The 72089-nt window shown below is 37.0% G+C and overlaps 5 protein-coding genes and 1 non-coding gene across 9 annotated transcripts; 3 read left to right on the top strand and 3 right to left on the bottom strand.

Moving 5' to 3' along the window:
• The first annotated feature begins 9976 nt into the window (after positions 1–9976).
• Positions 9977–10083, top strand: LOC141680596 (small nucleolar RNA R71). Its single transcript, XR_012558368.1, has one exon. It is a non-coding gene; the product is annotated as a small nucleolar RNA R71 (small nucleolar RNA).
• Positions 10084–25023: 14940 nt separating this feature from the next.
• Positions 25024–32605, top strand: LOC141664664 (protein PECTIC ARABINOGALACTAN SYNTHESIS-RELATED-like). 3 transcript variants are annotated; one of them, XM_074470620.1, is made up of 11 exons: positions 25024–25332; positions 26014–26064; positions 26196–26286; positions 26561–26637; positions 29062–29150; positions 29804–29923; positions 30066–30182; positions 30274–30417; positions 30528–30651; positions 31122–31313; positions 31902–32605. In XM_074470620.1, exons 1-11 carry the CDS (start codon positions 25093–25095, stop codon positions 32259–32261), a joined length of 1605 nt encoding a protein of 534 aa, XP_074326721.1. In that variant the 5' UTR covers positions 25024–25092; the 3' UTR covers positions 32262–32605. The 3 variants fall into 3 exon arrangements, with proteins under 3 accessions (XP_074326721.1, XP_074326726.1, XP_074326729.1); XM_074470625.1 differs by having other exon boundaries at positions 25043–25332; positions 26561–26611; XM_074470628.1 differs by lacking the exon at positions 26561–26637 and having other exon boundaries at positions 25043–25332.
• A 2353-nt stretch (positions 32606–34958) lies between these two features.
• Positions 34959–37355, top strand: LOC141680408 (uncharacterized). Its single transcript, XM_074486662.1, has 3 exons — positions 34959–35906; positions 36015–37200; positions 37294–37355. The coding sequence occupies exons 1-3, from the start codon at positions 34959–34961 to the stop codon at positions 37353–37355; spliced, it is 2196 nt and encodes a 731-aa protein (XP_074342763.1).
• Positions 37356–38803: 1448 nt separating this feature from the next.
• On the bottom strand, positions 38804–40744 carry LOC141720096 (uncharacterized). 2 transcript variants are annotated; one of them, XM_074522454.1, is made up of 3 exons: positions 40433–40744; positions 39867–40349; positions 38804–39786 (listed from the first exon to the last, which is right to left on the bottom strand). In XM_074522454.1, the coding sequence occupies exons 2-3, from the start codon at positions 39867–39869 to the stop codon at positions 38965–38967; spliced, it is 825 nt and encodes a 274-aa protein (XP_074378555.1). In that variant the 5' UTR covers positions 39870–40349; positions 40433–40744; the 3' UTR covers positions 38804–38964. The 2 variants fall into 2 exon arrangements, with proteins under 2 accessions (XP_074378555.1, XP_074378558.1); XM_074522457.1 differs by having other exon boundaries at positions 38804–39657.
• Positions 40283–41127, bottom strand: LOC141680340 (serine/threonine-protein phosphatase 7 long form homolog). Its single transcript, XM_074486613.1, has 2 exons — positions 40433–41127; positions 40283–40349 (listed from the first exon to the last, which is right to left on the bottom strand). The coding sequence occupies exons 1-2, from the start codon at positions 41125–41127 to the stop codon at positions 40283–40285; spliced, it is 762 nt and encodes a 253-aa protein (XP_074342714.1).
• A 4880-nt stretch (positions 41128–46007) lies between these two features.
• Positions 46008–47516, bottom strand: LOC141680272 (UDP-glucosyltransferase 29-like). Its single transcript, XM_074486563.1, has one exon. The coding sequence runs from the start codon at positions 47514–47516 to the stop codon at positions 46008–46010; it is 1509 nt and encodes a 502-aa protein (XP_074342664.1).
• Positions 47517–72089: the final 24573 nt, after the last annotated feature.

The raw sequence follows: 72089 nt of genomic DNA, 5'->3' as shown, positions 1-72089 counted from the left end.
TTTTTTGAAAATGTGCTGTGTTATAATTGTTTTGACAAGAGATAGGTAAGTGATGTGGAAATAAACTGGATAAAAATGATCAGATAATTGGATGAGTGTGCGCAGAAGGCCCGTAACGGCCTGGAAGTTAGCGTAAGAGGCGAAGTGGTTGCGCACCCTATTATAACCACCAGCCCAGCGTGATAGAGACCTAGCTAGTCTCTGAGTTCCGGAACAAGTTTCATATGATAGCCTGATCAGCTGTCTCACCAGGAATCATCCAATGCTTTTATATCTGAGCAAGCGATTTTGAGGTTCCCGGAAAGGGACAAGTTTTATGGTTCCCGTAACGGAACAAATAGTTTTGGGTCCCCGTAGCGGGACAAGTGGTTTTATGGTTCCTATAATGGAACAGAAGGTTTGAAAATGAAAATAGCATGCTAAAATTTAACTCTGGTATTTATACACAGCACACGACTGTTAATTTTGGTTTTACAGAGCATGCCGGTTTGATATCCAGTTTATACCTGTTTTACATGTTTCTGGCAAGTTATGATTTCTGTTCCTATAATTGTTTATCATAAACTGTTTTTGATTATTATTCATATAGTGGTATCGCTGAGCAATTGATTGCTCACCCTTGCAAAATGTTTTATATATGTATTGCAGATATTTAGGAGATTCTTCAGTGGTAGTCGGGGCAGAGTTCCAGTTCCTTCCGTGTCAGGCTCCTCTGAGGTAGTTGTGTTGGACCCAAGCGGGTCTGTTGAGTTGCTGAATAAAGATAGTATTATTTGAATTGTCCTTACTAAATTGGTTTTGTGATGGTTGTAACCTAAGTCATACTTAAACCTGGAAAAGGTCTTGGTAAAGGGGTCGGAATTATGTTTAAGTAATAATTTGGGTTATATTGTTTATTAGTATTGTTGTTAGTGACGTCAACTCCTGACCCCGGGGTTAAGGCTGTCACAACTGGTGCTTCTCTTGTAACAAACTTCTTCACAAGTTTAGATTTAAGAACAGTTTGTTGAGGAGCATGTCCTGAAGGACCTGCTTGTTAGGGCGAAATCACGCACTAATATTCACGCAAGTATACGCGTTCGCAAGTAATATAGAATACTTTCTAGTTCGTTCCCACAGAGACTCCGACTAAATTATTGTCTAATTAAACTCACTCACCAATGTATGATTACTTCTCAATATTAAGACACTAACACTTAAAATTGTTGATTAAATATTAACTACAATTAACTACTTAATTAATCACTTAACTAACACTTCAATTTATCAATAATAAAACACTCATGAGATAACAACTTCATAATTACTTCCTTCAATAGCCATTGTTATTACCTTTAGCATGTGACAGTGATGATATTAATCGAATAACACGAAACTGATAAAAGCCAACTTTCATTGTACTAATACCATTCTACCAAGCATCCACAATCAAGATAGAAGTTGAATAGTCATCAATTATGTTGAGTTCCTATATGTCTACAGAAATTGACAACACAACGAATTAAGCACAAGTTATTCCCTTTGATTACATAGGGCAAATAAAACTGTTAGAGTTACCCACTAATCATGCACAACGTACATGAACCTATGCTAGCATGGCAAGTTCTAAATCTCAAGATCCACCGTCGCTTCACAAGAGATTAACACCCTATCTTATATGTTCGCGACGCACATAAGACGACTACGCACAACCAATACTAGATATCATACAATCATCACACACTAAAGAATTAAACAATTAACTAAAGAATTCCATAATAAATCCATCGCAACCCCATGATCACGATTAGCCCATAATAGCACTTATCATCATCATGGGTTCATATGAAATCATGATAAACAAACACAAGAAAAATAATAACTAAACTAATTATATTAAAACAGAGTACGTCACAAGAGTAAATAAGTTCAAAGCAAGAAAACTAGCATCCAACGTTACAACGAAACAAGAATCACAAGAAGATATGCTTCCTCTTCGTTGCGGTGTGCTAAATCGGTCTTCTTCCTTATCTCCTTCGCTCCTTGCGTAAAAACACGATCTTCTTCAATCCCCCCTTGTGAAAACGTCTCAAATCTAATTATATAATAGTCCCATAAAAATCAGATTACATAGAAGTGGAAACCAAACAGAAGTAGAAGTCCTAAAATAATATATTTTTTTCCCCGACCCTGCGCGGCCGCTCAGCATAGCTGAGCGGGCACTCAGGTTGCTGCGCGGGCGCTCAGACCTCTACTGGAAAAAATCTGATTTTGCTCCGTTTCTTCGCCGTAATCTGCCCGTTTCTTTCCTTTCGCAATGGTGAACACATGCCAAGGCTTATTCTTGATGATTCCTCCCCCGAAATACAACTAATACCCTTAAATGCATAAACACTAGAAAAACGCATCAAATACACAAAATACTTGATTTCAAGACACCAAATTTAAGCCATTTTAAGACGTTCTAAGTGGTACAAAATGCCACTTATCACACCCCCAAACTTAAATCGATGCTTGTCCTCAAGCGTTACAGACTCAAAAACAAATAAAAAACATGCATGAATGCAATCTATATGAAAATGCAGCGATCCCCCTTACTATGATTAACCAACCAAATTGCAACATCTCAACGAATGCAGTTAGACAACTAAAGATCAATAAATTCATGCAAACGGATATACAGCCAGAAACGTGGTGTATGCAAATGCTTAACAGATATGCTTCGGAACTAGACCAATTATTATGACTAGACTATCCTCAAGGCAATCCAATGATTATACAAAGAATAAAAAATTCTAGGCACAAAGTGATATACAACACTACAAGAATTCTGGAGCTTATTACGGAATCGTGCTTTTTATTCACAACACAAATGCTTATTTGACCGTGCAATGAGTGAGGTCCACAAAAGACTTATACAATGGTATCCATGTAACGAGCGTTAGGTGAGCGGATCCCAGACTCTAAAAGCCTTAGGTCACTAGGCACAAAGTCCCCTAAGAACTTAATAACTCGAATACCAAAGAGCCCACTCTAGATCAATTATGCATAAACTAATTTTTTTTTTAACTTCTGAGCAAGTGCGTTTCGCTCCGTCTTGCTCAACCCTAGACTACTCGCACCATATGCGAGCCGGCTACTAGCCATTTGACGCCTAGCCACAAATAGCAACAAATTCCATTTTTTTTTCTCCAAAAATTTTTTCTTCTTTTTCATGCCTTTATCACTAAGAACCTATTATCGAATTCTAAGCATAATAAGTAGATTGACCTCAAAAACAACCAAATCATAACAACAATCTAGCCCTTACGCATTCTCTAAGACTTAGTGGAATTACAAGTGTTTCTAGCATGCATATCAACCTACACGACTTAATATCACTTTAATGCTATACTCGTATCAATATCACAATTCAGTCGATAAATCATTACAAAAGAGATCATGGTAAATGCATGAGCTACATGACATACATAACAAAAAAACTATATGGCATAAATTATGCAACTATATGAACTAAACTATCATGAATATGCAGCTATATGACACACACACAATATTCCTTAACTACCACCCCCAAACTTAAAATCTTCACTGTCCTCGGTGAAGGTAGTAGAAAGGAACACAGGGTATACCTACTCGGAGTCATCATCATCATCACCCTCAGTGGGTGGAGTATCAGGCGGCGGGTATGCAGAGTCCTCACCAAAAACTGGCCACTGGATATCAGCTCCAAGGCCCCGAAAAGCAGTCCCTAACGCAAGGGTGAGCTCCTGAGCAAACCTGCTCTGCTTCTCATACATGGCATCCATCCGCCGTGAAAGCCTCCTATACTGAGCATCAGCCAACCCAGCACCCTCCTGAGCTCTCGAAGAACCAGCCTCATCACGCCCTGGCCTAGCCATAGTAGCACCTCGTGCTGGACGCCCTCCTGAAAGACGATAACCCAGCCCATGCTCCTCAGGCTCACCACCGGTCCACTCCTGCATCCCATTCAGAGTGCCAGAATCAATCAGAGATGCCGGCAACTGCAACTGCTCATGAGCCGGCCAGTTCACTCCCACTGCTTGGCATAGCTTCGTAACCGTGGATGAATAAGGGATGTTCATATACTTCGCTCCCCTCAAAAACTTCAGAATTCCTTGGTAGATAAACTCACCAAGGTCCACATAGTACTCCTCATTCAGAATTCCCCACAACAACTGTGCTCTCTCAACTGTGACCTCTTGTGCATACGAAGAAGGCAAAATATTAGCACAAATAAATGCATTCCATGCACGGGCATACATGTTCATGGAGATCGCCGGAAAGTGACGATACTCATTAGTGTCGGTCCTGAAGGTCCAAACTGTGCCCGGTCGACAGAGAGTCGCATAAATCAAATCCAAGTCAAAGTCCTCAGCAGTCTTTTCATTCCAGTTCTCCTCCTCGGGCTTCCTCTCTCGCTGTCCAATCACACGGCGAATCGCCGCAGGGTGATAATCAACTGTCAGCCCTCGGACCACAGAAAACCCATTCTTTTCGGCCTTCGCGTTCGCATAGAACTCGCGAACCACACTCATCGGCACTGCTTCGGGCGACTCGCAGAAAGCTATCCACCCCTTCTCTGCAATCATGGGCAGCAACTCACCATCCCTCCCCGATGGTAAAAACCCTCTCTCCTTCAGAATCGGCTTCCCCAAAAGCCTAGTGTACTCCTCCTCCGCAGCTCTGTCAGTTAACCAAGGCCTTGCAGCAGTACCCCTCGATGAATCAGCAGTAGGAACTGTGCTGCTGCTGTCAATAGTGCGTGCTCTCTTGGGTGCCATTGATTCGTGAAAAAAAATGTGTAAGAACTGAGTTTTGGTGTTTGGGAGAGAGTTTAAGTGTAGGAATTTTGTGGGAGATATGTAGGATAGGTGTATGTATATATAGGGTGTGGATTAGATTAGGGTTTGGGAATTAAGGGTTAAAATGATGGGGTAGTGGGAACAAATCGTGGGTTTATGGGCTACAACTGTTTTTTTTTTCTGAACTGTAAAAAAAATCTGGTACTCGACCCCTGAGCGGTCACTCAGCAAAGCTGAGCGGGCTGAGCGGTCGCTCAGCAATGCTGAGCGGACGCTCAGGGGGTCACTGGAAAAAAAAAATTTCAGCCCCTGTTTTCTGATTTTTTTGTGTTTTTGGATAGGTTATTAACTTCTAAGGGTTCCTGTAACAACAATTCATGGGTTGCCTCCCACGCAGCGCTTCTTTTTCATCATTAGCTTGACGTTTCGTACCCTTCTCAAGTAGTCAACAAAATGGCACTAACCACTTCTCGGTTTGCCATGTCCCCATAGTAGTGCTTCAACCGCTGACCGTTAACCTTGAATGTTTGGTCCAGATCATTCTCAAAAATTTCCACCGCTCCATGTGGAAACACAGTTTTGACAATAAAAGGTCCAGACCACCTTGATTTTAACTTCCCAGGAAAAAGTCGGAGCCGAGAGTTGAATAAGAGAACTTGTTGCCCTGGCACAAATAACTTAGGATGTAGCTTCCTATCGTGCCACCTCTTCACCTTTTCCTTATACATTTTGTTATTCTCGTACGCTTGAAGTCAAAATTCATCAAGTTCATTAAGCTGAAGCATTCTTTTCTTACCAGCTGCATCTAAATCCAGGTTCAACTTCTTCAATGCCCAGTAGGCCTTATGCTCAAGCTCCGCAGGTAGATGACATCCCTTACCGTACACCAACTGAAATGGTGACATACCAAGTGGCGTTTTGTATGCTGTTCTGTAAGCCCAAACAGCTTCATCGAGCTTTAAAGACCAATCCTTCCTTGACGGACAAACAACCTTCTCTAGAATGCGCTTTATCTCTCTGTTAGACACTTCCGCTTGACCATTTGTTTGCGGATGATAGGCAGTAGCTACTCGATGATTCACATTATAACACTGTATCATAGAAGTGAACTTACGGTTGCAAAAATGCGATCCTTCATCACTTATGATTACCCGAGGTGTTCCAAACCTTGTGAAAATTTGATTATGAAGAAAATTTAGCACTGCCTTTGCATCATTTGTCGGTAAAGCTTTAACTTCTACCCATTTTGAGACATAATCGACTGCCAGCAAGATGTATTGATTATTGCAAGAAGAGATAAAAGGCCCCATGAAATCGATTCCCCAAACATCAAAGACCTCAACTTCAAGCATCACATTTAATGGCATCTCATCCTTCTTTGTCAAATTTCCCACTCTTTGGCAACGATCACACCTTAAAACAAACTGATGAGCATCCTTGAACAAAGTAGGCCAAAAAAACCTGCTTGCAGAATACGAGCTGCCGTCTTCTCACTACCATAGTGTCCACCATAAACCGTGGAATGGCAGTCTCATAATATCCCCTCCGTCTCACAGAACGGGATACATCTCCTGATGATCTGGTCAGCTCCCTGTCTAAACAAATATGGTTCATCCCACATATACCACTTCACCTCATGCAGAAACTTCTTCTTTTGAGCGGATGTCAAATTAGGAGGCATTACATTGCTGACGAGATAGTTTACAATATCTGCAAACCATGGTTCTTCCTCCTGAACTGCGAACAACTGCTCATCCGGAAAAGATTCATTGATTAACGTCCTATCTTGTGAAGTAGAATCGTGATTTGCCAACCTAGAGAGATGGTCAGCTACTTGATTCTCAGTACCTTTCCTATCCTTGATCTCTAACTCAAATTCCTGAAGTAAAAGCACCCAATGAATGAGTCTCGGCTTCGAATCCTTCTTGGAAACTAGATAGCGAATAGCCGCATGATCAGTGAATACTGTTACTTTCGTACCAAGTAGATAAGATCGAAATTTCTCGAAACCAAAGACTATAGCTAAAAGCTCCTTCTCAGTAGTGGTGTAGTTCAATTGGGCCCCATTTAAAGTCTTACTCGCATAGTAGACCACATAGAAGAGATTTTTCTTGCGCTGTCCCAGAACTGCACCTACCGCATAATCACTCACATCACACATCATCTCAAACGGTTCTGTCCAATCTGGTGCTGTAATAACTGGTGCAGTGATCAAACTCTTCTTGAGAGTCTCGAATACTGCCAAACATTCATCATCAAATTTGAAAAGCACATCTTTCTCAAGCAAATTGCACAACGGCTTAGATATCTTTGAAAAGTCCTTGATGAATCGCCGATAAAAACCCGCATGACCAAGAAAACTACGGATTCCTTTCACAGAATTAGGTGGGGGAAGATTTTCAATGACTCCCACCTTGGCCTTGTCCACCTCCAGACCCTTGTTAGAGACCTTATGCCCAAGAATAATGCCTTCACGCACCATAAAATGACATTTCTCCCAATTAAGCACTAAATTAGTTTCCACGCATCTTTTGAGTACGGCGCGCAGATTATTCAAACATTCATCATATGAATGTCCAAAGACGGAGAAGTCGTCCATGAACACTTCGACATTATTTCCAATCATGTCAGAGAATATAGCCATCATACATCTCTGAAAAGTGGCCGGGGCGCCACATAACCCAAACGAAATGATGCGAAAAGCAAACGTGCCAAATGGACAAGTGAAGGTAGTCTTTTCCTGATCCTCTGGTGCAATACAAATCTGATTATACCCTGAATAACCATCCAGAAGACAAAAATACTCATGACCCGCCAACCTGTCAAGCATCTGATCAATAAATGGAAGAGGGAAGTGATCCTTCCTTATGGCTTTGTTCAATTTTCTATAATCCATGCAGACTCTCCATCCTGTAACTGTTCGAGTGGGGATGAGCTCATTCTTTTCATTTGCGACCACAGTGATACCTCATTTCTTAGGTACACATTGTACGGGGCTCACCCACGAGCTGTCAGAAATAGGATAAATGATGCCTGCATCTAGCCATTTCAGAATTTCTTTCATCACCACCTCCTTCATGATAGGATTCAGTCTTCGCTGCTGTTCCACAGTTGGCTTACTACCTTCCTCTAGCAGAATTTTATGTATACAATATGAAGGACTTATCCCCTTGATGTCTGCTATGGTCCATCCAATAGCCGATTTGAATTCTCTCAAAATCCTTAAGAGCTTGTCTTCCTCACTACCTGAAAGGTCAGATGAAATAATAATAGGTAACGTAGATGAATCACCTAAAAAAGCATACCTCAAGTGTTCAGGTAATGGCTTGAGCTCCAAGGTAGGTGCTTCCTCTATTGATGGTTTGAGCTTTCCTTCAGCATTCTTAAGGTCAGAAGTACCAAGAGATTCAAACGGTATGTCCAGCTTTCGCTTCCAGGGAGAAGCGTTCAGATATTGTAATTGCTCGTTGCCATCTTCATCATCGCTGTCAATATCCCCCACTAAGGCCTTTTCCAATGCATCAGACTTTAGCATGCGATCGAGTTCCGAAGTAACCGCAGAATCAATCACATCCACTTTTAAGCACTCCTCATCTTCTGTAGGGAATTTCATTGTCTTGAATACGTTGAAGGTCACATCCTGATCTTGTACCCGCATAGTAAGTTCACCTTTTTGCACATCTATCAAGGTACGGCCAGTAGCCAAGAAAGGCCTTCCCAAGATTATGGAAATCTTCTTATCTTCCTCAAAATCCAGAATAACAAAATCTGCAGGAAAGAAGAGCTTATCCACCTTGACGAGCACATCCTCCACTATGCCCCTTGGGTAAGTAATGGAACGATCAGCCAATTGTAGCGACATGTATGTGGGTTTTGGATCAGGCAGATCCAGCTTTTTAAAGATCGACAACGGCATCAGATTAATGCTTGCTCCCAAATCACAAAGGCACTTGTCAAAAGTCAGATTGCCAATGGTGCAAAGTATGGTGAAGCTTCCAGGATCTTTCAGTTTTGGTGGTAATTTTTGCTGCAGAACAGCGCTGCATTCTTCCGTGAAAGCAACGGTTTTAAGGTCATCCAGTTTCACCTTCCTTGAAAGAATAGTCTTCATAAACTTCGCATAACTAGGCATTTGCTCCAGAGCCTCAGCGAAAGGTATATTGATGTGAAGTTTCTTGAACACCTCCAGAAACTTCCCGAACTGTCTATCCAACTTTTGTTGCTGCAATCTCTTAGGAAAAGGTGGTGGAGGATAGAGCTGTTTCTCTCTTGTATTAGCCTCAGGCAGAGTGTGTTCAACAGTAGTCTTCCTTAGCTCCGCCGCTTTCTCCTTTTGCTGAGATTCTTCATCTCTAATTTCAGCTTCTCCTTCTTTTGCCTTTTCAGCATCAGCAACTTTTCCAGACCTTAAGGTAATAGCCTTGACTTGCTCTTTAGCTTCCTTCCTGCCTGGTACTTCCGTGTCACTGGGAAGGGTGCCAGGTTGACGATTGAGCACTGCATTGGCTAATTGACCGATTTGATTTTCCAAGGTCTTGATAGAAACCGCCTGACTCTTGTATAACAGCTTAAGTTCCTCAAAATCAGCACTAGTAGGTGCAGCTGTACTTCCCTGTTGAGGATATGATTGCCTTGTAGCATATTGCTGTGGTTGCTGGAATCCAGGTGGGTTAAACTGTTTACTCACTCCTTGCTGATATGGTGGCTGAATAGCATTTTGATTATTTCCCCAGCTGAAATTTGGATGATTTCTGTTGTTAGGATGATAGGTTACTGGCACAGGCTGCTGTTGTCGCTGATAGTTATTCACATACTGAACAGATTCGTTGACAAGAGAACACTGATCCGTAGTATGAGAACCTGCACAAAGCTCACAAACCATAGCTATTTGATTAACTCCATATGTAGCCAAAGAATCAACCTTCATTGATAGCACTTGGAGCTGGGCCGCAATAGCGGTGGCTGCATCAACTTCCAGAATACCTGCTACCTTGCCTGACGTCATCCTCTGAGTTGGGTTTTGATGCTCATTTGCAGCCATCGTCTCTATAAGATTATACGCCTCAGTATAGCTTTTAGCCCATAAGGCGCCTCCAGCTGCTACATCGAGTATGGGCCGAGATTGGGCCCCCAAACCATTATAGAAACCAGTGATCACCATCCAATCCGGCATTCCATGATGTGGACATTTTCTCAACATTTCCTTGTAGCGTTCCCAAGCCTCGCACATAGATTCTGTAGGTTACTGCGCAAACTGAGTAAGAGCACTCCTCATAGCAGCAGTCTTTGCCATCGGATAAAACTTCACCAGAAACTTTTGCGCAAGATCTTGCCACGTAGTGATGGACCCAGCTGGTTTAGAATGTAACCAGTCTTTAGCCTTATCCCTCAGTGAGAATGGGAAAAGCCTCAACTTGATAGCCTCATCAGTCACGCCATTATACTTAAAAGTGCTGCAGATCTCGACAAAATTCCTTATGTGCATGTTGGGGTCTTCAGTTGCCGCTCCTCCAAAAGAAACAGAATTCTGCACCATCTGAATAGTGCCCGGCTTGATTTCAAAGGTGTTAGCTTGAATAGCCGGATGAAGGATGCTTGACTGAATGTCATCAATTTTAGGCCGAGAAAAATCCATAAGAGCTGGATCAGCTTGAACAATACGATCTCCCATGTTTACTGGTTCTTTCTGCTCAGTTCCTGAATCCGAATCCTCAAAATCTAACTTCTCCGGAATATCAAGAACTTCGTCTGTCTCCTCAGCTGTATCTAAAGTCCTCTTGCGAGCACAAGAACGAGTTTGCATAAACGCTTGCTAAAGTACCTGAAACACAACCGAAAACAATAATTAACTACTACGTCCTAATCACTGAGTCCTAATGACCAATGATGGTAAGTACATAAACTAAACAAATACGCCGAGTCCCCGGCAGCGGCGCCAAAAACTTGTTAAGGCGAAATCACGCACTAATATTCACGCAAGTATACGCGTTCGCAAGTAATATAGAATACTTTCTAGTTCGTTCCCACAGAGACTCCGACTAAATTATTGTCTAATTAAACTCACTCACCAATGTATGATTACTTCTCAATGTTAAGACACTAACTCTTAAAATTGTTGATTAAATATTAACTACAATTAACTACTTAATTAATCACTTAACTAACACTTCAATTTATCAACAATAAAACACTCATGAGATCATAACTTCATTATTACTTCCTTCAATAGCCATTGTTATTACCTTTAGCATGTGACAGTGATGATATTAATCGAATAACACGAAACTGATAAAAGCCAACTTTCATTGTACTAATACCATTCTACCAAGCATCCACAATCAAGATAGAAGTTGAATAGTCATCAATTATGTTGAGTTCCTATATGTCTACAGAAATTGACAACACAACGAATTAAGCACAAGTTATTCCCTTTGATTACATAGGGCAAATAAAACTGTTAGAGTTACCCACTAATCATGCACAACGTACATGAACCTATGCTAGCATGGCAAGTTCTAAATCTCAAGATCCACCGTCGCTTCACAAGAGATTAACACCCTATCTTATATGTTCGCGACGCACATAAGACGACTACGCACAACCAATACTAGATATCATACAATCATCACACACTAAAGTATTAAACAATTAACTAAAGAATTCCATAATAAATCCATCGCAACCCCATGATCACGATTAGCCCATAATAGCACTTATCGTCATCATGGGTTCATATGAAATCATGATAAACAAACACAAGAAAAATAATAACTAAACTAATTATATTAAAACAGAGTACGTCACAAGAGTAAATAACTTCAAAGCAAGAAAACTAGCATCTAACGTTACAACGAAACAAGAATCACAAGAAGATATGCTTCCTCTTCGTTGCGGTGTGCTAAATCGGTCTTCTTCCTTATCTCCTTCGCTCCTTGCGTAAAAACACGATCTTCTTCAATCCCCCCTTGTGAAAACGTCTCAAATCTAATTATATAATAGTCCCATAAAACTCAGATTACATAGAAGTGGAAACCAAACAGAAGTAGAAGTCCTAAAATAATATATTTTTTCCCCGACCCTGCGCGGCCGCTCAGCTTGCTGCGCGGCCGCTCAGCAATGCTGAGCGGGCGCTCAGACCTCTACTGGAAAAAATCTGATTTTGCTCCATTTCTTCACCGTAATCTGCCCGTTTCTTTCCTTTCGCAATGGTGAACACATGCCAAGGCTTATTCTTGATGATTCCTCCCATGAAATGCAACTAATACCCTGAAATGCATAAACACTAGAAAAACGCATCAAATACACAAAATACTTGATCTCAAGACACCAAATTTAAGCCATTTTAAGACGTTCTAAGTGGTATAAAATGCCACTTATCACTGCTTCATCAGCATCTGCAGTTAGAGCAGCATCACCAGTATCTCCAGCATTTGCAGCATCAGAACTTGACGAATCAGTATCTTCTGATAAAACAACAGTATGAGTAGCAATGGAGGCTTCAGGATCATCCTCTAATTGCTGATCTGGTTCCAAGTTCTGATCAACAGCCATATCCTGATGCTCACCTATATTATGATCATCATCATCTAGTTGCAGAGAAGGTGTAGTAGATAACTCTGGTGTAGTAGATGCAGAGAAGGTGTAGTAGATAACTCTGGAGGTTGAAGGTTGGGTCAATGCATACCCGATTTCACTGTGTGCAAGAAGATCTTGCACAAAATGCAACTCAGACGGTACTTCAGCATTATCAAGAATTGCAACATAGTTATTTGGCACAAATTTAGCTCCATCAATGATCAAATCCTTAGGTGCCATGAAAATAATCGAGATTTAAGAGTGCCTGTTAGGTGTTTGATAAAATGTCTAAATGAAAAACCAACGTCAGGAGTAGAAAGTGAGTAAAAGCAAACAGAGAGATAAAGTATAAAAGTGAATAAAAGATTAGAATATCCTCTCTCTGTCTTACTTATACTTTTAAAAAAATGTAACCGTTGGACACCTGTCAGACATGCAGTAATAATGAATAGTTAATGGGCACGGGAAAACAGTAATCATTACTTACCCACTTGCAGTTTTTCAAGGAAAAACCGTTCCACTTACCCAGTAATTCCATTAATCAAGGTAAATCAGTTTTAATTCAAAATTGAAACTGTTTCCACTTTTTCAATTATTTTTCACTGCAACACCAATATTCTGAAAAAAAAAAATCGAGTGAGAATGACCAAAATAAATCAAGGGAACAAGTACTGATAACGGAAAATCAGAACTTAATTTAAATTTAAATTGTAATGGTCATCAGAATATGAATATTTATCAGGATTTATCAATGCATTTCAGAACATCTCAGAGACAAGAACTTGCAAAAAAAAAATTCATTAATATATTAAGAGAATACATTCATGAAATTTAAATTACATCAGAACTTTTACAAGATTGTCCTAAGCTGTTAAACCTAATATCAACAGCCTTAGTCCTAGCTCAAGAAGCAGGGCAAGGCTGACGATGAAGAAAAACAGGAAGAAGAAAATAAATTATTACTTCTTCCTACTCTCGACAAACAGAATAGCGAGTCGTATGATTCGCTCTTGCTGGCGGAGAGCTTCCATCATTTCCTCCTCCAATCGCTCCAGATGGCGATGGTAATCCATGTAGAAGAACAGGAGGTGGGTGAGTACCTCCTGGGGAACTGAGTCCCATATCTCATCAGGAATGGCAGTGACGTGCCATTCCTGCTGCCAGGCTTCACAGCTCAGCTCCATGTTGAATGTTTCATAGTTCAAAAACATATTATAATTGACCATGGTGTTTTTGATGTGAAGAAATTGGAGATGAGTTTTGTGATAAAAGAGTTGATGTTAAGGCTGATGTGAAGTGGTTGTTTATATAGGCAAAAGAATGCCAGGAGACGCAAGGAAATTCAATGCTAACAGGTAGAATTAATTCTACCTCGTCTCCCTAGACTGGGAAGACGAAAAACAGTCATTGGAAGTGTAAGTCAGGGTTAATGCGCACAAGTAACAAGTAAAAATTACTGTACGTGTCGTGAACCACTTTCCCTAATGATATTGACTATTAATATTCTACCCAAACATAGTTTGATTTAAGATGAAACTATTTTTAGATTTTATCCACAAATAAGTCAAGTAAAGAATCAGAATTGAATATCAGAACTTAGACTTATATCAGAACTTAACAGTTATCTAAACATAATTTCTTAACTCGAAAAATGAATGCCTATCTTAGTAAGTCCTCATAAAAATTCTGATATAGATTCTTCAGAACTTAATCATCAGAACATGCAATCAGAACTTGTCCTCAGAATTTGTGCAATGTGACACAGAAACTGTTCATCTAAAATAACATATCACCACAGTTATTTTCATCATTCATATGGAGTGTTTAGTGTATGCACTAAGCTAAATATCAGACAAAGAGTAAAGTCTGATTAACTTCAGTATATCTTAGAAATAAGGCAAAACTAAAATTTACCAAAAACCTGTCATTATTCTGAAACCTACTATTGAATGAGTTCATGCTTGAGTCCACCTCAACTATTTTGTGCTAATTTTGTGCATCTTTTTAAATTCCATTTTGCAGTGGCTTCTCAGTATAAGTGAGTCACGATTGCTTATCAGAATTTATGCTATTATCAGAGTATTTCTCCAGTAATCATAGAGTGTGAAAAGTCACCAAGAAAATATTTTGCTTTTCTGATGCATATTTACTTAATACCAGCAATGCACTTGGGTCGTTCCTTTCACATTTGTACTCTAGATCTCAAAGGAGTACTGAATGTTAATCCTTGATTCTTTTTCTTTTTCTTTTGATAAGTGAGGTTTATCAGCACTTAGTACATCCAAACAGATTTACTAGCATCAGAACTTAACAGATGAGAAGCAATATTCTAGTTTGTGACTTAGTAATAAGATAGACAAAGTAAACTCAACTAAGCTCAATATCAGAATTGCTTATGTCAATAGATTTCCACATAAATAATTACTTCTTACATGGGATCCCTAGTTTACTGAAGACTACTAGGTCAACATCTAGCACATGTATCCTCATAGGATTAAGTAGTTACAGTAACAGACATATCATTATCATAGTTGAGAAACTTACATCAGACAACAGTCAGTACTTAAGCAAATTTTCAATTAAGCACAAAATACACAATGAGAGTAATTTCTGTAAATACTGATCATAAAGTCTGATGCATCAGAACAAAACTAAGCAGATTTAGAGAAAGAACCTGAAACCATTCCAAGTTCATTTACCAATCTTGTAAAAGTAGCTTCACACAGTGGTTTTGTGAAGATATCTGCTAGTTGTTGATCTGTTGGAACAAAGTGCAATTCCACTGTACCTTCATCCACATGTTCCCTGATGAAGTGGTACCTAATGCTGATGTGCTTTATCATAGAGTGTTGAACTGGATTACCTGTCATAGCAATAGCACTTTGATTATCACAGTAAATAGGGATTTTGAAATATGTTAACCCATAATCCAGTAACTGATTCTTCATCCAAAGAATCTGTACACAACAGCTTCTTGCAGCAATATACTCTGCTTCTGCAGTTGATGTGGAAATTGACTTTTGTTTCTTGCTAAACCAAGAAACCAATCTGCCTCCAAGAAATTGGCAGCTTCCACTTGTGCTTTTCCTGTCAATTTTGCAACCTGCAAAATCTGCATCTGAGTAACCTATTAGTTTAAAATCTGATTCTCTGGGATACCATAATCCCAGATCAGCTGTTCCCTTAAGATACTTGAAAATTCTTTTCACAGCTGTTAAGTGAGGTTCTCTTGGATCTGCTTGAAATCTTGCACAAAGACAGGTAGCATACATGATATCAGGTCTACTAGCAGTTAGATAGAGTAGAGAGCCAATCATACCTCTGTAATCAGTAATATCTACTGATTTACCAGTACCCTTGTCCAGTTTTGTTGCAGTGGCCATGGGAGTGGATGCACTTGAACAATCTTGCATTCCAAATTTCTTCAGCAAGTTTCTGGTATACTTAGTTTGACAAATAAAAGTGTCTTCTTCATTCTGCTTGACTTGAAGGCCCAGAAAATAGCTAAGTTCCCCCATCATACTTATCTGATACCTTGACTGCATCAGTTTGGCAAACTTTTTGCAAAGTCTGTCATTTGTAGACCCAAAAATGATATCATCATACTCATCTGATACCTTGACTGCATCAGTTTCTTTTAAATTCATTTAACTCTTCCTGTATTGATTGCACCCAATCAGCATCTTGAAGAGCTTCTTCCACTTCCTTTGGCTCAGTCTGAGAGAGAAAAGAATTGTAGAGACATTCATTTGAAGTACCTGTTCTAGTTCTGACACCTGCATCAGGATTTCCAATTATCAAATCAGGTGTATGTGATTTAGTCCACTTCCTTGCAGATGGAAGGTTTTCTCTAGAACTGGATGCTCCCCCATGATCCATGCTATCTTCATTTTCATTTTCTGATGCTCCCCCTGAAACTATACTCTCTGAGTTGGATTCTTCAGTATTTAGATTTTCAGAACTATCAGAACTTGGCTTATCAGAACTTGACGAATCAGAACTTGAAGAGCCAGATGTATGTTCTGATGTTTCTTGAGATGTGGTAAGATCTTGAGTATGCTCCCCCTGCATAGGTGCATCTTCCTTTGGCGTAGTCACCACAGTTTCAATAACATCAGAGTTTAATCCATCAGAGTTTGCAGTATCAGGACTTAGATTGTCAGGATTTTCAGTATCAGAATTTGAATTTTCATTTTCAAATCTCAGCTGATCATGATCAATAAAATCTTCAAGTCCAGTAATCTTCTTGTCATCAAAAGAGACATTGATAGATTCCATGACCACTCTTGTTCTCAAATTATAGACTCTGAAGGCTTTTGTGGAAAGTGGATATCCAACAAAGATTCATTCATCAGCTTTTAGATCAAATTTGGATAGCTGTTCAGGATGAGTCTTGAGAACAAAACACTTGCATCCAAATACATGAAAATACTTCAGATTTGGCTTCTTTTTCTTCACCATCTCATATGGTGTCTTTCCTTGCTTGTTAATGAGTGTTGCATTTTGAGTAAAATAAGCAGTCTGCACAGCTTCAGCCCATAAATAGGTTGGAAGCTTTGTTTCTTTAAGCATTGTACGTGCAGCTTCAATGAGAGTTCTATTCTTTCTTTCAACAACTCCATTTTGCTATGGAGTTCCAGGAGCAGAGAATTCCTGCTTGATTCCATGATTTTTACAGAACTCTTCCATTATCAGATTCTTGAACTCAGTGCCATTATCACTCCTTATTGTCTTTACAGAATCTTTGACCAATTTATCCAGTTGTTTGACATGATCAATCAAGATAGATGTAGTTTCACTTTTTGTGTGCAAGAAATACACCCATGTGTATCTGGTGAACTCATCCACTATGACCATAGCATATTTCTTCTTTGCAATAGACATGACATTTACTGGACCAAATAGATCAACATGTAGTAGGTGATAAGGCTCAAGAATTGATGATTCAGTCTTGCTCTTGAATGAAGATTTTCTTTGTTTGGCCTTCTTACACGAATCACAAAGGCCATCAGGAGCAAATACTGACTTTGGCAGTCCTCTCACAAGATCTTTCTTGACCAACTCATTTATATTGTTAAAATTTAAATGTGAGAGTTTCTTGTGCCAATTCCAGCTTTCTTCAATTGATGCTCTACTCATCAGACAGATTGCAGAACCATCAGTACTTGTTGAAAGCTTAGCTTCATAAATGTTACCACGCCTGTATCCTTTCAGAACAACTTTGCCTTTAGATTTACTCACAACTTCACAGTGTTCTTCAAAGAAATCAACATGATAACCTCTGTCACAGATTTGACTTATACTCATCAGATTGTGTTTAAGTCCTGAGACCAGAGCTACTTCTTTAATGATGACATTTCCAAGATTGATATTTCCATATCCCAATGTTTTTCCAATGTTGCCATCTTCATAAGAAATACTTGGGTCAGCTTTCTCCACAAAGTCTGATAACAGGGCTTTATTTCCAGTCATATGTCCTGAACATCCACTGTCCAGAACCAGGATGTTTTTCCTGTTGCCCTGCAATCACAAAGACCACTAATGATTAGTTTTAAGGACCCAGACTTGCTTGGATCCTTTGGCCTTATCAAGTTTGTTAACATTTGCAGCGGATTTAGCATCAGAGTTTATGTTAACATTTTTCTTATCAGAACTTACACTATCAGACTTTGAATCAGAATTTACACTAGAAGGAACAATGGAAACTTTCTTTAAAGAAGGTTTTATTTGATAATAATCATAGTACAAACTATGATATTCCTTACAAGTATAAATGGAATGCCATAAACTACCACAATGAAAACAAGGATTTTGTGGCTTATATCTAACAGACTGACTCTTAACTCCTGACTTTGAAGGTAAGGAGTTTATATTCTTATTCTTCCTGCAAAAAGAGGCCAGATGGTTAGAACTTCCACAGTTATGACACGTTTTCCTAGGAGCTTTAGGAACAGACTTATAATCATTGCTTTTATTCACACCTTCATTTCCATTCCTATTTTTCCTAGGTGATTTTACCTTGTTTGCGTTCTTAACATCTTTCAGCTTATGCTTAAGCTGCTTCTTAGTCATTAAACCTATGTTTACTTCAGCTGTCTTTTCCTGTTTAAGTTTGTCAGAAGTTAATCCCTCTTTAACTTCTGATTTCTCATTATCAGACTTTACTGCTACAAACTTAACAAGTTTTAACTTTGGCTTTTGCTGAACAACAACAGGCTTAACTTCTACAGTTCCTTTATCACTCTTATCCTCTCCATAACCTAAGCCCTCTTTCCAGTTTTCACTACTTAGTAAATTTTGAGTTGTTCTGCCAGAGTTAGTCCAAGTCCTAATAATCTCTCTTTCCTTTTCTAACTCAGTTTTTAGAGATTCATTCATTTTTAGCACTTCATCCCTAACATAAAAAGCATCATCTCTATCCTTCTGAGTTTGATGGAACATAACTAACTCTTTTTCTAAGAAATCATTTCTTTTCTTAAAAGCAAGATTTTCAGAAGTTAATCTTTCACATGTTAAAGTTTGATCTCTATAACTAACAAACATGGTTTTAAGATATCTTATCAACTCATTAATATCATCATTATGAAAAGCATAAGTAGTCTGAGGTACCTTTGATTCAGCAGCTTCAGAACTACTCTCAACACTTGCTTTATCAGCATTTGCCATCAAAGCATAATTCTCCTCACTTTCAGAGTCTGAGGTGTCTGTCCAGCTTTTCTTCTTTGTGACAAGAGCCTTGCCTTTGTCACCCTTCACTTTCTTGCAATCAGGAGATATGTGGCATTTCTCACCATAGTTATAGCATTTGACATTGGTATAATCTCCTCTATCAGACTTTCCTCCTCTGCCCTCAGATCTTCTGAAATTCTTCTTATCAGAAGTTGTGCCTTTCCTGGAAAACTTCTTTCCCTTCCTGAACTTTCTGTATGCAATCTTTGTGATCCCTTTCACCGTAAGAGCACACAGCTTCATCATCTCCTCATCAGCATCAGTCTCAGGCAAGCTTTCAGAATCTGAGTCATCATCACTTTCAGAACTTGATGACTCAGTATCAGACTTTGTGAAAAGAGCTTTACCCTTGTCTTTCCTTGAGGTAGCTGCCTTGGGGGATTCTTCTTCAGACTTAAGAGCAACTGTCCTTGACTTTCCTCCTTTCCTCTTGCTTATTTGTTCCATCTCAAGTTCATGAGTCTTGAGCATTCCATAAATTTCATCAAGAGTTGTTTCATCAAGATTGTAGTTGTCTTTTATTGTTGTTGCCTTCAAATCCCAGCATTCAGGAAGAGCTAACAGGAATTTAAGGTTTGAATCTTCAAGATCATACTCCTTATTAACCAGTGACAAATCATTCAAGAGTTTGACAAATCTATCATATAAATCAGTCAATGACTCATTAGCCTTTGAGTCAAAGTGTTCATACTCTTGAGTGAGTATTGTCTTCCTGTTCTTTTTAATTGTATCAGTTCCCTAACACCTTGTTTCCAGAGCATCCCATATCTCCTTTGCAGTCTTGCAGTTAATTACCCTGTTTGACATTACATTATCAATGACACTATGCAGTAAGTGTCGTACCTTAGCATCCTTAGCAATTGATGCGATATCTTCAGCAGTATAATCACTCTTCTCCTTTGGTACAGTCTTTGCTGCTTCACCTGCAACTGCAACCGCGAGCTTGGTTGGTTTGTGAGGTCCTTCCTTGATTCTATCAAGATATTCTGGATCTGTAGCTTCCAGAAACATGGTCATCCTCACCTTCTATATGGCATATTCAGATGGTCTCAGTATGAGAACTCTGATGGTCTCATACCGACTTTGAATTTGTGTTTTTGGAGGTTCTTCAGTTTTGGTAGGCTTAGTTGGAGTTTCTGTGTCAGACATGATTGTGTTTGGATCTTAAACTGTTTGTGCATTAACAAATAGGCTCTGATACCACTTGTTAGGTCACACACACACTGTAGAGGGGGTGAATACAGTGTAAAGTACAATCAAATCGAACTTTTAATAACTCAAATAACAGAAAACAAACTTTATTGAAACAATAAACTCTGTTACAGTATGGAACTGTTACCTCTCAGTGATGAACAAATATCACGAGAGCTGCTAGGGTTACAATGAATAATCTTCTCGAATATGATAACACTTTTAGTGTAAACCCTATGTTTGTGTTTATATACTACACAGTTACAAGATAATCGCTAATTGATATGGAATATAATTCTGCTTCCTAAAATATATCAATCAAATATCTTTTCTTCCAAGTATTCTATTCTTCATAGAACTCCTTCTTCATGCATATCTCTTCTTATGTTTATCTCGATCTTCTTTCCTTTAATCAGCTGTTGTCCTTCTCTGAACGTCCTTCAGTACTTAAGTTCTGATATCCATCTTCTGATGATTTTCTCCTGATAATATAAGTATTGATATCCTTAAGTCCTGACTTCCAGTAAGTACTGATTTATCCTGTTTAAGTAAGATCTGAAAACTAAACATAAATCATATTAGCCATGACATTATCAAATATATCTAACAGATACGTTGGGGGTGTCATCCTTATGTATTTTAATCTGATTGTAACCATTGAAGCCATCCATAAAACTTAGCATCTCGTGTCCAGCAGTGGCGTCGATCAAGATATCAATCCTTGGTAGGGGTAAGATTATTTGGGATAAGTATCATTCAACTCAATAAAGTCGATGCACATCCTCCGCTTCCCATTGGCCTTCTTAACCCTTACGAGGTTGGCCAACCACTCAGGGAATTGCACTTCCTTAATGAATCCAGCTTCCAGGAGCTTCTCGACCTCCTGTTTAATGGCTTTCAACCTATTAGGGGCATAAGTTATCTTCTTCTGCTTCACAACCTTTTGAGTTGGTCAATGTTCAGCCTATGAGTTATAAGGTTCGGGTCAATCCCAGGCATATCAGCTGATGTCCAAGAAAACACATCACTGTTCGTTTGTAGGAAAGTTGTCAATTGGCCCATCAAGGGCTTGTCCAGAGATGCTCCAATATACGTGACCTTCTCCAGGTCTAAGGGGTCTAGGGGAATTGGGACCAAGTCCTCTATGGCTTCCCTCGATGTTCGTCATTCTCACGGATATCCATTCTTTTATGGGGAGGACCTTCCCCCCGGTTCCATCAGGCCTAAGTGCTGCAACATAGCAACCGCGGGCCATTTTCTGATCTCCTTTCGCCTCTCCAACACTGTTCCTAGTCGGGAACTTCAGTACCATGTGGTAGGTTGAGGGCACGACCTTAAATGCATGAATTCCTGTTCTACCCATGATGGCATTGTAAGTAGAGGCTTCCTTAACAACCTGAAATTTCAACATCTGTGTGGCCTCCCTGGGCTCTTCCCCAATAGTTACAGGAAGTTGTATTGTTCCTTCGACTTTGCATTCCATGTGGTTAAACCCGTAATGGGTGCGCCAGATGGAGTTAGTTGAGAATCATTGTAGCCCATCCTTATAAATATGTCATGGAAAAGAATATCCACGGAAGCTCCATTGTCTACTAGGACCCTCATAACAAGACAATTTCCAATTATCGGAGTGATAATCAGAGGATCATCCTGAGGAAATTTCAAACCTTCAGGTCTGGGTCACCAAATTAAAGCGTCATCTATGACTTAGAACACTTAGATGGTTCTCCAACTATGCTCATCACCTCTCTCACATAAGCTTTCCGAGAGTTCCTTATAGTCCCAGCTACTGTAGGACCTCCTGAGATCATATTGATTACTGGCCCTCGGGGTTATGGGTTGCAATCTCTATCGTTACCCCTTCGATCGTTATCTCTTCAGTCATTGTCTCTTTTTTGTCCTCCTGCCTCTTCACCCTTGGTGAAACGTCCGAATTTTCCCCTTCAGATCAAATACTCAATCTCATCCTTGAGTTGCCTACAATCATCAATAACATGACCAACATCTTTGAGGCACCTGCAGTATAGACTCTTGTCTCTTTTCTCGGGGTCTCCCCTTAGTGGCTTCGGCCATTTGAACTCTTTGTCCTTCTCAATTTGTATAAGGATTTGGCTCCTTAGAGCGTTCAACCTAGCATATTCAGTGAATCTTGGTTGCTGATTCTTCTTAGATTAGGAGGAGTTAGAGCTTTTACCAATTCTAGGATACTTTTCCTTGGCATCGTACTCCTGATCCATCTTCCGCTTCTTGTTTCCAGTGGGTTCATTACTCACAGCCGTCATTTTCATACTTTCCTCCAACTAGACATACTTTTCGGCCCTATCCTGGAGCTGCAACATACTTTCAGGATGGCGTTTGGCCAGGGACATCTTAAAGAACTCTTCTCTCGTCCCTTACTATATGGTTATCATAGCTACCTTATCGTCAAGATCAGGGAGCTTCAAAGCCTCATTCGTGAATCGGTTCAGGTAGTCTCTCAAGAACTCCTTTTCTCCTTGGACTATGCCCATGAGGGAAGCCGAACTCTTCTCGTGTACTCTGCCACTAATAAATTGCTTGATAAAAGCTTGGCTCAAGTCCTTAAAGGATCCAATAGAGTTTGGGGACAGACGGCTGTACCACCTTTGAGCCATACCCGATGGAGTTTGAGGAAAGGTCTGACACTTAATAGCGTCATTCACGGGCTGTAACAACAGGGAGTTAGAGAACGTTATGACATAATTAGCAGGGTTTCCCGTACCATCGTATGTTTTGATGGTGGGTATCTTGAAATTCCTTGAGATGCGGGCATTCATTATCTCGTCAGTGAATGGTGGGTTTGGATCATCAGGATCTCCTAGGGGCATAAGATCACTTGGATCAGTCCTTAGGGAAAAAGCCCTTCTTGGTATTGGACCATCCAGGTCTATGATTAGAGGAAGATCTCTTTGCCTCGCATCAAGTGGAGGTCTTGGGGTCAAGTGCGCCTCCAGGTCACGCTTCAGCCTTTGGATCTCAGCTTCACGATCCTTGATCCTCTCCTGGACATCTTGGGGATTCGTCCCTTGAGTGCTCATGGCCGCTGGTTGGTACTAGGCATCGCCTCTTTACCAACACGCTTCCTCCTTGGAGCAACCTCGTCGTCCGATGATTCAGAGTCTCTATCACAATAGGATCCTGAGAATTCTTGATTTTTCGGAATAGGAGCCAAGCCACGTCTGTATTGGGGCATCTGCCCTTGTGCTTCACTCCGATTAGAGTGGCTACTTCCTCTAACTTCGGGGTATAAAGGCATCCTGTGAGGGGGGTTAGTGGTCACGATCGTCGAGTACTCATACCCAATGGGTTAAGGGTTCACAGGTGCATGTAGATGCTGAAATTGGGGATTCATCCCTTGAGGAGTCAGGGGATTCGTCCCTTGTGGCTAACCTCAGTTTCCCCTACCACCCCTACCAGGGTTCCTCCTTGGGTGGAGGCATAGATTGAGTACGGTGGTACCTCTACCACTGATGTGATTGTTCGCGATGGGACAAGAGTGTCTGTTCCACTAATAATTCTGATCCGCGTGTTCACCATGGTTGTTGTCGTCTTCCTACAAACGGCGCCAAATATTGTGGAATAAAAACTAGAGTGCGTTAATAATTAATACTAGGGTTTATAAGTTTCGAATTTTAATGGATGCTCTCGCGTTCGGGACTATCAGTTTTTGCAAGATCCCTACGTATCTCTGTGTAGTAGAGAATCAAGCTAAAAACGTAGTTCTAGGTTGAGTGGTTGAGCCCTTTATATAGAGGTGAGTCTAGGGTTAGACTTGTGTTGGGAGACTTGGTGGACAAGTCTCTAACTTAGATGGTGATTATGAGTCGTATAAAGGAAGGAACTCCAGAACCTTCTATGTAGGATTTTGAGTCCGTTTAGGACACATGTCTCTACTCTTCCCGCCGTATTGGATCTAGTCTGTGAACAACTTGTGTTCTTGGACCATGATGACCTCTACTGGTGGGCCTTGACTACATAGGCTGTCTCGAGTCTGCTACGAGTTTGGACTAGACAGGTCTGTACTGGACTTCAGACAAGAAACCAAGTATAATTAATGTGACATTGAATGTGTATTTAGGATGTATTTTTTATCCATATCAATATTGAACATGTATATTACGAGAACGGTGTCGACTTTTAAAAATGTTATTTAGCTATATTTAAAAATAAAATAAATTTTTAAATTGCTCGTATATTACTAAATAAGGTTGAGATTTAAAGATTCTTATTGGTTGTATTTATAATTTTAATAAAAATAAAATAATGTATAGTTGTGTTGGTCCCTAAAAACTTTTATAATAGGTAAATGTAGGAAAAAAATGTATTGAAACTCAACAATTTTTTTTTTATATTTATATTAATATTATTTAATTAATTTTTTATTCAATATTAATCATAATAATTTTTAATTTAAAATAAAACATACATAGATATTTTAAACCAATTCTCTTTAGAATAATTTTTTCATATAACAAAAAAGTTGTATAGTGCATAAAAAATCTTAAACAAAATTTTTGTATTTCCTACATTTTACGTGATTAAGTTAACGTTTATGCAATATATAACACATAATTTTAAATAAATTTTAAAATAATTAATCTCGCTCGATATCAAATACATAATTATTTCGCTTAAACTTTACTAAAATTTTAAATTTAAGTTAAGAAGATGCAAATTTTTTGAAATAAAATAGAAGTGATGAAAATAAAAATAAAAAACTCTGACCATCCATCACACTCGCTCACTCGCACTGCCCAAATCTGGGGTTGCATCAATGGCGGAGCTCCGGCACTCTCTTTCATTCGGAAACCGAACGACGTCGTCTCCACACGAAAGCACCACACCACTAACAACCCCTGTCACCATTTCCAATGATCGTCACTCTAAAGATCGCTTGTTTGAGGATTCTAGGTTCCCTCTTTCCCATTTCTTTAACTCCTATCTCTCTCGCTTTTTACTCCTTTCTATCCTTCTCGCCGCTTTGCTTTCCTTTTCCTCCCTCGTCGCCAGATTTGTAAGTTTTTCTTATTTGTTCCGTAATTTTAATCACATTGTACTGTTGCGTTAGTTTTAATCACATTCTACTGTACTATACTACATTTTTATGTATGTGTTTATGAATTAAATTCGATAAAGGCGGTTACTTTGCTTCTCGATCGTTTAGTTAGTTAATTATGTTGTTTGATTTTTGTTGTATGGAATGCAATTATGATGTGCTACTAAGCAACTACAAAATGTGTGTGTGTGAATTACTATTTTCTGTAGTGTTATAATGGTATGTACATTGTAATATTGTATAAATTAATATATGCCATTAGGTTTCTCAATAATTTATAGGTTCAATTAATGAAATGTTTGCAACTTCAAATTTGACAATAAGTAGTGTACAATTGTTAATGTTCCGGTTACAATTTAGGCATGCTTTAGTTATGGGGGACTTCAGCTTTCCAATTTAAACATTAGTGTATGGGGGACTTCAGCTTTCTTGCCAATTTAACATTGTTTGGCTTCTTTACCTACTAGGTTAATGTTCATGTGATCACGTCCTATTCTTAATTCCTCTTAGTGGAGATCAGATATCATGCATATGATTTCATATGATTAATATTTTAGTTAATCTATATCTTTTATGTTAATTTCCTTTTGTTCATGTAACAGTGAGCACTACTTAATCTGTTATGTCAATTCGTTTCAGAGTGCTCCATACTTGTGCATCAAAGATGGCGTTGCTCTTCGGTGTCCACGAGTAAGTTATAGCCTTTTATTTATAAAATTTTATTTTTTATTTTCCTCACTACCATTTGCAGCTATTAGTTTCCTAATAGACAAATACAAACACAATCTGAGAATCGGTATTATTTTTTATTCTTTCATTAGGTTAAGGAGACTCCTTCACTGTGGGAGAATCCTTATACAGCCACGACTTCATGGAAGCCATGTGCTGAGCGACGTGTTTATGCAGCAGCAGGTGCTAAACCTCTGAATATGTTATAACTGTACAACAAATTATTCTTTTACTTAGTTTTGTTTTGTTGAAAATGGTTCCGGTATTATCTGCACTATCAAAATGTTAAAAAAAATGCTTGTTTGAGTTTTTGTTCTTATCACACTAATATCATGCAAAAAAATCTTGATGTTGGAGTAAAACACGGGAACAGTTAAATGTGCTAGGCATTATTGTGATTTCATCACTTAGCTCCTGTTCAACCCTCCTTTACATTTTAATAATCTCCTCCATGCAGATCTTCCATCTGAGAATAAAACAAATGGCTATATATTTATACATGCAGAAGGTGGGCTAAACCAGCAAAGAATTGCTGTAAGATTTGTTAATTGGATCAATTTTATTAGTGTTGGGATTGTTGTATGTTACATTTCAAGTTTCATCTTCATTTGTTTATCTTGCCTCTTTGTTTTCAACAAAGTGAAGCATGTCTTTTTTAGTACTTGTCGGTGCAATGACGGGACGGGATAAACAGAAGTGTGACGGGCAGGGGCGGAGCCACCATAAGGCCAGCCTATGTGATGGCTCATCCTCAAATTTCAATTGTATTTCTTTTTATACTTCTTAAGTTAAGCCTGAAAGCCCAGTTCCTTGCAGCAACAAAAATGGCTAATAATTACACAGAAACACTTGTATATAAGATAAATATAGTATTTTTTAAAAAATTAGTTTGTGTTGTTTAATTCAAAAAGGAAAAGAGTAAGTATATTTTTTTTATTTGGATAAAATAAAAAAGATTATAAATAGTGCTTTAATATATATGTATATTTATTGCATGACGTTATTAAATTAGAAAGAAACTTTACATGCGTCTTAATATCATGCCAAATTTTAATTGTATTTGTAATAATTCTTACTAGTAATATTTTTTTAGGATTTTTACTAGGAATATTATATAATTATAATTTAACTTTTATTAGTTTATTGGATTCATTTGTTATAAATTATATCCTATGCATAATTAGGTTTTGCTGTTTTTATTTGTTATTATATTATAATGAAAAATTACCTATACTTTTAAAATAGTAAAGATGTTGTAAATAATTTTTTAAAACATTGGTGAACCAGTAATTTAGTTGAGGAGTCAGAATATTAGCTCCACCTGAACCAAATTCCTGGCTCCAGCACTGGTGAAGGGGTATGATTGTTTCTTTGTCTATGCTTGTTATCTTTTGGTGCATTGCATAAAAGATCTTCGGGGTAGTCTGTGCAGAAAGTCCATGAAGACTTGTTATATTTCTCTGTTTACCTTTTTGGTAATCTTTTGTCTTTCCAGTCTTTGTTGGTATCCTTCCTATGTCCTTTATTTTTTTTCTTTTCTATCTTCCATAATTTTGTTTTGTATATCCTATTATAGCTGGTCTATGCGATATATTTGTCAATTTGCATAATATCAACCTTTATTAGTGCGGATATAAAACTACATATATTCCCTTCATTTTTTACTAGTGAGATCCTTGAAATTTTCTTGGATAGCTGTAGTTTTCTACATCTTCATGTTAAAGAATGATAAGTGGGTAGCTTTTCTTCCATACGTGATAAAGAGTGATAAGTGGGTAGCTTTTCTTCCATACGTGATAAAGAGTGATAAGTGGGTTGCTTTCCTTCTGATACTAATAACAAATGAGTATAGTGCATTATAAAAACTTTCATACTGCCCGATGAACCACTTCAGTACTACACTTTTTAAACTACCATTTGTATCACCAGGGTTCACATTTTGTTACATACTTACGTTTATGCAAACTTCAATTAACTTTGTAGACACTTTTTCATGAGATTTTTATTCCAATTACTATATTTTTGGGTTTGCACTTTACTCATAAATAATTCATGTGCTTCCAGTTTCACCATTAGTGATACCAAGCACTTCCGGTTTACACTTTAGCATAAACAATTTTTTTATAAGACAAAAAATTGATATTGAGGAGCAAGCTTGTTTTAAAAGATCTATACCCCTTCCTTTCCATTCACCTACTTAAATCTGCTGGAAAAAAGGAAGATATATCTCAGGTCTTGAAACAATGGCTTCTGACCCTCTTTTCATAAACTTTCTATCCTTCTTATCTACGAAGTACAATATTCTTCATGGACCTTTAATTAAATCTTCAAGCTGTCAAGTTTACCTGACTCTGATTTCACTTCAGAATTTTCATTGTATATAGCTTGTTTATCTATTGTGTCTATGCTACAATAGTAGTTGATATAATTGTTTTTCTTTTTATCTTAAACATCTAAACTTCCATATTGACATTGTAAATAATCCATGAGGAATGATGAAGCAGTTCATGTGGGCGCCCAGAAATAAAAGTGTCCACGGAGTTCGTATTTTTTCTCTCAGAGTTGTCACATGGATGATGTAGAAAATATGATAATAGAAGACAACTTATAAATTACCTGGTCAGAGGATAGATAAATACATGAGAATAAAGTGAAAAATTTACATGATAAATGAGAGGGGATGGAAGTTGAAAAAATGTTTAAATGCAAATATTTTAGGATTGAGTAATGAAATAATAAATGATAATCATTATGCTGTGGGTAGGAAGTATTTGCGAGTTGCCACAATAGTGTTGGTGTCATTATTTGTAATATACCTACGGCAGGGAAGAGGTCAACTTTACACTCATTTTCATTTTTTATTCAAAAATGAGAATATGGGTGATGTTCTTGCAATATTAGCATTTATTTATTAATTAAGCAGAGGGTCATTTACAAGAATTGAATTCTTTTGTGCAGATATGTAATGCTGTTGCTGTGGCTAAAATAATGAACGCCACCCTAATTTTGCCAGTGTTAAAGCAGGATCAGATTTGGAAAGACCAAACGTTAGTGATCTTGGACTAGAAAACTTTTAAAATTGTGTTCTATCATTCCCCGGCTATAACGTAGAGATTAAGGATTCAAGCCTTGATGCATGGCTGTGTGAATATTAGAGTTGCTGCAGTTTACCACTTCCTAGAAAACAAGATAAAGTCCTTTTGGGAATATCAAATAAACTAAAAAGAAACAGTCACACAAAAGATGAGATAGCAGCGGCAACAAAGTATCTTACTAGAGTGGTTAAAAATAGTGAAAGTTTGATTTGGTTTGTTCTTTCAAGTTAGCCGTCCTTAACATTTGAGAATTGGAATTTCCTGGTTTAAAGTCAAATGAGCTATTTAGTAAGTTCCAACCTTCTATATCTAGAATTGGTATTTTTTTTTTTTTTAAAAAAAAAAAATAGAACACCTGGCCTCTTACTTTCAAAGTGATAATCTGGAATGAAGGGATTATGTATCTAGAGTTGCTATAATTATATCCCAATTCTTTTTATTTAGACAAACTATCAATGGTGCTGTTAAGGTTTTATAGACCTTAAGGGGACTCTTAATTGCTTCATAAATTGTATCGTGTTTTAAGGGTAATATGCCAAATTTACATGCTTACCTTATTAAGTTACATGAATGTGGCATATAAATAGTTTACATGAATGTTGCAGAAAATTTGAAGATATATTTGATGTTGATCATTTTATTGATTACTTAAAGGATGATGTGCAAATTGTACGTGATATTCCTGAGTGGTTCACTGACAAGTCAGAGCTATTTACTAGTATAAGGTTACTATTTTCTACCTTCTCACTCATTTCTCTTAAAAAATTGTTAATTGGAAAAAATATTGTCCTGCATTTTGTTATTATACGAGCAGCAAAAGATCATAGACTTTTTAGAAGAGAACTTATATTTTTTGGTGGATCGTAGACGGACTGTGAAAAACATTCCCAAGTATGCCCCTGCACAATTCTATATTGACAATGTACTACCCCGGATTAAAGAAAAGAAGATAATGTCCCTGAAACCTTTTGTTGACCGTCTCGGGTAAGTCGTATTATATGAAGGATCACTCTATTTGTCCCGATTGCTTTTACATAATTTTTTTAATCCTTTATTCAAGTTGCTTTTTGTACAGGTATGATAATGTTCCTCCTGAAATCAATAAGTTGAGGTGCAGGGTGAACTATCATGCTCTGCAGTTTCTTCCCGAGATTCAGATGATGGCTGATCAACTTGTTTCTAGGATGAGAAACCGTACAGCTAGTTCAAATCCTTTCATGTAAGTAAACAAGTACTTTCATTACGCAGGTGTAATAAGCCTTCTAATATAAACTTCTATATCCACTCATAACAATACCTCAAAATTTTCTACTTTCTCTTCTTCGAAAGGGCTCTTCATCTTAGGTTTGAGAAAGGGATGGTTGGCTTGTCATTCTGTGATTTTGTGGCAACAAGGTTGGAGAAAGTTTTGATGGCAATGTACAGAAAGAAAGAATGGCCTCGACGGTACAAGGTGAACAAAGTATCTAATTATGTTTTAGTTTTACAACAAAAATGCAGATGTAGGATAGGATTTAAGGAAGACCAGTTATGTAAGAAATAACAATATAAACTCAGGTGTCTACTATGAATAACCTCAGAAAATTCCCCACTCCGAGAATTTTTGTAATACAGAGAAGTAGAAAAAGTGTACTAATTGCTACTAATAACAAGAGAAATTATAAAGTCAATTATATGTCGACTTTCAAGTCAGATAGAGCATATCTGATCTGATTAATTCCAAGTAGAAAGTTACAAAGCCAATTGTAATGTTTCTCTTAATCATAGATCTGCACATGTACATGAAATAAATAACTCTACCGATGCTGTTACCATTAATAATATCAAAGCACTTAATAATGGTGAATTATAAACTTTTTTTTTTGTTCGGACTTTTTTTATCCTAACTATAGAGTCTGATTTTGTATTTGAGATTTTTTTCAGGATGGTTCACATTTGTGGTCACTAGCCCTGCAAAAGCGAAAGGAAGGTCGATGCCCTCTTGAGCCTGGTGAAGTGGCAGTAATGCTTCGAGCAATGGGCTATCCTAAAGAAACTCAAATATATGTTGCATCTGGGCAGGTTCATGGAGGGCAAAACCGAATGGCTCCGCTGCGTAACATGTTCCCAAATCTTGTAAGTCAATTGATTGACATACATATCCACGTCTATTGATAAAATATTGAATGGTTTCAATTTATTGTCATACACAATGATTGATGTTTGGTTAAATTGCATTAATCTTGTGATCTTTCTGTGCTTAAAACTGCTACTGCTTGGAATTTACAAATGTAAGTAGAATAGACAGATTCAGGAATAGTTAGCTTAAGAAAGTAAGATTAGAGGGTGAGATAAGATTTACTGAGCCAGAGTCTGGTTAAAGTTGACATTTGGATACAGTTAATTTTGTACTAATAAATTATAGTTCTTAGTAGTTTCTAGTGCAAGGTTACAATTACAAGGAAATTATTTTGTATCTGTCATAAATGCTGTTCTTACTTCTTAGTATAAACTATTGTCTATTATTCTCTATTTTTTATATTTCTAACTTCAAATTATAAGGTGCTTTTGGGTGCAGTTTCTGTTTGTATTCCTCATATATTGGAAGACATTTCAAAATTCTCGTTACTGACAGCCACCTTATTATTTATCATTCCTCATGTGTTACTGTAAATGACCCGTATTATATAATTTGCTGAATGTGTTGTATTGGGTTCCTAACAGGTCACAAAGGAGGAGTTGGCTGCAAAGGAGGAATTGGATGAATTCAGGAAGCATGTAACAAGCCTGGCTGCTCTTGACTTCTTGGTTTGCTTAAAGTCTGATGTTTTTGTGATGACACATGGTGGCAACTTTGCTAAACTGATCATCGGTGCTCGTAGGTATATGGGTCACAGCCAGAAGTCTATTAAACCTGATAAGGGGTTATTGTCAAAATCTTTAGGGGACCCCTACATGGGCTGGGTGACCTTTGTAGATGATGTGGTGGTTACACACCAGACACGAACTGGATTGCCAGAGGAAACTTTCCCTAACTATGACATATGGGAAAATCCATTGACACCTTGCATGTGCAGAACATGAAATATTATTACTTCGTAGCTAAACCATTTGAGATGTAGTTAGTAGAGAGTTTAAATCTCCCAACTCACTTGTTAGGATTGAATTTGCTTGAATGCTGATGCAGGGAAGTATGGACAGATGCAAATTTGCCGGAGATGGATGCTTGTAAAAAAGGCATAAAGTACTAACCGACACGCTGCTAGTAAATTCTTATATAAGTTATGCAAGAAGTGTGCAATGCTTTTCCACTAGTAACTATTTTCGTACTGCTTGGCTTCTATCTAAAACTGTGTATTCTTCATCTGTAGTCCAAATTTAAATTTGTAAAAAAATCTGATGCATGTATAGATATAAGTCTAGATTTCTTTGGTTGTCTTTTACCACCCTCAGTATATTGGGCGAAGGACAGAAATGAACTTTTTTGAAATCAGATTAACAAAAATAGCCCGTCTCAGGCGAGTTGGCCAATTTTGGCCGGTAAAATACGCATTCAACATCTGGGTATATAGAATACGCATTTGTCAGCCATGTAACTAGTCATTTTCTTAAAAAAAAAATATTGTAAACCTGGATATGCAAAAGGGAAGGGAGTATAGTGTTATAATTTTAAAAAAAAAACTAAAAAAGGATACGCAAACCTGAAGGGAGTATAGCAACTAAAAGGAAGGATGTGGTTACGCATAACGCAGTGTAGTAATGAGTATCCGGAATTATAGTATCTTGATACGCATTCTCGGGGGTGTAATGCTCAATATTTTTGGTTACGCATAACGCAGTGTAGTAATGAGTATCCGGAATTATAGTATCTTGATACGCATTCTCGGGGGTGTAATGCTCAATATTTTTTTATTATTTTTGAAGCTGATTATGCATTACAGGATGGGGTATTGTGGAGGAATACGCAAACTCAATCGGGGTATCATGAGAAAGGAAAAACCAATATACTTTACTTTTAAATTCATTAAAAATATATTAAATTATGGTCCAATATATTAAATTTTTTGTTTGGTTAAAGGCCAAAAATCCTAAACACTAACCCCTAAATTGTTGTATTGTTTATTAATTTATTTTTAAATATTTCTAAAACCCAAAAGTTAAAATCTATTAAATTAGGGTTCAAGATAATAAATTTTTCGTTTGGTTCCTAGGGTTTAGGGCCTAAAGGCCCTAAACTTTAGATTAAATTAGGGTTTAGGATCTAGGATTTAGGGCCTGAAGGCCCTAAACCCTAAACCCTAAAACGTTGTATCGTTTATTGATTTATTTTTAAATATTTTTAACCCAAAAGGGGCTATTGAACCCTAAAAAGTTAAAATCTATTAAATTAGGGTTCAAGATAATAAATTTTTCGTTTGGTTCCTAGGGTTTAGGGCCTAAATTAGGGTTTAGGCTCTAGGATTTAGGGCCTTCAGGCCCTAAATCCTAAACCCTAAACCCTAAAACGTTGTATCGTTTATTGATTTATTTTTAAATATTTTTAACCCAAAAGGGGCTATTGAACCCTAAATAGTTAAAATCTATTAAATTAGGGTTCAAGATAATAAATTTTTCGTTTGGTTCCTAGGGTTTAGGGCCCTAAACCCTAGATTAAATTAGGGTTTATGCTCTAGGATTTAGGGCCTGAAGGCCCTAAATCCTAAACCCTAAACCCTAAAACGTTGTATCGTTTAATGATTTATTTTTAAATATTTTTAACCCAAAAGGGGCTATTGAACCCTAAGAAGTTAAAATCTATTAAATTAGGGTTCAAGATAATAGATTTTTCGTTTGGTTCCTAGGGTTTAAGGCCCTAAATCCTAGATTAAAATAGGGTTTAATCATAAATCATAAACCCTAAATAGTTGTATCATTTATTTATTTATTTTTAAAAATTTCTAAAACCAAGAACCTGATTATTGAACCCAAAATATTAAAAAAAAATATTTGTTTAATGTTTTACATTCACTATTTTTATATTTCTAAAAATTCAAAAGGGGTTATTGAACCCTAAAAAATTAAAATAGCTAAATTATGGCACACCCTTTAAATTAAAAGATATCAGCTTAATTTATTTTTAAAGAAAACGCATTTCAAATGATTACGCATATTTGAATTGTGTATTGCGAAGGAATACGCAAACTCGACAGGGGTATCACGACAGTGGAAGAAATAAACCACTTTATTTTTAAATCTTAATACGCATTCGTGGTTATGGTATAAACGGATACGCAATTGTTAACGGGGTATTCCAGTTAATACGCATGCCTAGTTGCTCTAAATTGGTGATTATGCAAGTGGGTGTGGAGTATATTATGTGATGTATCTACAACGTGCTATCATAGAAACACTATATTATTAAACACAACATCCCCAATTGTTCATTCACTTCTCTGCACTCTATGAAATCGATACAGGGGACTCTCTGTCACTACTGAAGGAACTTTAATTCTAATTCTCATGTACAAGGTATGCTCTATATTTTGATTACTTCGAATGACTTCACAATCGAATTTCATCTATGGTTGGATATACTCTGATGGTAATATTATAAATGATGTTGTGGAAGGTGTTAAATATGATAAGAAAATGACAAGATTAGTGAAATTATATTTTAGTTTTGAATATCAAGATATCTTGAATTTGTTTTATGAAAAGTTGTGGATAGATGCCGTTGTGCACACGTTGAATATATATAGAAGATTTTTAAATCCTACTATGAACAAGTTTGAACTTGCACCAATGTATGTTGACGATGATGTTGAATTTATGTTTGAAGCAGTATTGGATACTGAAGGTCGTAAAAGTTATGTTGAGCTTTATGTAGAAAAGGTAACAATTGGTTTGGGGCAAAGTTTGGATGAAGTAGTTCAGATTTCAACGAGTCGTTGTACAAGTACCAGTTCCCAAAATTCAAAAAAATTGAGAACTAGTGGAAGTGTTGGGGGAAGTGGAGAGTTTTCAAGTGCAAGTTCAAGTAGATCGCTTTATATGACTCGTGTGGATAGTGATGGAAACTCGAGAGGAAGTAGTGTATATCGGGATGAAGATATTCCATTCTATAGATCGTTTTATGGAGCAACAATGTTTGCTTCATTTGATGAGCCGATTTTACAAAAAGTCGAAAACATTCTTAATCCTTCGGAGCTTGGAGTTGGAATGGTATTTGAAACAAAAGAAGAGTTGTTGAATGTAGTAAAAGATGTTCATAATATAAACCATCTAGAAATGAAGGTGGTTAGATCTAATTCTGAGCGTTTGAAAGTGGAATGCAGGAGGAAAAAATCAGGGTGTGTATGGATGTTGAGAGCTACAAAGAGGAAATCTCATAATCATTTTGAGATTATGGAGACTAATGGTCCCCACACATGTGTCAACCCTAACATGACACAAGACCATTACAATTTAAACTCTTCAAACATTGCACAAGTCGTTGGTACCCAAATTGCTGCGGATCCTGGGGTCGCGGATAAGGTATTAGAGGCTACTGTTGTGAGCCAATTTGGGTATAGACCTTCAAGAAGGAAGATCAGGCATGCAAGGGAGAAATTAGAAAAAAATTTGTTCAAGTCATCTGAAGAATCCTATGAGTACCTTCCTTTCTTTATGAATGCGTTGCAATCGTTCAATCATGGTACATATGTTGACTGGCACTTCAAGGAGCATGATCTAGCAGAGCCTATAAATGAGGTATATACACACCTAGCATCTATAAAATTGTCATTTCTTCTGTACAAATTTGTTGTTATTCATTGACTTAATATATTTACTTTTTCTTCTTTTGTAAAATATAAATAGGTGGTGAGATTCAAGCGGGTATTTTGGGCATTCAAGCCTTGCATTGATGCATTTGCACATTCCTTGCCAGTGCTCCTTATAGATGGCACACATCTTTATGACAAATATGGCGGAGTCTTACTTACTGCTACAACTGTTGATGGATTCAACCATCTAATTCCAGTTGCCTTTGCAATTGTTGAAGCAGAAAACATTGCAAGTTGGAGTTGGTTTATGGACAGAGTGAAGAAAAAGGTGGTTCTTCGACGTAGAGATGTTTGTGTGATTTCAGATAGACACGCGGGGATCATATCTACAATGAACAACCCGGATCTTGGGTGGCGTGAACCACAAGCCCATCATCGATATTGTGCCAGACATCTAGCTACAAATTTTGGTAAAGAGTTCAAGAATAATTTGAAGGAGAGGGTTGTACCATTGTGCAGCCAATTGACTGTTCACAAGTTTAATTTGCATTGGAAATCATTGCTATCTACTGAACCTAGAGCAGAACAGTGGTTTTCTGACAAACCATTGAAGCATTGGGCTTTGGCATTTGATGATGGTAGACGGTTTGGTATTATGACCACTAATTTTGCCGAGTGTTGGAATAATGCTATCAGGGCAGCTAGAAAACTACCTATCACTGCATTAGTTAAATCTACATTTTATAAGGTGGTTGAGTATTTTGACCAACGTCGCTTGGAGATAGAAAAACAACATGATCTTGGTAATGAGTTCACCAAATATGCAACTAAAATTCTTAACAAGTGGAAAGAGCGTGCAAGTGGCCATCATGTGAAGGTATTTGATCGTGACAATTGGTTGTTTGAAGTAACTACAATGAAGCGTGGGCAGAAGGGAGGAAACCAACAGATTGTTCGATTAATGGAACGTATATGCACTTGCAATAAATGGCAGACATATCAAATTCCTTGCTCCCACGTTCTAGCTTGTTGTGCTAATCAAAAGATTCAATACACTACTTTAGTAAGTGAATGGTATAGGCTTGACAATGCAAGAAAGGTGTATGCAACTCCATTTGAGCCATTACCACATGAAGATCGATGGCCTCTCTTCGATAGATTTCCTAAAGTGCTTCCCGATGATGAGAACTTCATAAATAAACCAGGTCGAAGAAAATCCACAAGGTACAAAAATGAAATGGATTTTCATACATCACGAAAAAATAAAGGAACTTCGGCCGGTATTTCTTCAAGTGTTCTATAAAGCCTTTTCATTGGTATGTTTAGGTAAACTTAAAGATTTTTCTGTTACTGCTTCTAACCGTCTTTAACAGTGTCAGAGTTGTTCTCAGTACTTATTACATTTGTATATGTTTCAGGGACTCGTAGAGAATGAGTACGTATGAACCTCTTTTACAGTTGGGAAGGTAGAAAGCATTTCAGGGTATCAGGCACTTCAGATTGTATATGATACTTCTTCTGAATACCTACTGGTCTTGTTTCTTATATGGTTATTGGTTATCGCGTTCTTGTCTTTATTTTGCTACACTCACTTCTTCTGGATAATTAATTGAACAAAATGGAAGAGAAAGATGTAAGACCACTTCACTTGGTTTGTAGCACTCAAGATTTGATGATAGTAGGCCATGTTTTCTTATTTTTTATTTCCAGTAAATTGTAGCTCCTCATTTGGTTTTTGGCAGCATTTGTAACTATGTAAACATAGTACAAGAAAAATTGACAAGTCTTTATTATGTGCACAACTCTGGCTTGTATTTGACAAGTCTTTATTATGTGCACAACTCTAACTATGTATATATTTCAGATGTTTAGTGATGATGAATGAAAAGTTTGGTTTTAAATTTATGTGTTCTATGTGAGACTTGTTATATAGTAAATTTTAAGATGATTACATTGAAGGTTGTTGGATTGCTGCAAGATTGGTATATGTGTTTGTTGGTTTAGTATGTGCCATATGTAAGATGTAAATTGATGATTGATAGCTCAGAGAGCTGTTTATAGAAGTTCATATTCTACTCTGGTCTGTGCAAAAGTGTCAGTTAAAATAAGCATATGAATAGACCGGAGCATGCTTAGCAGTGTTGTTACAGCAACACTGCTAATCATTCTGAATTTCTGATACTAGTACTAGTCATTTTAGAAGTTTCAAACAATTCTGATAATAATAGAATTTGCTACTTGCACAACATATGTATGTACTTCCCTAATAATCATTAAATTTGGTATCACACGGATAATATTGACCAAGCTTGTAGAACATTTGCAATATTAGTTGATCCTAATAATCATAATTTGCAATATTTACTTAATGTAATATTGAAACTAAAAGCAGCTAAAAGATCGATAAATCTAAGAAACATATACATATGCATAGAACATTTATGTCTTGTCTAATATAATACTAGTGGCATAAACAAAAATCCACATTAATCCAAACAAAAAGTTTTAAGCTGGAAGGATCTTGATAGGGAATTGAAGATGATAATCTGTTGATTCCAAACTGCAACAATTACTTGTATTTCCACCTGCACAAAAATATATGATTATTGAAAAATAATCAATATCACAAAGGAGGGGGGGGGGAATAAGTTATCCTAGACTAACAGATCTACTTGTGTTGAATTTTTTACTATTTTATATCCTTATAATGCCAGTAAAAAAATAGGATTAAATTATAGAGTATGATACTATATTTTCATATTTTTTTTTAAATATGACACAATTGTTTAAAGATATGGAAGATGCATATGCAGTCAATATACAGGAAGATAACATATCAAGGAATATGCTCACCGGAGCCTTTTATACTGCTTGCACCCGTTAGTACCACATCTAACACCTTTGTCATTGCGAGGCCGCAACTGCATATGATGGTGTACACCTATATCATGCTCTAGTTCATGCATTGGTTGCTCTTCATTTGCTTGTTGATCCACTACCTCCATTGGATGTCCTTGTTCCTCTAGTGGATGATCTTCAACTATTTAGTTATCATGTTCCTCCATTACCTTCTCTTGTTCCTGTATTGGCTCTTGTTGGTCTTGTAGATGCAGTTGTTGTTCTTGTATTTCCGGCTGCAAGGGTTGTACTGAATTTTGTTGGTCTCCTGTTTGCTCAAGTTGACTTGCATGTTCTTCAAATGGTAGCCACTGAAAGTCAGTAGATGACAATAACTGAAAAGAAGGATGTGTAAATTCAACACCATTTCCCCTAGCATCATCATCTTTTGTATGAACATATGTGTCACCATTTACTTGTTGCTCTAGTTCCTCTGTTGCCTGTTCTTTTTCCTTAATTAGCTCTGGTTGTGGTGGCCACTGAAAGTCACTAGATGATAGTAACCGAAATGAAGGCGGTGTAAAATTGACACCTCTGCCCATAGCCTCATAATCTTTTGTATGAATAGATGTGTTGTCGAGACAAACATTATGTTCCAATGACATATTGGCAGAATGTGCTGCATTTGATATTCCAACCTCATCAACCACATTATCTCCACAATCATCGCCCAAATGCACACTTATGTCCTCATCTACAGGTTTAATACAACCCCCATCCATCTCTATTGCACGCCTTTTTGGAGCATTTACACCTCCACGACCTCCTTTATGACCTGCCCTTTTCTTTTTTCCCCGAACCAGTTCTTCTTTAGCAAGTCGGTTACCACAACGAAAGTCCTGATTAAGACCGTGACTGTATTGATATTCTAATAATTGTCTACCTTGAGTAGCAAGAGCATCAATAGTACTAAGATCTTCCGTTAGATCACCCTTTGCAATCAAAGATATACGGTCGAGTATATTAAACTACATAAAAAAGGCGGTTGTTAAAAAAAGGAAAAAGATCACGAAGAATCATTACATACAGAATACTTAATTAACCTTACCATTTGTGATTGTGTAGCAGCAATGCGTGTACGGTAGGGACGGGTAATAGATGCATACCAAACAGCGTATTCATTAGTCACCCCAAAACCAACATTGTCAAGGATATACACGTGTTCCTTTCGCTTGTCCCAATAACTGATGTGTTCACGATGCTTGTCCCGCCAATTAACATCTGTCTTCCCTTTCAAATTGATGTTATGCAGGTCTGCAGAATAATATCAGGAGCCGGTGGTACATCCTGAATCATTCCAAACTGGCGCACACATCTATCAGGTTGGTGTGATTCCACAATATAGAACCAAATCAGCGGGCCCTTATAACACCAAAGAGCCTGATCTTGTTTGCAGTGCTCTGGTAATTTTTCAAGTATGTCGTCATAGGGCAGCCATATAAAGTGATTTGGCGTAAGAACATCTTAAGAAAGTCGGTTCACGGACACCACATGTGAACTTACATCACTAAAAGACTTGGGAGCACACCACCTATAAAACAAATTAACATTTTAAATTAGTTACGAGTGAATGTACAAAAGTAGTTGTTACACGATAAAAATGTGTTTAAATACCTCAGACCAAATGGCCCTATAACATCAGCCCATATGTCTTGATTATCCGAACATGGAGCACGAGGAATTGGAGCCAAGGTAGGTAGCCTCGTCCATGCCCATAATTGCAATAACAAAACACAACCCGCAATCTCTTCTACGCCTATCTTACAGGCCTTAAATAATTCTCTGTATAGAAATGCAAGCACAGCACTACCCCAAGATAATTTTGAGCTGCGTTCCAAATTCTGAATAACCGGAATAAACATACAATGTACTTGCGAGCCTTGATGATCAGTAAACAGTACACCACCGATAAGCTGTAACATAAATGCATATGTATGGCGAATGACCTCATCATTATCTGCATCATCTGCAAGAGCATCAAACTTCTTACTCAACCAAGATAACTTTAACCTGCCACCAACTAAATCGTTACTATTTTCTTTGGGTGCTTCCCCAAACATATCATGGATGATCTTAGCCCAACCACCTTTAAACTCTGTTGAACCGGTCATTATATTTCCATCAACACGTAAACCAAGAAGAATACTCACGTCTTGTAGTGTAATTGTGCACTCTCCTACAGGAAAATGAAATGTGTGTGTTTCGGGTCTCCACCTTTCTACAAGCGCAGTAACTAAACTCCAGTCAATGTGTATGCCAGAAAGTCTTGCAACTCCATCAAAATGCATATCTATCAGATGTGGAACCATCCTTGGGTGTATTGAAGTAAATTTATTGCGAACACGCGACCTCTGGCTATACCGCCACCTGCTTTCCATATATTAGTAGACCTATATTCTGCTTGTAAATATAAAACCGAAGGGTCTTTTGGTCCCGGATCTAATAAATCTTCGATTTCAGAAGCATAAGAATCAGCCATACTCTAGTGAAATAAAACAAAAAACACGAAACATAGATAAAATGAATAATACAAAATTATGTACACAAAACATAGATAAAATTCATCCATGTAGATAAACTGATATATATATATGACAACATTTATGTCAATTGGAAAAGGGGCCTCATATATATAAACAATTGCAACTAAATATAAGCATCTAACAATAAGAAAATAAGCTTTAGTTAAGAAAACTTAAAAATGAATCTGCTCGTATGTGCATAAAGATGAAGATACTATCTCGAGCAAATTGCTTGAGCTGATAAACGATGGTGAATACCCCAAAAGTAAAGTAATGAATTGTAAACAATGGGCTACTATATTAAAGTGTGAATAATGGGCCGGGTCTTCCAGTTACGCAATCTGTAACGGCAGATTGAAGGGGCCAAAATTGGCCAATTTTACTTAACCGGCTATTTTTGTTTTATTTAATGAAAAATTGTCTATATTTGTCAATTTTTCCAGTATATTCCTGTCCGCTTGTTAGACCGACACTTGCACTCTATCTTTGCAATATGCAGTCATGCATTCCTAGTTGGAGGCGTCTTTTTGACGAGCAAATTCTTGTCAATGTGTCTGAGACTATGATTCATCGGGTGTTATTATTTGGTAAAACTGTTCCGACTCTGGTGAATCGTAGCAAAGTCTTTTCTCTATGCCATATTAATGTTAGAATGTTAAAAAAGCGTGCAGGTATTCCCCGTGTTATAACTTAGTCTCACCATCTTCTCTCATAGGATAAGAACACAGGTAATTTTTTGATGCATTTTGTGGCGCCTTCTAAATCCGGGTCAGAAGTTTGGGGTCCACAACACATATACAATATATAAACCTGTATATGAAATATTATTTGCAATGACCCTGCTTTACATAACCACGGATCGCAACAGGTTAAAGTATGAAAACAAGCCACAACCTTAACTTTTATTACAACGTACCAAATCCCAACTAATTTAACTTACAATTGATAATGAGATTACTCCTACAATCTTACTATCTCAATACTATGATAAGCTCCTGCTAGCTCGATCCAACATAATCTGGAATCCTAGCTCGCACTTTGGACTGAAAAACTTCACTATCATCCATATCCTTCTTAACTGTAAAATATATAAAAAGATTCGCAAGAGTGAGCTAACTAGCTCAGCAAGTCATATTATCAATAACTGAGGTTAAATAATGATCAAACGAGATGATTCAAAGAAATCAAGTTTCTTGTTAAACAACTAATAGAATTGGATATTCATTTTAAGTTTTTAAAACCAAGATTAGGCTGCTGATCAGTCACACACTAACCCCGAGCAAAGCATACAGTACTGCTCTAACTACTGGATCCAAGGCACACATTGGCCTAACTAGACCATCGATATGGTCTGACCACGAATCTGGTCCATATAAAGAAAATTGTCCAATTCTAAAGCAGTTCAATATGATAAACAATATAATTCATAAAACCGGATCATAATCAATAACAATAAAACATTTGTATAAGAGCATGGTGAAAATTCATGGGTACCAAAAGGGTATGTCAAAGTATATAAAAGAAGTGGCCTCCAGCCTGTAGGATAATCGCGTATTAGATAAATAATGTTTTTACAAGGTTTTAGTACTTTGATGTCACAAGGTATGGTTGAGCATAAAAGTTTCTGTATGTGTAAATAATTCCGTTCCAGTGTTTGGGATATGATGGATATATATTTGTGGAGCGGCATCGTGTTTGTGTGGTTTAGTATCTGGTAAATCAACAAGAAATGGTTCACAAAGAATAAGGCTTACGGCTCAAAGATCAAATGATGTGGCTCAAGTTCAAGGCTGTAGGATTCAAAGTACTTTCAACATAAAACAAAGCTATTTTGAACACTTAACAATATGTTACGAGAAAGTTTAGAAATATTTGCATTATATCTCAAAAAAGGTTTAGAAGTACTTGCCTTATCAAAATCGATTTCAACTTCACTTGTACTTGTCTAATGACTCCATTCAACAATCACTCGTCTGCTTCTCCTATGCCTCGCTTTTATCCTCTGATCACTTGCTGTATTTTCTACATGTCAGTTCTATTTTCTAATCACCTGCTTCTCTTTCCTATACCTTTCTTACTCTGCTAGGCATCATAAGTATCTATTAATATTTAACTCATATGATTCTATTCACCATACACTTCTATCTACCCTTCGTTTTACCCAAATCCCATTAACGGATTGAAAGTTACGCTTTAAACAAGTAATCACCGAACATATAGACCGACAGTCAACCAACAAGTCACATATAACACATATCACGTCACATAATTAATGATATATCATTTATAAAGAAGTCTCGGGTCATAAACAGGTTTTCGGGTATTTAAAATGATTTTTAAAACATTTTTCGGAATTAAAACGGGTCGTTGGATCAGTTTCGGAAAAATAAACAAGATTCGGCTGGCCAATTCTGGCTTCAAAACAATTTTATAATAATTATCGAGTCTTGAAAATAATTTAAAATAATATTTGAAAACTCGAAACTAATTTTCGAAATTTTTAAATCATTTATAAATAATTAAATCCAATTAAATAATCAATTAAAATCAAATAATAAATAATCAAACTAATTAATCAATTAATATCTAAATTAATTGATCAATTAATCAATTAAATATTAATTAAAATTAATTAATTAAATAATTTAGATTTATTTTTAAATTAAAAATAAATTTTAGAATTATAATAAATGATTTTCGGAATTTTTTGAGAATAAAAATCAATTCTGGAAATGATTTTATAAAAGAAATCCAGTTTTTAAAAGATTTTAAAACAGAAATCCAGTTCCTGGAAGTTTTAGAAACTTCCAACTAATTTGCAAATCTGCCAAACATTTCTGATTTAGGAACTTTTTAGATCAAAATCGGGTCAAAAATATAAACAAAACGGGTCAACAATCAGATTGCCAAGAACAACCCAGACCCGCCGAAAATTTTGCAGAATCCGGCGAGGTCAGGAAGCTCCGGCGACCCCGATTAATGCTCAAATCGATACGTTCTGGTCTGGTTTTTGCTTGGAATTCATTTACAGCCTTCCCAGAAACACTAATCAAGTAACAATCATCACAAACCATGTCTGGAACACAACCTCCGGCCAAAATCGACATAAACTCCGGCGAAAACTTTAAAAGACAACTCCGTACTTATCAGGAATCGTTTGCGATATCAAAATACATGATTCGATTGCAAATTTGATAAGGAACACAAAGAACCCATCAAGATCGACTGAAAACCCCTAACAAAGATTTCCCCAAATCGAATTGAAAACATTCAAAGTAATATAAACCCTAATTTCTAAATTCCGAGAATCAAACCCAAAATTAAACATGTTATTGAACTCCAAATCAAGAGTATAATATACCAAAATGATCAGGAAAACAAGCTCTACAACATACAATCATCAAATCATACAAACAATCTCTCGAACAAAAATTCATAATTTAAATACCAATAAATTCGAATATAATTAATTAAATAGGAAATCACCTGATGTTTCTGGGTTGAAATTGATGAAAGATTTGGATTCTAGACTTCAGTAGTTTCGTTTTGAGTATATGTACGCCAAAATCGGATATAGATAACGCATTCGAATTTGTGTTTGATTACGAAGAACAAAATATAATTATAGTATTTTCTCTGTAAAAACTCTGTAAATACTGTTTGCAAATGATTTATGGTACAAAATACAATACGGTAGAGGCTATTTATAATTATGGGAAATTAGTATCTCGTTGGATCATTCCGGATATAAAATGGTACGTTTATTTATAAAAACTGATCCAAACGGTACCGGTTTTCGAGATAATTATCCAAATCAATACAATTTGTACTGCGGTCTTGGTCTCAGCGCCTGGTTACACGTATTACGAGGTGATAATTATGATAGTTTAATAAAAAGCTCCCGTTTATCGAAAATATGAGTTTTATTGATTTACCGAAACGAATATTGTATCGAAAATGTCGCGCTGGGACCCGCGCAAGACAAACCGTACGCCGGATCGAAAAAGTCGAAACATGGAAAATGCTCGGAATATTGCAATTAGGTTAGGAAGGAGTTCTCAGAAGAGTTTCGGGTTCTAAAAACGTAAAAACGGATGACGTTGGTTGGTTCTCGTTTTTATAAAATAGATTTTAAATACCCGGAAAAAGATTTTATAAAATCCATATGATTCCTATAAATTCATAAATCAACATAAAAATAATTAGGAAGATATGACAATTATCTATATCTTATTTGGAACATATAAAAATTGAAATACTCAATTAATAATATTTTTAAATATCCAGACACATTTAACACTTAACAAATAATTCACAGAATAGATACTGAATACATATAATAATTATCTATTAGCAACAATAATTACACGATATATCCCGGATATTACACATTTAGTCTTCTGTGGCCTATTGATCATGGGGAAAGATAATAGAAGAACTGAACATGTTGGGTCACTTGTTTCTTTGAAGCCCAACAACACTCAATCGGACATCCCACTTAGGAATTTGTGCATCTTTCGAATTAGGAAATCACAGGCATATTTAAGTGGTTAGAGTGTTCTAATGGATTCCTTATAAATATTATAAAATATTAGAGTGATGAACATCAAATTCCATATACAGAGGAAATCATTATTCGATAATTAATGAGCTAAACAAGTATTAACCTAGTTGATCTGCAAATCAATGCTTCCCAAATTGGATATGCATCCTAGCTGGGGTGGTTTCTTCAATGGCTTCTTCACAAGCTTGTTGAGCCAGCCCGATCCTACGAGCTTCATGTCCGTGCATCCCGGTGTTATTTCCACCCCTGCAGGTTTTCCTTTTACACACAGCTTCTCCAACTCTTTTGCAACTTCCTCTATTTCTTCATCCCGTATAATCTCCATCCTATAACTCAACTCCTTTACTCTATTCCTCACAAACTTTCCACATTCTGTTACAACCACTTTTCGGATCACGCTGGCCACATCCCCAGCTTCAAACTTTTTGTCTTGGCTCCTCAAAACCTCGATGCCCACTCCAACTTCCTCCACTAGTCTTGCATTGATGGGCTGATCAATATGCATGGGCATCGCAATGATCGGGACGCCAAATTTCATACTTTCAAGCACAGAGTTCCACCCACAATGACTAACAAAGCCACCAATGCTCCAGTGTCCCAAAATCTTTGCTTGTGGCACCCATCCCTCCACAACCATCCCTCTATCCCCTACCTTGTCGTAAAACCCTAGTGGCTGCAGCTTATCTTCAAGACTATCATTCTCTCCTAGAGGGAACCTCACGGACCATATGAAGTTGACTTCACTCTGCAACAAACCTTTTGCTATTGCATCAAATTCCTCGTCCGAAAGAAAGTACTCGGTCCCAAAAGAAACAAACACAGTGGAGGCCTTTTCCTTGTTGTCAAGCCATTTAATAATCTCCAAACTCTCCTCATCTTCAAAATCATTGGCTACAGGCTCTTGAACCAAAGGCCCAACAGGAACTACTTTTTTCCCACACAAAGCAGAGAGATACTTGATGTACTTGTCGTCGATCTCGTTAAATCCTTTTATCAAAATGACCTTACTGGATTTTTCAATGCAAGTAATCACCAAACTTGATCCAAATTTCTTATGATCCTCGGCAGATTTTCTCAATTCCTGTTCATTAGTAGTCTCATAATCTCGAAAATAGATATCCGAGAATGGAAACTCAACATTAGGCCTCTTGTATGCATGAAACAAAACAGTGGTCATTGTAGTGCTGCTGGTTATAAATTGAACTGCAGGAATATTATGCATGAAAGCAGCCTCGGGTGCCCAAGGCTGAAGAAAATCATACACAAGTAAATCCGGTATCAACTTCTTAAGAATGTCCACAAACGTATATTTGGACATGTCAAAAGCTTTTTTCAGAGTATTCATAAGGTACGGTGGAAGGCCATTAGTAGTGTGATAATGAGGAGGCAGATTTGACAAGGCAGGGAGGTTGAGTTCGATTAGTTGTATGGAACTTTCATCAAAGCCAACCATTTTCCGAATGGATTCAAGATTAACAGGGGTAGAACACAGATAGATGGTAAAATTTCTCTGAGCAAGTTTTTTTCCCAACTCCAAGTAAGGACATATGTGACCATGGCCTAGCCATGGAAACATCAAAACACTCAACTTCTTTTGCTTGGTAGCCGCCATTATAGTTCTCTCAGAATTAAGGGCTTTTCAATGCTTATGGTTTGTAAATGGTTTGTAATGTGAGAGCTACTTGCATTGTAACTAAATTATTTATAACAAGCCTGAACACGTTATGCATGGAAATTATGAAAATACGAGAAAGATACCAATAAATTATCTTTGACTCAGAAGTGCAAGTGTGTCTATTTATCTGTACTGATTTGTATCTATCACGATAATGATTTATTTATAGTTACATTGAAGGATAAAATTTCACTAATTTCCTTTTTGGACCTATATATATCACTACAATTTTTGAATCACGATTCTGAATTTCAAATCAAAATTAGACCAACTAGATAGGCTTAAATTTTCGTGTTATTTTAAATTCTAATTTACATCTTCCCCTATTATTGGTAACTAGAAAAGTATTATCTACCTTAAGCCCCGAAATAAAAGATGATAAATTAATCCGATGCGACAGATATTTTGATTTAAATTTTGAATATGTTGAACATGAAATTATGGATTTGGAATTGAGTTCGATTGTGCAGAACCAATACCCAATCGTCGAAATTCAATTTAAACCTGATCCTAACTTGAAATCCAATACATATATAATATATAATATTTATAAATATAGATATCTATACTATACATTATAAACAAAAGACCCTCTATTTGGTAGTTATTCGGTACAGTTGTTTCGTACAGTAAATAACAACCATCGGATCTAAATACAGTTAGATGAGAACCGTTAGATGTAATAAATAAAATAATATTATATTAATATTTAAACTGCTCTCATAGGTTTAAGGTTCGAATCCCGTCAACAGCGTATTATATTTAAACTTTTATATTCTTTATTTTTAACAATTTCTAAAGGTTCAGGTTCGAGTCCAGTGAACAACATATTATATATTATATTATTTATATTTAGTCAAGTCTCAAATTATCATAAAACATATATTGTTATAACTAAGAGTAAATGACACTTTCCACCCCTTATAAATATTCACTTTTTCGGTTTGATCTCAAATTTTTAATTTTGACAGAATGCATCCCATAATTTTAATGTGAAGAGCTTTGACCAACCTGAATAGGCTCTTTAGACTTAGATTTGGCATCCCTGGATTGTTGAATTCTAGCCTCAATCTCCCCTTTAGTCTTGGTAACAGGCATGAGTAGGGGGGTTAGAATTTCTAGCCAAATTTCTTCAGATAGTGAGGGCAGTGGTATGTTGAGCTTCCCCATAATGGCCCCCACAGCAACATAATTCTGCATTTGGAGATGCTTGTGAGAGTCCACCAGGATTTTGATATCTGATTGTTGGCTCTTTACTAGAGAAGTCAAAGTATGAACTTGAGTATTGAGGGAGACATTTGAAGTCTCTAGAGAAGCAACTTGTGCCTTGAGATCTTAAATATCTTGAGTAGAGGAGCTTGAAGTAGAGGTTGAGGTAGATGGTCCAAATGAAGCTTGCACATGCTTCTGTATTTCATCAATAACCAAAGGGGAAGGAGTGTATCTTGCAGTGTGCATTTGATCCAACTTTCACCTTGTGTCATTAAAATTTATTATGTGATCTTGAACTACTTTGTGCAAGGCTACAAAAGTTTCCTTGAGCTGTGTGACACTCTTATCCACCCCACTTAGATCATACCTTGACATTTGTTCTGAAAAGTTTTTGAATTGATTCTTGATCTCCACTTGTGAGGGGATTATTTCATCAATCTTTCTTCTCACCATTCCCATTACTTTGTCTTCATGACCAGTCAACTTGATTGTTAGAGCTTTTCCAAAGAGATGGAAAGCTTTGATTTGAGCTTGAGAGACTTCATTTATTGCATCATAAAGCTCACCAGGAGTTAGAACTTTTGCATTGCTGCCTAAAATGGTTAGATTATCTTCCCTGAATTTAGCCAAAACATCCTGCATCTCCAGACTGTAGTCCTTGTTCAGCCAAGCATCACAATTGCCATCCTGTTCAGCTTCATTACCAATTTTATCTTATTGTTCTTGGACATCTGTTTGATATGAGAGCATGATGGCTTGGTAATCCTGGTTAGACATATCTAAGGTTAGAAGCTGTTGAGAGATGTGTGCTAGGCCTCCAAGCTGATCGACTCTAAGATCTTCAATGGTTGAAGGTTGATCTGCAATTTCTTGGAGCCATTGGGAGATTAGGTGTGGTTGTTGAGGTTGAAAGGTTGAGGGTTACGGGTCAGAACCACCTGTGACAGAAGTCACAGTTAGACTCATAGATTTCTCTGTGTTTCTGAAAAGTTGTTGTTCCTCACATGAGTGGGAACCTCCAATTGAATTAAAGGGGATTTGATTGGGTTACTGTCATGTACACCGGTCTCAAATCCTTGTGTGTCTTGCACTACACTATCACTTAAATGTGCTATACTTGCCTTCTCTATGACAGGATCATTGGCAATTATACTCCTAGCATCCATTGCTAATGCAATTTCTGCTAGGGTTTTGAGGGGAGTTGTTCCTGGAACAGGAACCTCTAATTGAATTAGAGAGGATTTAGATAGCCCCCCCTCAGGAGTACTACCCTCAAACCTTATAGTCTGTAAAGACTGATTTGCACATAAAGGTGCATTTGTGAACTCCATGGGGTCTTCAGTAAAAACTGATGAATCCCCCATGTTTGTGTTGATGTCATCAATGTCTACCCCAGCATGTAGCCTCTCACCAACAAATTGTGGATTCTGGGTGGTGAGCAAGGTTTCTTGAACCAAGTCACTTGAATGGGGCAACACTTGAGGATTTGATTCAAGTGTTTCAGTATAGGAGGAATAAATATTAGATATAAGAGTTTGAAGTTTAGGACTGAGTGTTGTCAGCTCCCCCTGAATGGATAAGGGAGCTTCAAGAGATGTGCTCTCTTTATGTGTGCCATTCTTATTTCTCCTACCATACACTTGGATTTGTTCAAGTGTTGGCTGTGCAGAATCTTCACAAGATACATTGGGGAGAATGCTCTTTTCAATAGAAACATCATGTTGAGAGGATGTCTCTAGAATCTATTTTGTCCCCATTTGTACAACTACATCCTTTTGGGAGGATATAGAGGTGGCTTGAGTGGTCTGCGCAGTATTCTTAGCCTTCTTTGTTTTTCTGACCAAAGGTGACTCAGGTTGTACTTGTACCTCACTATTGTCATTCATAACAGTTAGGGTTATCTCCTTTCTCTTCTTTTTACTCACTTCACCCTTTTGAGAGGATGAGATGGTTGGTTGCCTAGCTACTACTTGGTTTGAAGAAATGGTTTCAGATTAGGAAGGTCCCTGTTGGTTTTCTTGAATTTAAACTTCTACAGGTTCAGGGACCATAGCTGCACTAGCTTGTACATTTGATCTCATATCAGGCATTGGGTAAGGGTAAGTCTTAAACCTCTCCATCATAAATGGTGTGATTTTCAGACTTACATTTACCTTGTTCTTTGTGGTAAGTGAACCAAATATTATTTTGGACACTTGCTTACATTGCCTATTTTAGTGTTATATATACCAATTAACAAGTGTATGTCTATTACTTTATGATTTAAAGTAGACATAATAAATCTAGGAAAGAAAATTTCCTTACCTCTAGCAGATTGGGGCATGGTCAGTTTGATTGCAAGTTCTTCCAGGATCAATAGACCAACATTCAAGTGCCTGTTGTGGGCTATTAAGAACACTAGCTTCTGCACCACACTTGAGATGTTATCATACCCTGTCTTCCTGCATGTGAAGGTCCTAACTATAGAATCAAATACAAAGGACCATTCATTCCTTAGGTTTGTTCTATTCAAGCTTGCCAGGTTAATTCTTCCACCATAGTTGATGAAGTCCATGAATTCAGCAAGCTCATCTTGTGTTGGCATCTCCACTAGATTTGCAATTGGAAGACCCAAGGCTGCATTCACATCTTGCTCATTGAACTCTATCTGTTGGCCTCCAATTATGCAAGTTATCACCAAAGATACAGAGTTGTCATTCATAACAGTCCTCACCACAGCTATTGTCCAAAACTCATGCAGAACATCCAAGTACAAGATTGGGTTAACAATTAAAGCTCCTGCAAGGTAAGATTCAGACAAGAATTTCACAAACCCCTTGAAACTATCAGGGGCTTGGTTAGCATCAGTAAAAGCTAGGTAGTTGGTTCCTTTCTCTGGGATTGTAGCTCTAACAATGTTGAGTGCCGTTGTTGTTGAGTAAGAGTGAATGTGTAAGAAAAATTTGTGAGAAAGAGTTTGAAATGAGAGAGAATTCGGTTTTGAATTGAAAAAGCTAGGTCACTTAGAGTTCTCGAAGGCGTAGTATATGTATCGAGATGTCTGGGTATTTATAGTAAAAATAAATGACTTATCGAGAAGTCAAAAATAGACGTTTGGAGTATACTTATCGAGAAGTCATTTTGAAGGTGAATTATATATCGAGAAGTCATTTTAATTTACTCTTTTAGAGAACTAAAAATTACCTTATCGAGATGTCAAATAAATACCCAGTTTATCCAAAATGGACTAAATTGTTTCCAATTTTTATTTGAATAAATTAAACTAAAAATCAGAATAATTCTGTCAAAAGTATTTTACCAAAATAATTTATTGGATTAAATTATTTCAGTTCTGAGTTATCTATAAGTCTAGAAGTTATACTTGTAGAGAACTCTATGAGTTAACATTATTAGAGAACTCTACAATGACTTGTCGATAAGTCATTATAAAGCTTATCGAGAAGTCACTCGAGAAGTCAGTAAATTGACTTATCGAGAACTCACTCGAGAAGTCTTAAGATGACTTGTCGATAAGTCAGTTAGACTTATCGAGAACTCAGTTCTCTATATACTTTTGATCACTTTGATTCTGCCTTGTATTAATTTTACATATTAAAGATGTAAAGTAACAGCTAGACAGTTTTCTTAGAATTTGAAAAATTTCACGCTGAATTTTCATATTTGAAAAATAAATATGCAGAGGTTTCTGAAATATTTATAATTCATATATCAGTTAATTTCTATTAAATCAAATTAATTTTGATTTACTAGAACTTAATCTGCTGCAACACATTAGCTGAGTGCTTGTCTTAGGATGAAGAGTTAAGCATTCCAATTTCACCTATAAGTCTAGTAAAAGTTGCTTCATCCAAAGGTTTAGTAAAAATGTCAGCGAATTGTTTTTCCGTTGAAAAAAAAAAGCTCAATGGTACCATTTGCAGCATGTTCTCTGATAAAATGGTACCTTACATCAATGTGCTTTGTCCTAGAATGATTAATTGGATTAGCCACAATAGATATAACACTAGTATTGTCATACATGATTGAAATTTTGTGTAACACTAGGCCATAATCCATTAGCTGATTTCTTATACAAAGCACTTGAGCACAACAACTTTCAGTAGCTATGTATACAGCTTCAGTTGTGGAAGTTGACACAGGTTATTGTTTCTTGCTATACTAGGATACAAGTCTTTGTCCAAGAAACTGACAGCTTCCACTAGTACTCTTTCTGCCAACCCTGCATCCAGCACAATCTGCATCTGCGTATCAAACAGCTTCAAAATTAGTTCCCTTAGGATACCATAATCCCAAGTTTGGATTCCTCTTCAAGTATCTGAAAATTCTCTTCACAGCCATCAAATGTGATTCTTTTGGATTGACTTGAAATCTTGCACACAGACATGTTGCAAACATGATGTCCGGTCTACTTGCATTCAAGTAAAGTAATGATCCAATCATTCCTCTATAGCTTGAAATATCTACACTCTTGCCCTTTTTATCTTCATCCAACTTTGTTGCTGTAGACATAGGTGTAGATGCAGGTGAACAATCAACCATGCCAAACTTTTTCAATAAATCTTTAACATACTTAGTTTTGCTGATGAAGATTCCATCACTTCTTTGACTGACTTGAAGTCCAAGAAAGTAACATAATTCCCCCATCATACTCATTTCATATTTACTCTGCATAAGCCTGGAGAATCTTTGGCAAAGCTTTTCATTTGTAGAACCAAAGATAATATCATCCACATAAATCTGAACTATGATCATATCATCACCATACTTCTTTTAGAAGGGAGTCTTATCTATTGTACCTCTAGTGAATCCATATTTAATCAAAAATTCTGATAGTGTGTCTTACCAAGCTCTAGGTGCTTGTTTGATTTCATAGACCCTTAAGTAGTTTGTATACAAAATTTGGAAATTCTGGATCTTCAAAGCCAGGTGCCTGTTGCACATAAACCTCTTCTTCCAACTCACCATTAAGGAATGCATTCTTCACATCCATTTGATATACCTTGAAATTTGAATGTGCAGCAAATGCTAGGAAAATCCTTATTACTTCAAGTCTTGTAACTGGAGCAAAAGTTTCATCATAATCAATTCCTTCATCCTGTAAGTATCCTTTTGAAACCAACCTTGCTTTGTTTATGATAATGTTAGGAATATGTTGTGAACTTGATGATAAGTTAAACAAAACACCTTAGTAGATTTAACTTAGTGAATCTTGTAGCTCTCGACGGATGTTCTTATATAGTCCCAACGGATGAACATTATAGTCTCGACGGATAACACTTTGACATCCATCGAGAGTGTAGCTTATGTAACAAATAAGTACTATAGCACATTTTTGTAAACAACATATTTTAGTCTAGTAGATTTTGTAGGATTCTCCAAGTCATGTTGACTACTAGATTGATATGCAGAATAGGTTAGCTAATTGTAAATATGAGATGTCTTGTAATTTTGTATAAGTGAAATAGAGTCAAGTGACAGATAGTCTCCCGACGGATGATCTACAAGGCTCCCGACGGATGATCAACATATTCCTGACGGATGTTCAACATAATCCCGACGGATGATTATATTCAAAATAGCTGTTGATAGTGATAACACAGTCACATGCGTCGGGTGTTTGCAAAAGGAATGTGGCAGCCTGTTAAGCAGGATTTTGAGAACAATGAAGCATTACCATTTCCATGCAAATGTAAAGATATTCAAAGATGCTGGATAGAGTAATGTTGTAGCATGATATTAGACTAGATTTATTTTGTTTTTTTTTATCTTATCTTACTGTCATTGAACTTGGTGATATATAAACCAAGTGTAGCAAGTAGAACATCTAACTAAGCAAGCTTATTTTCAGAAAAACATATCAAGCTGTATTTTGTAAGAATTTCTCTGTAGTTTTGTATGTTCAAACTTGTAAAACAGCTGTGAGCTATCCAAAGCTTCACAAAGTTCTCAATATTATATATATATATATATATCTGGTGGACACTTTCAAATCCACCAGAAAGTTTTAAAACTTGTGTTTTATTACTTAGTGTTTTGACTTCTATTACTCTTTCATTCCGCACTATTGCAATTCAAACACTGTTATATATATTAAGGTAGAACATTTTTAAAATCTTAAAAAGTAGCCAGAATTACATTCAACCCCCCTTTCTGTAATTCTTGTTGTATTGTTTAGGAAATAACAATCGGTATCAGAGCAAGTTCTTGAAGTACAAAGAGTGTAAAGATCACAAAAATCAACAAGATGGACAAAAAGGATGTTGGAGTTAAAATTCCATTTTTGGATAAAGACAACTATCACCACTGGAAGGTGAAGATGCACCTACATCTTCTTTCTCAAGATGAAGCTTATGTGGATTGCATTGAAAGAGGTCCTCATGTCCCTATGAGAGATGCTACAGGGAGTGAACCATCAGTTCCAAAACCTAGGCGTGAATGGTCTGATCTTGACATTGAACAAGTTAGGAAAGATAAGAAGGCCATGAACATACTATTTAATGGTGTTGATGGTGATATGTTTGATAACATCATTAACTGTAAAAAAACCAAAGAGGTTTGGGACACAATACAGATTATTTGTGATAGTACTGAGCAAGTAAGGGAGAACAAGATGCAACTCTTGATTCAGCAATATGAGCATTTTCACTATGAAGAAAGTGAGTCACTCACTAATATTTTTAGTAGGTTTCAGAAACTACTGAATGCTCTAAAACTGTATGGAAGAGTCTATCAGATAAAAGACTCCAACCTCAAGTTCCTTAGATCTCTCCCAAAGGAGTGGAAACTAATGACAGTCTCATTGAGAAATTCACAAGATTACAAGGAGTTCACCTTGGAGAGACTGTATGGCATCCTAAAAACCTATGAGCTTGAAATAGAGCAAGATGAAAGAATGGAGAAAGGAAGAAAGAAAGGAGGATCCATTGCACTAGTTGCTGAACTAGAGAAGGAGAAAGAGGTGAAAGTGGAAGCTGTTTAATCTACATCAAAGGTCTGTGAAAGTAAGGGTAAAGGATTGGTAGCTGAAAATGAAGAAAAGTTGAGCCAAGATGATATGGATGATATTGATGAGCATCTAGCATTCTTATCCAGGAGATTTGCCCAGCTCAAATTTAAGAAGAATTTTAGAGCAGCCAAGCCAAACAGAAACATGGTTGATAAGTCAAAATTCAAATGTTTCAAATGTGGCTTGGTAGGTCATTTTTCTAGTGAGTGTAGAAAGTTTGATTCCAGCAAAAAGAAGTTTGAGCCTGTTGATTATAAGCAGAAATATGTTGCGCTGCAGATGGACTGGATGAAGATGAAGAAATTAACTATGTCAATATAGCCCTAATGGCCAAGTCAGATGAAACAGAAATAAGTTCATCAAGCAATCAGGTAATCAAAATCAATCTAGCTCATTTGTCTAAAGCTGAGTGTAATGATGCAATAAATGACATGTCTACTGAGTTATATTACCTGCGTGTTACACTTAAGTCCCTCACCAAGGAAAATGCTAAAATTAAAGAAAACAATTTGTTTTTAAGTGAGAGGAATAATGTGCTATAGTGTCAATTTATTGAGTTTGAAAAATTGAAATTAGAATGCAAGGTTGCTAAGGATGAACTTACTGAATCCTTAAAGAAAGAGGAGATTTTAATAAAGCAACTTAAACGAGAACAAGAAGAAATTAAAGCATGAAAATCATCTAGAGATGTTCATGCTAAAATTATTAAAGTTCAAGGTGTAGAATCCTTTTATGATGCATCCTGGAAAAAGAGCAAAGAGAAGCTTGATTCCAATCTGGTTGAAGGAATCTTCACAGATGTGGACTCGACGGATGATATAAATCATCCGTCGGATAATCAAAAGGATTATCCGTCGAGAGACAAGGAGCCACATCTGTCGGTTGTGAGTAAACCAGTTAGCAAAGCTAAGCTATTTAAATTGAATTAGAAATATGGATCAGTTTCTAAAAACTTTGTTCCAGGAGAATCAAGTCAAGTTAGAAAAGAAAAGAAAGCTAATGTTGGTCATATGTCTATCAAGCAATTGAATGACAGACTGGAAAAGATTGAGGTTAAGACATAAGCTAAAAGGAAAAACAATAGAAATGGGAAGGTAGGGATTAACAAACATAACAACTACACACCTGATAAATATGCACCAAGAAAAATCTGTGTTAAGTGTGGTAGTGTTAATCACTTTTCTGTTAATTGCAAGATTGCTATGTCTACTCCCATGTCTGCACCTTCTTCTTTTTCCAACATGACCGCCATGTCTGCAATGCCTATGAATGTAATGCCTGCTCAGAATATGAATGTACAATTTGCTAATATGCCATTTGCACCTAATCCTTATTATGTTGCATTTAGTATGCCTCAAATGTCATTCAGCTTACCTTACTGGAATAACATGTTTGCAAATAGCATGCATTTTCATGTAAACCAAAATGTGCATGATAATTCTGAAAGAGATATGTCCTAAGTCCAATCATGTATGAGGATTTAGGAATAACTTTTATGTAATCTATTTTGATTTCATTGATATTAATAAAAGGCTTGTTATGTTTTTATTGCGGGCTCTATCTATTTAAATGTATAAATAAGATATACCACAGTTTAGAGTAAAGCTTTTTATGGATTGTGATGAGATCATAATAATGAGACCTAAAAGATGATAACTCTAAACCTAAATAGTTCCTGGTCGTAGGATTACTAACTGGTAATTAATAATCTGCAAAGATCGGTACATACTATGCTTGCTTCATTATGAAGGATGTCTGTTCTCATAGACATTTGTGTGGTGACACTATAGCTAGTATGTAGGTGCTTATTATAGAATAAGTTCACTGAACATGACTCACACAGCTGAACAACTGATGAAGTTCACTCACGTGTCAGCAGTTGTTCACATAGTGATAGTTGTACAAGTATCCATAGACTTGAGGTCATCATAGTCACCTTGTGTACACTGAACTATGCTTCGGTTTAGTTCTTAGTCTCAAGGGACAATTATAAGGGCTCTACTGGGTATAGGAATTTGTACACGAAGATAGTGTATGATCAATAAAGGATCTACCCCTTTCAGTGTAGGAAGAGAATGTTCAATGCTGATCCACTTATGTTAGTTCAGGAATCTCTGGCCAGAGTGAATGAAATTAGAAAGGAGTTTCTAATTTATATTAAATAGAATTAAGCATAGTGAATGGGAAAGCAAGTGATTAAATAAGATAGGCTTGACACAAGTTCCATGCCTTGTATTTAATCATGACATTGCAGGGTAGAAGGAATTAATTGTACGGTAACCACTCACTGAATAGGTTCTTGGTATTCTAAGCAGTGAATTCGTATTATCCGGATAGTCGCGATATGCTGAGAAGTATCCCTCACGATGTAGAATAAATATGATTAATTAATTAATCATATTTAATGAATTAGAGAATTTATATAAATAATGATAAAATAGTTTTATTATTATTTATTTCTACTACCGGCTTAATATTGAACCTACATGGTCACACCATAAAAGATAATGATTTAATGGTGGATGAATTAATTAATAATGGCTGATAATTATTTATTTATGAAATAAATAATTAATTGACAAATTTAATAATTGATTAAATGAGATTTAATTGATTATAAATTAACTAAGAAAAGGTTCTTAATATTATTAATTAAGAATTATATTTTGGGAAATTAAATCAAGTGAGAGAATTATTTCTAAAGAGTTTAGAAAAAGGATTAATAATTAAAAGATGTTTTAATTATTAGTGAGAATAATAAAGGGTTAATAATAATAATATTTTATGGGAAAATTTTCAGCTGAAATTTTGCCTATAAATATACTATTATAAACCCTATTTTTGCCTCAACCAAAAAGATTTACAAAACCCTAATTCTCTCCATCTCCTCCTCCTTCATTACATCGTTTTCTTGGTGGATACCGGTGGAGTGCTTCACACTTGAGGAACAGCTGCTAAGGATCTCCGTTCATCGTCCTTGGATCATTATTAAAGACCTCCATCTTTCCATTAACGTAAAGCTTCTTAAGGTAAACACACTGAACTACGAATTAAATATTATTTTTTTGCATGGATCCTGCGGAGGGTTTCGTTTTTTTTAAGATTAAATTTATGTTTTCGCTGTGTTTATGTGCTAAAAACCCTTCAAATTCTGTTTCAATGACTGGTTTCAAAGGTCCAACTCAGATGACTAAGGATGAATCTGAGATCCCTAAATCAAATGAGGTTAAATCTAAGAAACCAAAGAAAAAGGCTAACAAGGTAGGACCTAAGGAAACTTAGGTACCAAAATCAACTTGATTTGGTTTTGATGTGTGCAGTGAAACAGAAAGAATCTTTGGTATCTGGATAGTGGTTGCCCAAGGCACATGACTGGAGATTCTACCCTGCTCACCGAGTTCAAGGAAAGAGCTGGCCCAAGTTTCACTTTTGGAGATGACAACAAGGGTTATACTGTGGGATATGGCTTGATTTCAAAGGACAATGTCATCATTGAAGAGGTTGCCCTAGTGGATGTCTTAAGCATAATTTGTTGAGTATCAGCCAACTTTGTGATGAGGGAAACTCAGTCACTTTTAATTCAGAAGCCTGTGTTGTGACCAATAAAAAGAGCAACAAAGTGGTTCTCACTGGAGTGAGAAAAGGAAATGTGTACCTAGCTGATTTTAACTCAATAAATGCAGACTCAATAACTTGTCTTCTCAGTAAAGCAAGTCAAGATAAAAGTTGGCTATGGCATAAGAAGCTTTCCCATCTAAACTTCAAGACCATGAATGAGCTAGTCAAGAAAGAGTTGGTCAGAGGTATTCCTCAAGTGGAGTTTACTAAGGATGGATTGTGTGATGCCTGCCAGAAAGGAAAGCAGATTAAAGCATCATTCAGAAAGAAGCTTAATTCATCAATTGAAGAACCTTTACAATTGTTGCACATGGATTTGTTTGGACCAATCAATGTGTTGTCCATCTCAAGGAAAAGATATTTCCTAGTAATTGTAGATGATTTCTCAAAGTTCTCTTGGATATAATTTCTGAAGTCCAAAGATGAAGCTAGTGAAATTATCAGCAATCACACAAGGCAAGTCAACAATCATCATGACTTCAAAGTAAGAAGAATCAGGAGTGACAATGGAACTGAGTTCAAGAATTTTGTGATGAGATCATTTTGTGAAGAGAATGGGATTATGCATGAGTTCTCTACAGCTAAAAGTCCACAACAAAATGGAGTGGTGGAATGGAAAAACAGATCTCTTATTGAAGTTGCAAGAACAATGCTAGAAGAATCAAAGTTACCAACATATTTTTGGATTGAAGCTGTGAATACTGCATGCTACACTCAGAATATTTATTTGGTTAATCAAGCAAAATGCATGACACCCTACCAATTGTTCAAGAATAGCAAGGCAACTCTAAATTTCTTACATGTCTTTGGCTGCAAATGCTATATCTTAGGGAATCAAACTGATCAACATGGAAAGTTTGATGCCAAAGCAGATGAAGGAATTTTTGTTGGATATGCTGTGGGAAAAGCATATAGAATCTATAATCTAAAAACCAACATTGTTATGGAATCTGTGCATGTTGTGTTTGATGATAAGAAGATTGAAGGACTGCAAGATGGAGATTTCCATGAGAGCCTCAAATTCGATAATGTTGAGATGATTAGTGATGACAGTGATGATGGAAGTGATCAAAAAATAGTGGCTATGGACAATGCAAGAAAATCTACAACTAATGAAGCACATAACTCAACATCCGTCGAGTTACATAATACTTCATCCGTCGGTAGACAATCAAATTCATCCATTGAGATACAAAGTGCATCATCCGTCGGAACAACAAGAGAAACTGAGAGTCAAAACAGATCACTTACCGAAAGAACCCTATCTTTAAGTCAAAGATCCACAAACTTAGGGGGAGTTTCTTATAATCAAAACTCAATCACATATTAAGACAACAATGAGGCCTCTTCATCTAGAGCTAGTCTACCACAACAAAGAAAATGGACTAGAGATCACCCATTTGAGCTCATTATTGGTGATGCATCTTCTAGAATTCAAACAAGGAAAGCAACTCAAGAAGAATGTCTATATAGCAGCTTTCTTTTAAAGGATGAACCAAAGAAGGTAGAAGAAGCGCTGTTGGATCTTGATTGGGTTTTAGCTATGTAGGAAGAGCTAAACCAATTTGAAAGGAACAAGGTATGGAAGCTAGTACCCAATCCTAAAGGAAAGAATCCAATTGACACCAAGTGGGTATTCAGAAACAAGATGGATGAAAATGGCATAGTTGTTAGGAACAAAGGTAGATTGGTTGCTAAGGGCTACTGTCAACAAGAAGGGATACATTTTGATGAAACTTTTGCTCCTGTTGCAAGACTTGAAGCTATTGGAATTTTCTTAGCCTATGCAGCACATGCCAATTTTAAAGTCTATTAAATGGATGTCAAAAGTGCCTTTTTGAATGGAGATTTGGAGGAGGAAGTCTATGTCAGTCAGCCTCCTGGTTTTGAAGATCCATATTTTCCAGAATATGTCTGCTATCTTTTGAAAGCACTTTATGGATTGAAGCAAGCACCTAGAGCCTGGTATGATACTTTGTCAAAGTTTCTCTTAGAAAATCACTTCACAAGAGGTACTGTTGACAAAACTTTATTCTTTAGAAATGTTAATGGATCTAGTATACTTGTTCAAATTTATGTAGATGATATTATATTTGGCTCTACAGATGAAAAAGTTTGCAAAAAGTTTGCCAAATTGATGTAAAGTAAGTATGAAATGAGCATAATGGGAGAACTGACTTACTTTCTTGGCTTACAAGTTAAGAAAGTTAGTGATGGAATATTCATTAGTCAAACCAAATATATTTATGATCTTTTAAAGAAGTTTGATCTAATGGATTGCACATCTGCAAAAACTCCAATGGCCACTGCAACTAAGATTGAATTAAACACTACTGAAAAGTCTGTGGATATTTCAAGCTATAGAGGCATGGTTGGTTCACTTCTGTACTTAACAACTAGTAGGACATATATAATATTTGATACTTATTTTTGTGCTAGATTTCAGGTTGATCCTAGAGAATCTCACTTAGTAGCTATTAAGAGAATTTTCAGATATCTCAAAGGAACACCAAAACTTGGCATTTGGTACCCTAGAGATTCTAGTTTTAATCTAACTGGTTATTCAGATGCAGATTATGCAGGTTGTAAAATAGATAGAAAAAGTACAACAGGAACCTGTCAATTTCTAGGAAACAAGCTTGTGTTCTGGTTCAGTAAAAAGCAAAATTCAGTTTCTACTTCTACAGCTGAAGCTGAATATATTGCTGCTGGTAGTTGCTGTGCACAGATTCTATGGATGAAAAACCAACTGTTGGACTATGGTCTACAAGTGGACAGAATTCCTATTTTCTGTGATAACACAAGTGCAATTGCCATCACTGAAAATCCAGTACTTTCCATTGTCACTCCTCAACCTTTTCACACAGTTCTGATCTTCAGCCTGCCTCTCAATCTTCTTTATATGCTCACTTATAATGGGTGGAGTCTCATCTTTAGAATGCATAAATTCTACCCATTAGTATCTTGAGTAGTCATCCACCATCACAAGTGCATATATTTTTCTTGAAATTGACTGGACATTAACTGGTCCAAATAGGTCCATGTGAATAAGCTACAGAGGTGCACTTATAGAATTCACAGTTTTACTCTTGTGACTTGATCTTTTCATTTTCCCTTTTTGACAAGTATCACATACTTCATTTTGAGCAAACTCCAGATTAGGCATGTCTCTTACTAACTCCTTTTTGACTAAAGTGTTAATTGCCTTGAAATTCAAGTGAGACAACTTTTTATGCCACAACTTGCTTTGTTCTATAGATGCCTTAGTGTAGAAGCAACAGACTCCATCCTTATTTGCTGAGTCCAATTCTGCAACAAATAAGCTTCCTTTTCTTGCTTCTTTTAGAGCAACTTCACCAGTTTTTTTTGCTGATAAAAGTGCATTCTTCTTTGTTGATTAAAATTTTAAAGCCTTTGTCTGAAAATTGGCTAACACTGAGAAGATTCACTTCAAGACCAGCTACTAGTGCTACATCATCAATGACAATATTTCCAGAGATCAATTTGCCATATCCCATTGTGAAGCCTTTGCTGTTGTCTCCAAAGGTCACTAATGAGTCAGCCTTCTCCTCAAACTGTGATAGCAGGGTCATATCACCTGTCATATGTCTTGAGCATCCACTGTCTATGATCCATATGACTTTCTTCTTTTTGCCTTGCACATAATGAGTTTAGGTGTGTTTACAAACCCAAGCAGTGTTGGGCACCTTCTTCTTATTAACAGAGTAAGCAGAATCAGAATGAGTTGTTTCAGATAAAATATAATTCATTGATTTTTGTGCATTTTCCCTTTTTGTTGTAGACCCAATTTTTGTTTCTTTGAGGTCTACTCTCAGCTTGTGGTAACTTTTCATCACACTCAAGTTGCAAGGGATGCAATCAAACTTGTCATAGAATGAGTAGGAATCATTTGCATCTACTTCATTGTATTTGCATGCTCTTTCTACTGGCTTGCTAACAACCTTTTTGCAAAGGTGAGTTAGATGATTCACAGAGCCACATCTTTGACATTGTTTTCTTGGAGCATCTGCAACATGAGCAAAATTATTGCTTTTGTTTATACCAATCTTCCTATTTCTATTTTTCTTCTTCTTTCTTGTATCTTCAGTTTTTGTTTCCTTGACATGTGTCTTGGAATCTTGGTTGACCATGGGCTTTTTTCAGCTTTGGAAATTGGAGTTGTTTCTGCATTTTTCTTCTCATGGTCTTCATCAACAATTTCTTGCTTTATAATCAACTCTTCTTCACTGAAGCTAACTTCATATGCCTTAAACATAGGTGAAACAACCTTTTTCAGCATAGCTGGAATATCTTTATTTTATGTTGCTTTTCCTTTGTCACCTATATCTTTCTTCTTGCTGTTCAAGGCATCATTATCAAGACTAAGAGCTATATTAGCACATGGCTTGTACTTCTCATGGTATTGTCCAACCAACTCAGATGCATTTTTGAAAGATTTCAAATTGACTTTATTCTTTTCCAGCTTTTCCCTCAACAAAGCTTCAATTTCAACAGAACACTTTAGCTTGTTTTTCAAATATTCATTTTCTTGCTTGACTGACTCAAGCTCTACAAGCAGTAGATCCATCTTTTGTCTTTCACTCTCAAGCTTCTCATTAGCCTTGGTTAGCCTACTGACTTCCTCAGTAGCTTCTACTAGACTAGTGTGTATATGAAACATCTCCACACTCATCTTTTCTACAATCTCCTTATATTGACTAACATTTAAATCAATAGTGGTTAGAGTTCGTGATAACTCCTGGTGGCAGGGCTGCTCCTCCGACGCCATGCCTGGATCCTACAAAACAACACCAGAAGGGGGGTTTGGATCCCGTAGCGCCTCCGGTGTGAGAGTAAGAACTCGTTTTTGGGGAAGATGAAGATATAAAGGAATGCAGGGTGGATGTGTGTGTATATGAGTGTGAAAGAGTGATTAACCCCAAAACCTTTCCTCCATGGGCTATTTATAGCCCAAGGGTAGGGTTTAGGGGTTGGTACCTTTTAATCATAGTCATCGGTTCTAGGAGCGGAGGACACCTGGATGGAGTGGATGCTTTACACGTGTCGGGACGGGACTGGTTGGGGAATGTTCTGAGGATCTTCTGACGCGTGTCTTGATTATTCTCATGATTGATGGGTGACAGTTGTCTCTATCATGCATTTCGACATGTGCCTCACGTGCTGGGACCTCCCAAGGTTGGGCTTGAGGGACTGGGCCAGTTAGGACTAGTAATGTGCGGGACTGGATTGAGTTAGGAGTCCGGGCCTGATCCTTGCAGGATCTGCATATACTATCATGTGCCCCCCACTCCCTTATGCAGATTTTCAGGATGGGGGAATAAGGTTGGTTTTGTCTTGTAAATTTAAGTTGTGCTTGCCCCCAGTCCGAATTAAGGTGAGTTTAGCTAATCAAGACTAAGGTTAGTTGTCTTTTGAAGAATTTGAGCTTTACTTGCCCCCAGTCCGGATTGTGTTGAGTTCGGCCAATCAGGACTAGGGTTAGTTGTCTTTAGAAGAATTTGGGCTTTGCTTGCCCCCCCAGTCCGGATTTTGTTGAAATCAGCCAATCAGGACTAAGGTTAGTTGTTCTTATATGAATTTGAGCTTTGTTTGCCCCCAGTCCGGATTGTGTTGAGTTCAGCCAATCAGGACTAAGTTTATGTGTCTTTAGAAGAATTTGAGCTTTGTTTGCCCCCCCAGTCCGGATTGTGTTGAGTTCAGCCAATCAGGACTAAGGTTAGTTGTCTTTAGAAGAATTTGAGCTTTGCTTGCCCCCTAGTCCGGATTGTGTTGAGTTCAGCCAATCATGACCAAGGTTAGTTGTCTCTAGAAGAATTTGAGCTTTGCTTGCCCCTAGTCCGGATTGAGGTGAGTTCAGCCAATCAGGACTAAGGTTAGTTGTCTTTAGAAGAATTTGAGCTTTGCTTGCCCCCCAGTCCGGGTTGAGGTGAGTTCGGAGTCCTAGCTGGAAGTTGAAACGGTTTTGGGGTTTCCCCCCAATAATTTGAATTATTACAGCTGTATCTTTGTTGAAAAGGTGTGCCCCATTATGATTGGAATTAATTACAGTGTATATATAATATATATATATTAAAAATTCTGTGATCTGCGGCCACGATGTTGCCACGTAGTTTTGACCCTCCGAATTCGCAGTGCCTATAAAAGGCACCTCTATCTCTTCTTTTCTTTTTTTACTGCCTCTGCTCATCTCTTTTACTTCTTCACTCTCTTGTTTCTTCTTTTTTCTTTCTAGTTTGTGGCATTTTTCTCAGTAGAACTCGAGTTTTCGTCGACGTTTCTTGGTCGTCCCCAATTTCTCCGTAACCTCTGCAGTTGTAAGCTTTCTTTTCGATTCTTGTGTTCTTCTTCAACAAAATATGCTATCTTTTGTTTCTATTTTTTTATTTTGATTGGATACTGTGTTCATGTGTTTTTGTGTTTATTATTTTAAATATCCGTAAGTATAAGTGTATGTAAATATGTTTATATTGTTTTTGTTGTTGTTTTGGTGTTTGATTTTGTTTGGGTAGTGTTTCTGTGTTTAGGGTTTTGGGTGAATCCGGACTGTTGCAAATAGTCTGGACTGATAAGTTTGTGCTTTGTGTTTAGGGTGTATTTTGATTCCGGACTGAGGTAGACTGTGTTTACGGGGTTATTGAGGAAGTATTCCAGACTTTTTACTCTAGGTTTAGATTGTTTTCGCGGGTTCAGGAGTGTTTTTGAATATTAAGGTCCACGGCTCCGGACTGGATGTTTATAAGTTCAATAAAATTGGACATAGGGTAGTCCAGACCATTATAGTTTATGAAATAAATAATTATTAGGGTTTTAGACTAACATTGTCACTTGTTCTAGGTATATGGTCCGGACTAAAGCTCGGGCAAAGGCATATATCTCCTGCTACCCGGGGCTGTCAGAATCAGATTCTTCTATTGACTCTGAGCGTAATGAGATGGGGAAGAAGGCGTCCACTTCGGATGCCAACGTTATCACCAAATTGATCATAGGAAATATTTCCCCGAGGAAAGTGCCTTGTACTCCGGAGGGGTTGTGGGTTGATGTGCCGAACTACTTCATCACCAAGAGTGAGGAGATAGAGAATAAATGTTACTATAGGAGCATCAGGTCCGGATATGCGAGGCAACCAAATTCTGGTCTGGGGCCGTATGATCAGGTTGAGTTCGACAGGAGATTCGCAGGAAGTATAGTCGTCAAGGAACCATACAAGCTAAAAGAGGAATATGCCGGTTTGGATCATGCAGCGCAGGATCCGTCAATCCGGGCTGCCTTTTAGCTGGATCCCCGGATTGAGTGGAGATGGCCTGAGCCCGGGGAGAGGATCTACCACAGACCGGTGTATGGTTTTGTTCCGGTCTGGCTGGCGCATCTCCGGTCCGGGTGGAATACGCATTGGCATTTATTCCTGAAGCATTTGTGTGAGTATGAGTATCAGTTGTCTCCAATACAGATAACACCGAACGGTATAAAGTGGATGACTTGGTTTATTACTTGCTGCAATCAATTTAAGGTGCATCCCACATTTAGGTTTTGGCACCATCTATTTAGCTTAGTTAGGTCTAGCCAGATGCCACTGTATGAGCTTCGATTCCAGGATGCGGAGTATGGCTACGGTTCTTCTTACAGGCTGGTTATCCAACAGTCTTCCCTGAAGCATTGGAACGGAGAACTGATTATGTTGAGGGGTCTGGACTTGCAGTATCTTCCTCATATTGCTGTTGAGGGAGTTCTGACTAGGTTTCCCCAGGTTGTTCTCCAGGGAGATGCTATCTGGATGGTTTTTTCTTTTGTGAGTGTCTGGGAATTCAACTCACCCGGGATACTTTTATGATCCATAGGACCATGCATAGGCTAGGATGTAAGTGTTTATTTTTTGGTCCGGACTGTTAGATATATTTGATAATATCATGTCTAATATGATTTATGTTTAGTTTTCAGATCTTACTTAAACAGGACAAATCAATACTTAACTGGATATCAGCACTTATACTGAAGTCAGAACTTAAGTTGTCAGAACTTAAGTTATCAGGAGATATTTATCAGGAGATAATATCAGGACTTAAGGAAACTTTCAGATAAGGAAGGCGGCTGATTGAAAGGAAAGAAGATCAAGACAAATGCAAGAAGAGATATGCATGAAGAAGGAATTCTATGAAGAATAGAATACTTGGAAGAAAAGATATTTGGTTGATATATTTTAGGAAGCAGAATTATATTCCACATCAATTTAGTGATTATCTTGTAACTCTGTAGTATATAAACACATACATAGGGTTTACACTATATGTGTTATCATTATCGAGAATAATATTCATAGTAACCCTAGCAACTCTCGTGATATTTTGTTCATCACTGAGAGAGGACAGTTCTACATTGTAACAGAGTTTAATAAAGTTTTTTTTCTGTTACTTGTGTTCTTTGAATTCGATTTGATTGTGCTATACACTGTATTCAACCCCCCTTCTACAGTGTGTGTGACCTAACAAGTGGTATCAGAGCCTATCTGTTAACACACAAACAGTTTAAGATCCAAAAACAATTATGTCTGAAGCAGAAACTCCAACCAAGCCCACCAAAACTGAAGAACCTCCAAAGACTCAAATCCATAGTCGATATGAGGCTATTAGAGTTCCCACACTGAAACCATCTGAATACCCCATATGGAAGGTGAGGATGACTATGTTTCTGGAAGCTACAGATCCAGAATATCTTGATAGAATCAATGAAGGACCTCACAAGCCAACCAAACTCGTTGTTGTAGTTGCAGGTGAAGCAGCAAAGTCTGTACCAAAGGAGAAGAGTGATTACACTGCTGAAGATATCGCATCAATTGCTAAGGATGCTAAGGTACGACACTTGTTGCATAGTGCCATTGATAATGTAATGTCAAACAGGGTAATTAACTGTAAGACTGTAAAGGAGATATGGGATGCCTTGGAGACAAGATGCCATGGAACATATTTGATTAAGAAGAACAGGAAGACTATACTCACTCAAGAGTATGAACACTTTGACTCAAAGCCTAATGAGTCATTGACTGATTTATATAACAGATTTGTCAAACTCTAGAATGATTTGTCACTAGTTGATAAGGAGTATGATCTTGAAGATTCAAACCTTAAATTCCTGTTAGCTCTTCCTGAAAGTTGGGATTTGAAGGGCACAATTATAAGAGACAACTCTAATCTTGAAGAAACAACTCTTGATGAAATTTATGGGATGCTCCAGACTCATGAACTTGAGATGGAATAAAGAAGCAAGAGGAAAGGAGGAAAGTCAAGGACAGTTGCTCTTAAGGCTGAGAAAGAATCCCCCAAAGTAGCTACCTCAAGGAAAGGCAAGGGAAAAGCGCTCATCACAAAGTCTGATACTGAATCATCAAGTTCTGATAGTGATGATGACTCAAAAACTGAAAGCTTGCCTGAGATGGATGCTGATGAAGAGATGATGAAGCTGTGTGCTCTTATGGTGAAAGGAATCACAAGGATTGCATACAGAAAATTCAGGAAGGGAAAGAAGTTTTCCAGAAAAGGTGCAAGTTCTGATAAGAAGATTTTCAGAAAATCTTAAGTCAAAGGAGGGAAGTCTGACAGAGGAGATTACACAAATGTCAAATGATACAACTGTGGTGAGAAAGGCCACATATCTCCTGATTGCAAGAAAGTGAAGAGTGACAAAGGCAAGGCTCTCGTCACAAAGAAGAAAAGCTGGACAGACACTTCAGATTCTGAAAGTGAGGAGAACTATGCCTTGATGGCAAATGCTGATAGCAGTTCTGAAGCTGCTGAGTTAAAGGTACCTCAAACTACTTAAGCCTTTCATACTGTTGATATTAATGAGTTGAGAAGATATCTTAAAACCATGTTCATTAGTTATAGAGATCAAACTTTAACATGTGAAAGATTAACTTCTGAAAATCTTGCTTGTAAAAAGAGGAATGATTATTTAGAAAAAGAGTTAGTCATGTTCCATCAAACTCAGAAAGATAGAGATGGTGCTTTCTATGTTAGGGATGAAGTACTTAAAATGAATGAATCTCTAAAAACTGAGTTAAAAAAGAAAAGAGAGATTATCAGGACTTGGACTAACTCTGGCAGAACAACTCAGAATTTGTTAAGTAGTGGAAACTGGAAAGAGGGCTTAGGTTATGGAGATGATAAGAATGATAAAATAACTGTAGAAATTAAGCCTATAGTTGTTAAACAAAAGCCAAAGGTAAAACCTGTTAAGTTTGTAGCTGTAAAGTCTGATAATGAAAAATTAGAAGTTAAAGAGGAATTAACTACATACAAACTAAAACAGGAAAAGCCAACTGAAGTAAACGTAGGCTTAATGACAAAGAAATAGCTTAAGCATAAGCTGAAAGATGTTAAGAATGTAAACAAGGTAAAGTCACCTAGGAAAAATAGGAATGGAAAGGAAGGTGTGAATAAAAGCAATGATTGTAAGCCTGTTCCTAATGCTCCTAGAAAAACATGTCATAACTGTGGAAGTTCTAATCATCTGGCTTCTTTTTGCAGGAAAAATAAGAACATAAACTCCTTACCTTCAAAGTCAGGAGTTAAGAGTCAGTCTGTTAGATATAGGCCACAAAATCCTTGTTTTCATTGTGGTAGTTTATGGCATTCCATTTATACTTGTAAGGAATATCATAGTTTGTACTATGATAATTATCAAATAAAACCTTCTTTAAAGAAAGTTAGCATTGTTCCTTCTAGTGTAAGTTCTGATACAAAGTCTGATAGTGTAAATGCTGATAAGAAAAATGTTAACATAAACTTTGATGCTAAATCCGCTGCAAATGTTAACAAACTTAATAAGGCCAAAGGATCCAAGCAAGTCTGGATCCTTAAAACTAATCATTAGTGGACTTTGTGATTGCAGGGCAACAGGAAAAACATCCTAGTTCTGGACAGTGGATGCTCATGACATATGACTGGAAATAAAGCCCTGCTATCATACTTTGTGGAGAAAGCTGGCCCAAGTATTTCTTATAGAGATGGCAACATTGGAAAAACACTGGGATATGGCAATATCAGTCTTGGGAATGTCATCATTAAAGAAGTAGCTCTGGTCTCAGGACTTAAACACAATCTGCTGAGTGTTAGTCAAATCTATGACAGAGGTTATCATGTGGATTTCTTTGAAGAACACTGTGAAGTTGTAAGCAAATCTACAGGCAAAATTTTCTGAAAGGATACAGGCATGGTATCATTTATGAAGCCAAGCTCTCAACAAGTACTGATGGTTCTGCAATCTGTCTGTTAAGTAAAGCATCAATTGAAGAAAGCTGGAATTGGCACAAGAAACTCTCTCATTTAAATTTCAACAATATAAATGAACTAGTCAAGAAAGATCTTGTGAGAGGACTGCCAAAATCAGTATTTGCTCCTGATGGCCTTTTTGATTCATGTCAGAAGGAAAACCAAAGAAAACCTTCATTCAAGAGCAAGACTGAATCATCAATTCTTGAGCCTTATCACCTACTACATGTAGATCTATTTGGTCCAGTGAATGTCATGTCTATTGCAAAGAAGAAATATGCTATGGTCAAAGTGGAAGAGTTCACCAGATACACATGCATGTATTTCTTGCACACAAAAAGTAAAACTGCATCTATCTTGATTGATCATGTCAAGCAACTGGATAAATTGGTCAAAGATTCAGTGAAGATCATAAGAAGTGATAATGGCACTGAGTTCAAGAATTTGATTATGGAAGAGTTCTGCAAAGACCATGGAATCAAGTAGGAATTTTCTGCTCCTGGAACTCCACAGCAAAATGGAGTTGTTGAAAGAAAGAATAAAATTCTTATTGAAGCTGCACGAACAATGCTTGATAAAGCAAAGTTACCAACCTATTTCTGGGCTGAAGCTGTGCAGACTGCTTGTTTTACTCCGAATGCAACACTCATTAACAAGCATGAAAAGACACCATATGAGATGGTGAAGAAAAAGAAGCCAAATCTGAAGTATTTTCATGTATTTGGATGCAAGTTTTTTGTTCTTAAGACTCATCCTGAGCAGCTATCCAAATTTGATTTAAAAGCTGATGAAGAAATTTTTGTTGGATATCCACTTTCCACAAAAGCCTTCAGAGTCTACAATTTAAGAACAAGGGTTGTCATGGAATCTATCAATGTCTCCTTTGACGACAAGAAGATTACTGGACTTGAAGATTTTAATGATCATGATCAGCTGAGATTTGAGAATGAAGTTTTAAATTCTGATTCTGTAAATCCTGACAGTCTAAATCCTGATACTGCAAACTCTGATGGATTAAAATCTGATGTTATTGAAACTGTGGTGACTATGCCAAAGGAAGATACACCTGTGTAGGGGGCATACTGAAGAAACAACCACATCTCAAGAAGCATCAGAACATACAACTGGCTCTTTAAGTTCTGATTCATCAAGTTCTGATGAGCCAAGTTCTGATAATTCTGGAAACTCAAATTCTGAAGGATCCAACTCAGAGAGCATAATTTTAGGGGGAGCATCAGAAAATGTTGATGAAGACAGCATGGATCATGGGGGAGCATCCAGTTATAGAGAAAACCTTCCATCTGCAAGGAAGTGGACTAAATCACATACACCTGATTTAATAATTGGAAATCCTGATGTAGGTGTCAGAACTAGAACAACTACTTCAAATGA

The sequence above is a fragment of the Apium graveolens genome, chromosome 1 (assembly GCF_009905375.1).
Source record: "Apium graveolens cultivar Ventura chromosome 1, ASM990537v1, whole genome shotgun sequence".
Lineage (NCBI taxonomy): Eukaryota > Viridiplantae > Streptophyta > Magnoliopsida > Apiales > Apiaceae > Apium > Apium graveolens.
Note: the sequence above shows the minus strand (reverse complement) of the source record. Positions and strands in the feature narration are given on the sequence as shown.

Excerpts from the sequence above, each read along its gene's own strand:
- LOC141680340 (XM_074486613.1), bottom strand. The coding sequence starts at position 41,127 with ATGGTTCCACATCTGATAGATATGCATTTTGATGGAGTTGCAAGACTT. Across the intron at positions 40,350-40,432 it reads ATAGGGCCATTTGGTCTGAG|GTGGTGTGCTCCCAAGTCTT; the intron begins GTATTTAAACAC and ends TTTGTTTTATAG.
- LOC141680408 (XM_074486662.1), top strand. The coding sequence starts at position 34,959 with ATGTATGTTGACGATGATGTTGAATTTATGTTTGAAGCAGTATTGGAT. Across the intron at positions 35,907-36,014 it reads TAGCAGAGCCTATAAATGAG|GTGGTGAGATTCAAGCGGGT; the intron begins GTATATACACAC and ends AAATATAAATAG. Across the intron at positions 37,201-37,293 it reads AAATAAAGGAACTTCGGCCG|TGTCAGAGTTGTTCTCAGTA; the intron begins GTATTTCTTCAA and ends CGTCTTTAACAG.
- LOC141680272 (XM_074486563.1), bottom strand. The coding sequence starts at position 47,516 with ATGGCGGCTACCAAGCAAAAGAAGTTGAGTGTTTTGATGTTTCCATGG.
- LOC141664664 (XM_074470620.1), top strand. The coding sequence starts at position 25,093 with ATGGCGGAGCTCCGGCACTCTCTTTCATTCGGAAACCGAACGACGTCG. Across the intron at positions 30,652-31,121 it reads AATGGCCTCGACGGTACAAG|GATGGTTCACATTTGTGGTC; the intron begins GTGAACAAAGTA and ends GATTTTTTTCAG. Across the intron at positions 31,314-31,901 it reads GTAACATGTTCCCAAATCTT|GTCACAAAGGAGGAGTTGGC; the intron begins GTAAGTCAATTG and ends GGTTCCTAACAG.